We start from the raw sequence: 71,534 nt of genomic DNA, 5'->3' as shown, positions 1-71,534 counted from the left end.
GCGTGGGGGGTGCAGGGGGGGGGCGGCCGCACCGGGCGCAACATCTGGGGGCTAGGGTTAGGGGCGCAAATCCATGGGTTAGGGGGTGCAAATTACTTGCCTTGCCCCGGGTGCTGACAACCCACACTACGCCACTGCACTGACCTCCTTGCTTCCTCACCCCCACATCCTCTCCTTCCCAGCAAGCATTGGTGGCTCAGATGCCGCCCCGTCTTCCAAGGGCCAAATGCTAGTGGTGGGTGGAGACAGAGGCAAACTGGGCAGAGCAAGAAACATGAATATAGCAGGCTAATTTCTTCACACTCAACCATCCCTCTCTATCCTTCATCTGGAAAAACAAAAAACACTGTCTGACACATTCCAGTCAGGCAAAAACGCTCAGTTTTAGAAACTCTCCCCTTTGGATCTCGTAGAATAAAACCCCTGCCTCCAAAGCTTTCCCAGTGTGGTGTAGTGGTTAAGAGGGATGGACTCTTAATCTGGTGAACCGAGTTCGCTTCCCCGCTCCTCCACATGCAGCTGCTGGGTGACCTTGGGCTAGTCATACTTCTCTGAAGTCTCTCAGCCTCACTCACCTCACAGAGTGTTTGTTGTTGGGGAGGAAGGGAAAGGAGATTGTTAGCCACTTTGAGACTCCTTTGGGTAGTGATAAAGTGGGATATCAAATCCAAACTCCTCTTCTTCCCTAGTTTAGCAGACACTAGGAGACATGGCTAGAGTTTACTCTCCCGCTTTGCCTTATAAAAAGGAGACAGCACAATAGGAGACAGCACAATAGCAGACCCTCACAGCTTCCACTTCCTCCAACCTTGGATGATCAATGGGATACAGACTACCAAAGACACCCACACACAAAATCAGGGTCAGAAGACTGTTAAGCTGATTCAGTGGAAAGTAGCAAAGATAACACCATTGTGTCTGAACTCTGTCTGACAGGCTGCTGTCTGATCCTAGCAATGTGAAGCTTGCTTGCCAGTGCTTCCTCTCTCAAGAGGACTCATCAAAGTACATCATGTCTGAATCAACCAAAGCTACATTTGCCCTTTGCTAAGGGGTGCAGCCGTGGCTGTCAAAATCAGTTCCTTGTAGTTACGTGTCTGAACCGACATGCATAGGATGCACACGCGTGCCACTCTGCTTCCATCCACTTCTAACAAAATACGAGGTGGTGACATGTGTGTCTGCTTTCCCAACTAATATCCAGCAACATAACGCTGGTTAGGTGACATAATTCTACCCTGCATTATTGATTCATTGTCTGCAAAACTGGAATGGAAAGGGAGGCAGAAGAGGATCTAAAAGGAAGCAGATTGTATATTCTATGGTGTTTTCTGATAAACTAAGTGATTTATTCAGAAAATGTCCATCATAAAATATCCATAAAACAAATCCTATTGTTTTCCATGGGGCATATTTCCTTGTAAGTAGGATTAAGATGGCTGTCCAAAGTTCTGCCTCTTCTCCCACTGCTATTGTTCTGGAGCCATAAGAAGTGGTTGTGTGGGCTGTGAGTGGGCTAACTTCAAAACAGTGGGTGCCCAAGAATTTGCTGTCTGAAGCTGAACAAATCGTTCCACTCCCCACAAATCATGGTGCCATTCTGGTTACGGCCATCAGTAGATTCACAAAGGGTGAGGAAATTTCCTAACGGCTACAAAGGGTAGAGGTTTCAAGCAAGGCTTCTGGACCTTCAAAGCAGCCAGGGCTGCCATCTCGCCCTCAGGATTGTGGGCGCCCACCACCAAACATGGACATGTGAAATCATACACACACCTGCACGTAGAGCATGTAATGTCAGGGTTGTGTGTGTTGACATCGCACGCCCATGTTGCAGCAGCCAACAGTGGCTCCTCTTCTTCCTCCTCCTCTTCGCAGCCAGTGAGGGACCCTTTTCCGTGGGAAGGGGCCCAGACTTGGAAGCAGAGAGACTCTGCCTCTGTGTCTGAGCCCCCCCCCCCCAAAAGGGTGCCTCACTTGCTGCCTGAACTTCTCTCTCGGAGGCGGTACCACTGCTGCCAGACGGCATTTCTCATGGACTTTGTGGGTCCCCAGCCCCTACAATTATATTATTGTGGGTGTCCAAGCACCCTTGGCCCCTTGGAGTAGGCTCCTATGGAAGCAGCCTGTACTTATCTCTCGCTGCCCACACAAAGCAGAGGGGTTTCTGAATACTTGCTCCAGGAATCCTCTACCTTCAGAGATGAAATGCAAAGCTACCAAGGACAGGGCCTTTTCAGTGGTTGCATCGAGACTTTAATACACACTCCCCAGGACATTTCTCAGGTTTTCTACAGTGCTACCTTTTAGGAGTTAGCAGTTAAAAGCATTTCTATGTGACATGCTTTGGGTGCATTTAATTTTCTGTTTTTACACGGCTTCTGTATCTTATCTGTTGTTGTTGTTGGTTTAAAAAAATAGTTTTTATTAAATATTTTATTTGGTTACAAAAGTACATGGATTGTTTCTATTTTCGGGTTGTGGCATTTTTCTACAGATCAGTTACATTCGATGTGAGACATTGATGTTGTATACATTATAAGGTGATGGGTTGTGCTTTTAACCATTTGTTGTAAGCTACTTATGGGCAAAACTAGTGGGAAGGATGATATAACAAGGTTTTAAATGGATAAATAAATGCCCAGACAGCTAGATTTATTTTATTGAACTTTATCACTATAGGTATATAAGGCCATGCAATAAAAATGATAAGATACAATTAAAATGCAACATAAGCAGAGTTTGGCAAACCAGGCCCACAGTTATCAAAACACTTTATATAAAGCAGTGGTTTTTCTTCTTACCAATATACTGGAGAGGAGAAGATAATCTTCTCTTTTGGCTCATCTCTCTCTCTCTCTCTCTCTCTCTCTCCCCCCCCCCCCCTATTTCAATGTTCAGTCGAAGCTGCTGGCAGTTCCTCCTAATCCTGAACCTTCCATTTGGTGTAAGATAGCTGTGTGTTGTTTTCCGAACCCTTCACACTGGGAAACAGATTACAGGGTGAGTTTGCCTTTGACATTGCAACCAGCACTCCCACTTGAAAGACTTCTTCTCTCAAGCAGGAACTCTTCCCAGTTTTCATCCTCGTGGGATAAGTTAACATGCTTTCAGTTCCAAAAAGGTTCAGACACTTTTCAGATCATAAAAATGTCCCTATGCTTTAAAATCCCCATTAAGTCAAATTATTCAAAATGGAAAATCTTCAAAGAGCCTCTTCTAAGTAGTTGCCAAGGGGAATATCAGGAAGGGAGGGGGTCCTCTTTCTCTCTCTCCACAGACGCCACCCCCTGCGCCACAAGCAGCGTGCTTGGTAAAAGGGTAGGAAGAGTATGGATGACATGTTCAAAGGGAAATATTTTAATTTCCTAGATAACCTTCACCACCTTGTTGTATCAAGTGGCAATGTTAACTGATAAGATTACTCTCTTCCAATGTGGAAAATATGTTAGTTGTTGATTTTATTGTATTTGGAAGCCCTGAATCGTTTTGTCACACAGGTGAGAAACATTTTGGATAAATAAAAATGCACTTTGCGTTCCTAGAGGACTAACTGTGTCAATCTGTAGCAGTAAAAACAAATCATGTAGCACCCTAAAGACTATGAAGCCATAAGCTTAAATTCAGAGTGCTGGAAATGCAAGTAGACTGTGCAGAAAGGGAACTCCAAACTAGGTGAATGGGCAATGGATGACTAAGGCAAGCATAAATAGAAGCAACCTGGGGCAAAAAGTATTGACTTCACCTATATACTGGGATCTGAATTAGTGCCGAACAGGAAAGAGACTCGGGATGGGGGAGAAACCTGATTCAGTTTGTATTTAAAGGCCCGTCTACTTTCTGAAACAAAACGGAAAATGGAATAAAGCCATCCTCTGAAACTGAATTTTGCAATTCAGTTCTCCATTCAAGTAATGTGTACAAAAATGCATATAGTCGGGTAAATTGTGCATTAAAATTCATAGATGTTGCCATCCATCTGTCTCTTGGGGTAAAGCCAGGAATTGACTGCAGGAATTGCCAGAAGGCGGCTTACGAGGCACCATCCAATAGAGAAAGTAACATTAAATGCATTCTATCAGGGGAAATTAATTTGCAAAAAATGTGTATATTAAAGAAAATTGCATACAAGCATGTGTATATTAGGTGAAATTCACACAAAAATGCTGATTAGTTTTCATGAGGATTTTTTTTTTTTTAATGGTGAACTGATGTGGAAATATGAAGAACTGAAGACTGAAAAAATGAAAAACAGGGAGAAAATAACACTGACAGATTCCCCCATCCCCTGAGAAGAGACCTTGAAGCTGTGCAGGTCATTCAATGGAAATGTTGAATGCTAGGAATTATTAGGAAAACAAATACATGGTGGGGCCACAATTGGAATACAGCAGTTCTAGTTAAGGTAAAGGTAAAGGTACCCCTCCCCGTACGGGCCAGTCATGTCCGACTCTAGGGTTGTGTGCCCATCTCACTTAAGAGGCCGGGGGCCAGCGCTGTCCGGAGACACTTCCGGGTCACGTGGCCAGCGTGACAAAGCTGCTCTAGCGAGCCAGCACCAGCGCAGCACACGGAAACGCCGTTTACCTTCCCGCCAGTAAGCGGTACCTATTTATCTACTTGCACTTAGGAGTGCTTTCGAACTGCTAGGTGGGCAGGAGCTGGGACCGAAAGACAGGAGCTCACCCCGCCGCGGGGATTCGAACCGCCGACCATACGATCGGCAAGCCCTAGGCCCTGAGGTTTTACCCACAGCGCCACCCGCGTCCCCGCGTTCTAGTTACCACCTCTCAAAAAGACTGTTGTGCAGATGGAAATTTTCTCCATGAGAAAAGGGAATCCTTGTAGGTTGCCACACACACACACACAAAGGTGACAGGGGAAGAATAAAGATTTGTAAATTATGCAAAGTATGCATTATGTTGAAGTTATATGTTTTATTATTTAATGTTATTTATTTTATATCGAACTCTTCTGATAAGCTCCCCATCTCCATTCTGAACCATTACCATCTTAAAATAAACCCTTTCCCCTTTGGAAACCTGGACGTTGGCTGGTTGCTTCAGGACACAACAGTATCTCATCACCCAGGCCAGAGGCTCTAGCAATTTGATCCAAAGTTTGCAAAAACAGAATTTTAGGAGGAATGAGTTGACAGGAGGGAGTTTGCTGGCAGTTTCCCAATTCACTTTTTAGAATCATAGAATCATAGAATCATAGAGTTGGAAGAGACCACAAGGGCCATCGAGTCCAACCCCCTGCCAAGCAGGAAACACCATCAGAGCACTCCTGACATATGGTTGTCAAGCCTCTGCTTAAAGACCTCCAAAGAAAGAGACTCCACCACACTCCTTGGCAGCAAATTCCACTGTCGGACAGCTCTTACTGTCAGGAAGTTCTTCCTAATGTTTAGGTGGAATCTTCTTTCTTGTAGTTTGGATCCATTGCTCTGTGTCCGCTTCTCTGGAGCAGCAGAAAACAACCTTTCTCCCTCCTCTATGTGACATCCTTTTATATATTTGAACATGGCTATCATATCGCCCCTTAACCTCCTCTTCTCCAGGCTAAACATGCCCAGCTCCCTTAGCCGTTCCTCATAAGGCATCATTTCCAGGCCTTTGACCATTTTGGTTGCCCTCCTCTGGACACGTTCCAGTTTGTCAGTGTCCTTCTTGAACTGTGGTGCCCAGAACTGGATAAAAAGAGAAAAAAGAGAGAAAAAAGCAGGATGGCTGTGGCGACCTCTGTTCCCCACTCAGCAAGGTGTAGGCAGTAGTTCCTTATGGTCAGAGCTTTATCCCCTTCCCCAAAAGATAATTTGTACCTGTAGAGGATTTTTTTTAAAAAAGGAATAAAAATCCTGAACTGATCTGACATGTCAGGTTGTGGAAGAGACAGTTCTGTTGTTATATTCCTCTCCCTTTTATTATATTGTCCTTTGTTCTAAGAACAGCTGGTGGCTGATAAAGTGCTTGGATTTTTCCAATAATCATGGTGTTCTGAATCTGACAAGCGCTTCATTCTCTTCCCTACCCGGTGCCTCAGAATTTCTGCTATATTTCAGAGCTTAATTTGCTATTACCAATGGTGGTATTGGTGAGAGAGACAGACAGACAGACAGATCTCTCCCCACATCTCTCTCTCACAAACACAAGCTTCTTATGTTCAAAAGCTTTTTATGTTTGTATGTGGAGAATACATACCTGCAGTGCTTTCTTTCGGGGGGGGCACAGGGGTACGCATACCCCTAAACATTTTGTGAATCTAAGTTTGGCCTCATTGAGGGGCAGTATTTCAATATGAGTAGCCCTAAACATATATTTTGGGGGGGTGGGGAAGCACTGCATACCTGTCCAGGGCCGGATTTAGGTTTGATGATGCCCTAATCTACTAAAGGTAATGGGGCCCTTTATACATCCAGCTATCCTTTATCAACAACAAATTGTCGCTGTTTTTGTGTTGAATATATGCTATATGGTAATTTATGGACCTAATAGGTTTCTAAAGCCATTTGCACATGCAGAATGTAGGCACCCTATAGGCACTCATAGAAATGAGCAAACCAGTGATATTTTAGGGAGCAGGCTAGCAGGCGGGGCCCATTACTTACATCATAGGAGCCTAGCCAACACAAAACACTGTTGCTGTATGTAGGTTTTATTTTATTTTAGTTTTATCTTATATTTTTGAAAATGTACACCCAGGTTTTTTTCCTTTTAATTTTTTTGAGGCCCCTAAGAGAAGGGAACCCTAAACTATAGCTTGTTTAGCTTATATGTAATCCGGCACTGTACCTGTCTGTAAGCGAGAGAGAGAAAGAGAGAGACTTAAAAGTGTTTGTGTGCACATGTTATACACGGATGCCTTTCTTTCTCCATCTCTCACACACAAAACCCTTGTATTTGTGTGAGAGATAGAGAGACCTCTCACATACACACTTTCTTACTCTCGCACACACACGTTTGTGTGTGTCGCGCACACACACATAGATCTTTATAGTTATGCATTCTCCACACACAAACATACAAAGCTTTGGATTATGCCGAACACTATGCATTATTAATTGCTCCTTCTTTCGCAACCACCCACTGAGCTGCGCACTAATGCGCATATATACCTGAGCCCGAGCAGGCACTTTGTCTTTGATTATTTCTCGATGCCGGGCTGCCAAGCAATGCTCATTAAAAGAGAAAAGGGGGGAAATTATAGAGTTCCTAGGCTATTATTCCCAAACAAACATTTTTATTAATAAATCAGCTTTTATGAACCTCCTTTATGAACTAAGAAGAAATGGCGGCAATATCACAGCAGTTCCAGTAGGTCAAAATTCACAAGGAGGCCTTTTGAAAGTCAAATCATTGCCGCTGAGGAAATGATGAAGGTCCTGTGTGAGTGTCTGGAGGCGGTTGGAGGATGGATGGCAGCTAACAGATTGAGGTTGAATCCTGACACGACAGAAGTACTGTTTGGGGGGGACAGGAAGCGGGTGGGTGTGGAGGACTCCCTGGTCCTGAATGAGGTAACTGTGCCCCTGAAGGACCAGGTACACAGCCTGGGAGTCATTTTGGACTCACAGCTGTCCATGCAGGCGCAGGTCAATTCTGTGTCCAGGGCAGCTGTTTATCAGCTCCATCTGGTAGCTGGAAGGCTGAGACCCTATCTGCCTGCAGACTATCTCGCCAGAGTGGTGCATGCTCTAGTTATCTCTCGCTTGGACTACTGCAATGAGCTCTATGTGGAGCTACTTTTGAAGGTGACCCGGAAACTACAACTAATCCAGAATGCGGCAGCTAGACTGGTGACTGGGAACGGCCGCCGACACCATATAACACCAGTCTTGAAAGACCTAAACTGGCTCCCAGTATGTTTCTATGCACAATTCAAAGTGTTGGTGCTGACCTTTAAAGCCCTAAACGGCCTTGGTCCAGTATACCTGAAGGAGCGTCTCCACCTCCATCGTTCAGCCGGACACTGAGGTCCAGCACCGAGGGCCTTCTGGCAGTTCCCTCACTGTGAAAACCAAATTACAGGGAACCAGGCAGAGGGCCTTCTCGGTAGTGGCACCCGCCCTGTGGAACGCCCTCCCTCCAGATGTCAAAGAGAAAAATAACTACCAAACTTTTAGAAGACATCTGAAGGCAGCCCTGCTTAGGGAAGCTTTTAATGTTTAATAGGTTATTGTATTTTGTTGGAAGCCACCCAGAGTGGCTGGGGAAACCCAGCCAGATGGGTGGGTATAAATGAATTATTATTATTATTAGTTTATAAACGTATATGAGGACTAACCATTCAAAAGGGACAGCTCACGCTACAATTATTTTCTTTCACAGATGGTGCCAAAAGAACTAAGAATATAAAAAGAGGCTGCTGGATCAGGCCCATCTAGTCCAGCATCCTCTTCTCACAGTGGCCAGCCAGATGCCTGAGGGGAAACCTTATGGTTTTCAGAAGCAGAGCTGGCCCACCCATGAGGTGGGATGAAATGGCTGCCTCAGCCCCACTGCTTTCGCCACCTAACCCCACTTACCCGGAAATAAACCCTTGGGACTTCTAGGTAAACATGGTTACGGTCGTGCTGCATGAGTATTAAGGACTGCAGCCTAAGTAGGCTTACTACATACAGTGGAACCTGGGTTTCTGAGTATCTCAGAAGCTTAACATTTTGGTTTTCGAACGCCGAAAACCCAGAAGTAATTGCTTCAGTTTTCAAACGTTCATTGGAAGTCGAACAGCTTCTGCTGCGTGTTTTTCAATTTTTTTCAATTGAACTTTGTGCCTCAGTTTTCAAATGTTTCGGGAGTCAAACGGTCTTCCGGAATGGATTACATTTGAGAACCAAGGTATCACTGTACTTGAATTCTGTGGGGTTGACTTCTGACATGCATAGGACTGCACTGTCGCTTGCTTGCTCTGTCTTCCACACTGTCCCAAGGGCTCAGAATGAGTTAAAGTTTTATAAAAATTAAAATACACTCAGATGATTTTTTAAAACAACAACCACAACACACATCTCTGAGAACATTGAAGATTGGGTTGGGACTATTATCAGAAGGGTGTGCATATCAGAAAATGTGACACAGTTTAGAATGCTGTGCACAAGTGACTCTGGATCAAACATCTGATCTCCACAACTATGTTACAGAAACCTGAAAATTGCATGTGTTAATGACAGATTACTTGTGATGAGGAACTCACTGTCAATAGTAGATAGCTCCCACAGAGCCATATTATCAGCAGGCATAGTTAACGGCAACTCAGTTTATGCCTAAATCTCATACCTGTCAGTCTGGCCTATAAAGCATTTTATCTTCATAGATATGACTGATAAAAATCTCTCTTTCAGCTTGATTTAGCACTTCTTATCAGCATTCAGTTTGCATGACCACTCATTATTCATTAAGCATGAGCTGCAAAGTTACTTCTTTGTATTAAGAAGCGGCCAACGGCATTCACCAAAATGATTCAGCATATATTGATGACAAGGCTTAGTTTGTGTGTCACTGATATGTGTATTTTAAAAAAAGCAAGTATAATCAGTAGATAGATACTATCCAAACCTTCAAAATTAAGTGTGCTATATCCTGTAGCTATGACTGTAGAGATACCACTATAGCATTTGGAATAGTGCATTTTTACTATTTTCTTGTAAATGTAACATAATGGGCCGATTCAAAACACATTTAAGTTGTTGATGGAACTTAACCATAACTCTTGCTACCAGCTGCCAAATCAGTAAATTCCAGGACGACGACCAGGAACAGAACTTGTTGACTAGTAACTTGATTTTTATTTAGTTTTATTATATACAGCAGAATAAAGCACAGCTTTGTACAAGTCACTATATATACACAGACGAGATTCAAACTCCTATTCCAAACTCAACACTCCAACAACAAACTGCTGGGCCATACTGCTTATAAGGGAGAACTAGCCAATCACCACCTGTTGCTAGGCTTCCTGTCTCCAAGCAGAATTTCTCACGTACAGTGGACGCTCGGGTTGTGAACGTGATCCGTGTGGGATGCACGTTCGCAAACAGTGTCTGTGCACGCGCGAGTTGCGCTTCTGCACATGTGCGACCACCAAAACCCGGAAGTAACCCGTTCCGGTACTTCCGGGTTTCAGCAGTCCGTAACCCGAAGAAACGCAACCTGAAGCGGCTGTAACCCGAGGTATGACTGTACTCTGTTTAACTTGACTTGCAGCCAACACACTAATTGTCTACTCCAAAAGCTGCACGTACTCAAAGTCTCAACAAGTGGGTTGCCCTTAGAGGGATAGCATCTGCACATTGCAATACCATTTTAGGTTATGGTCTGGATGCTCTGAGAACTGCCTTAATGGCCACTCTTACAGATTATGGGTTGATTCCCCCAGTGGCGTAGCATGGGTTGTCAGCACCCGGGGCAAGGCAAGTAATTTGCACACCCCCCCCCACTGCACTGTCCCTCCCCCAGATAGTCCCTCGCTCTCTTTCCGCACCGCACCACATGCCTGGCACCCTCCCCTCCACAGTGGGCGGCGACCCGGCGGCTCGGATTGGATTCACACAGCCAGGACTACAGTGAGAGAGAGTGAGTGAGCCAGGTAGGGGCAGAGAGCTGCGAGTGCAAGCGCGCCCCCCCCCAGATGTTGCGCCCGGTGCGGCCGGCCCCCCCCTGCACCCCCCACGCTACGCCACTGGATTCCTCCGATACTCCACTTGTAGCAATTTCCTACCATTCACAGTGCAGTCCTCTGTTTGCCTATTATGTTGATTCAATGGGACTTACTCCCAAGAAAATGTGTATAGGATTCCAGCAAATTGTCCCATTTAAGCAGCACCTGCTCCAGCGTTTAATGGTAAACGTTACTGCAAAATTGCTGTTCCCCTATGCAAAATTGTAGCAACTCCTCCAGGCCCTGGCTTTTGCTTTCCTAACCGGATCCCTCGCTTGCTCCTCCTCTGCTTTCTTGCTGAAACCTTTATGGCAGCAGAACCACTTTATGCTGCCCCTGGAAATGTTCCCTTAATGAGTAGGGTTGTCATACGTATGGAATTTGGGGAAATCGGCAAAATGTCTGGGAAAAGCTCAACAACATTGAGTTTCATTTTCTAAAGAAAGCTCAACAACTTTTGTGTCCTGAATTTTACTTCTAGATATTTGGCAACCCTATTAATAATTTTTGAGGCAACTTCCTACACTAGGAAAGTGCCATAGTTTAGTGGTAGAGCACATGCATTGTGTGGTGTAGTGGTTAAGAGCAGTAGTCTCGTAATCTGGTGAACCGTGTTCGCTTCCCTGCTCCTCCACATGCAGCTGCTGGGTGACCTTGGGCCAGTCACACTTCTTTGAAGTCTCTCAGCCCCACTCACCTCACAGAGTGTTTGTAGTGGGGGGGGGGAGGGAAAGGAGATTGTTAGCCGCTTTGAGACTCCTGAAGGGGAGTGAAAGGCGGGATATAAAATCCAAACTCTTCTTCTTCTACTACTCTTCTTCCTAGGTTTAATTCCTGGCAACAGCCTCTGTCAGAAACTCTGAAGAACTGCTGCCTGTCAGCATAAGGGCAATGCAGAAATAGATAGGCAGTTTCCTGTGTTGATATCTTACGGTTGTGCTGGACACATATAAATAATCTGCAATGTTCCAGAAGGAGCCTACTTGAACTTGGTCAGTTTATCATAATCTCAACAAACCAGCTCCCTTGTACGCCACAGTTTCATTATTGATTCTTCCTAAATCGCTGGAGCAGGAGTGAGTTGCAAGTTAATAATCACAATTATGAGTTTAGTGATAAAAACAGTTCTGAGCTAGAGTAAGAAATTCAATTTCAGAGACTTACCCGTTCCTGGCCTTTGCAATTATGAAAAGCTCTTGCATTTTAAATCTTGTAGTCCCTCACTCAGCCTGAGATTATTCTGCCACAGGCAAACCCCAAAGACACATATCACTTTCTAACTAAAGTTGTTAATATGAAGTTGGAGGAGCTTTCTGCATTTAAATCAACCTGCTGCAGATTCCCTGAACCTCAATTGCTTTTGAATCCAGACAGCTGCAAAGGAAGGTAGGGGAGAGCAATCACCAACCAGAGTACAGGAATATTCTAAATTGCCAAAGTGTCCCATTTTCATTAAAATCCTACCATTAGCTGAGAAATAAATCAGACGGCAAACCAGCTCCGCAGCTGAATATTGATACGAACCTTAAAATGTAACATGTAACAGCTGCATGAAAATAATGCTCTTGGAAATAAATCAAAATATATGTTCTAGTAAATCCAACTCAAGGCCTTTGTTCAAAAACAAAAGAACAACAACCCCAGAATGCATCACATTAATACAAGGGAGTGAGGGAAGCAGAAAATTAGACATTTGGCTTCTGCTTCTGGTATTATTATACACACTGCAAAAATTAATCTTCGCCCTTCACAAAACTCTGCTGATGTCATTGAAGTTTAACCTCAGGTAACCCAGCTATCATTTTCTAAGTGCAGTTTCAAGGTCACCCACCGTTTTATCTGTGCAATATGAATGTTATTTCAACTGCTGTCTTCTCTCCATAAAAGAATCATGAGGAGAAGCTTTCGGGTTGTTGACGTTTTTTTAAGGGAAGGATCATTCAAGTTTTATGGACTTTATGAGCAATTTAGATAGCATTGTCTTTACTTATTGTTATTTCAGATCGTTCTGTATTTTCCAAACGACTGAGTTTCATGAACGTTTTCATGTTTCATTACTGCTTTGTGAAGAATTGGGGGGGTGGCGTGGCCCTGAAGCAGTTCCCCAGTGATTCTGCGCTAGCTCCAGTTATTTGATGCCAGCCTGAACCTACAGGGCCCCGGAAAGAACATATTCTGCATCATCCCTTGTATTGGTGACACGAGGCCGTTGGCCCCCTCACCTTCGTGAGGTCATCCTTCCTTTCCTTCATAAATGTACTTAATTAATTGCTCAGTTTATGGACTGCTTTTCCAGCAGGAAACTGCATCACTTTCAAAGCTGATGCAACAGATTTTAGTTATTTATTACATTTATATCTTGCCTTCTGTTCCCCCAAAGAGTTCAAGGTGGTATTCATTGTTAAGTACAGGGGAACCTCAGGTTAAGTACTTAATTCATTCTGGAGGTCCGTTCTTAACCTGAAAACTGTTCTTAACCTGAAGCACCACTTTAGCTAAGGGGGCCTCCCACTGCCACCGCCGTGCAATTTCTGTTCACATCCTGAAGCAAAGTTCTTAATCCAAGGTAATATTTCTGGGTTAGCGGAGTCTGTAACCTGAAGCATATGTAACCTGAAGTGTATGTAACCCGAGGTACCACTGTATAAGCGATTTATTTCACACAGAAATGAAAAATGTATGTGTATTAATGAAGGTTTAAAATAGAAAATTGCTGATGGGCTGCTAGCATTTTCCAGTGTTGTTTTCTAAAGGACTCTGAGCTCCTTAATGGGTTAATGAATAACTGTTGACAGTTTTCTACTCTGTGCTGAGAAGGAACCTTTGATCATGTGATGAAGGTATGGAGTTGCAAATTCGCCATCTTGGAAGAGTGGTGGCTGTTTCTCTGCCCCCCTCTCCCAAACTCCATGGAGTGAGGATGTAAATGAAGCTCTCCTGAAGGGAGAATAAACAGCCTAAGGCCAATGGAGGCAGGAATGCAGGCTGTGGAGAGAGACTGACCTCTGCTTCTAGGTCTGTTTGGATTATTTCATATTTTCTGAGATGCTGAGCCTGTGTTGACCAGCACAACACATTGTATGGCTTTTTTGGATGTATCTTTGATGGGAGTAAGTTCTTAGGCTTCCAGTCGCTGTGCAAATATTAATATCTGCAACATTCATGAGCCTCACAACCACCATACACAAACTCTTAGCATCCATGTGAGGTAGATTAGGTCGAGAACTGGTGGTCGACCAGTGAGGTTCATGGCCATGTGCAGAACTCAGAACTAGCACTCAGCTATATAGCGGCAAATTAAACGTTTTAAATGTGTTGTAAAGTGCAAAACACAAATGTGACACTAGATGGCGACAGTGAGCTAGGGCAAATTCAATGTATTTTTCAAAACGTTTTTTAAAAATAGCATTTTCACAGTGGGGTTTTGGTTTTCTTTTTTTGCATGTATTTAGATTCCACCCTTGTCTACTCCACCCACTGTACTACACTGACTGAATTATTCCCCTTTTCTCCAATTTATGAATGCCAAATCAGCATTGATAAGTAAAGGTCAGTAGGGCATGAGACTCTTAATCTCAGGGCCATGGTTTTGAGCCCCACATTTGGCAAAAGATTCCTGCATCACAGGGGTTGGACTTGATGGCCTTTGTGGTCCCTTCCAACTTTATAATTCTGTTGTTGTTTAGTCGTTCAGTCGTGTCCGACTCTTCGTGACCCCATGGACCAGAGCACGCCAGGGACTCCTGTCTTCCACTGCCACCCGCAGTTTGGTCAGATTCATGTTTGTAGCTTCGAGAACACTGTCTAACCATCTCGTCCTCTGTCGTCCCCTTCTCCTTGTGCCTTCCATCTTTCCCAACATCAGGGTCTTTTCCAGTGAGTCTTCTCTTCTCATGAGGTGGCCAAAGTATTGGAGCCTCAGCTTCATGATCTGTATAATTCTAGGTTTCTATAATTCTGTTTTTTCTTGCAATTTATAATACAGACTGGTCCGGGTCAGCTTGCCTAAGCCCCCTCATATTGCTTTCCCAGCAAACTAGTTGATGGACGGAGATTTGAATCCAGGACTTATTAGCTCATAGCTCATGATCTTATCCGCAAAGCCACAATTAAGGCTTTCTCACCTTAATTGCTTATGAATCCATTTGAAAATTTTATCAAGGCATTAGAGATTTAAATTAAGACAAATAAATAAATAAAGATCAATCAGAGATCAATTACCTGTGTGAGGCAGTGGCAACAAAAAGAGAATTTCTAGGGATGTAATTAAGATGGAAAACTCTAGTGGGAGGGCAATTAGGAATTGTTTGGCAACGCAGCAAAGAGTTGCCAGGAGCAGCTGCACAACTGCTATCAGTTCATACGTTTTCAAGGTTACTCCTGACACCCATCAATTTAAAAAGTTCAATAGCAATCAAATTATTCTGCCATAGGGGGATAGGATAGATGACCCACGAGAGATCTCTTCCCTATCAAATGATATAATGGACTATTTGAGTTGAAATTAATGAAATGCTAACATTGTTGCATGAAAAAAGTATTAATATTCATTGCTTATCTGACATTCGCAAACTGGAGGGGGGGGGGCTGTCTTTCTGAGCACACTATCAATCTTCCCAGGTGTCTCCAGCATAACAAATGTATGCAGTATAATTTGGAGAAGAAAGAGAAAGTAAACATGGATGATCCTGGATAGAAGTTATGCAACATGTGCTTCATCTTTCCAAAAGATGCGGGTGGCGCTGTGGTCTAAACCACTGAGCCTCTTGGAAGGTTGGCAGTTCGAATCCCCGCGACGGGGTGAGCTCCCGTTGCTCTGTCCCAGCTCCTGCCAACCTAGCAGTTCGAAAGCACATCAGTGCAAGTAGATAAATAGGTACCACTATGGCGGGAAGGTAAACGGCATTTCCGTGTGCTCTGGTTTCTGTCAAGGTGTTCCGGTGCACCAGAAGTGGTTTAGTCATGCTGGCCACATGACCCAGAAAGCTGCCTGTGGACAAACGCCGGTTCAGCCTGAAAGCAAGATGAGCGCCGCAATCCCATAGTCACCTTTGACTGGACTTTAACCGTCCAGGGGTCCTTTACCTTTTACCTTTCCCTTTCATATTTCCAGGTCAATTGTCATCAAGGAGCTTGCAATACAAGAATGGTGCTCTCACCAAGTAGAAATAATCACTGTTGCCATGCCCTGATGTATTTCATTTAATAAGGCATGGATGGGGAACCTTTGGCCCAGGAGCCCAATGTGGCCCTCAGGTCTCTCTCTATGGCCCCTGTGACTCTCCTTGGGTAGCACACCCTCTCTCCCCAGAGCACCCTGCTTCATGAACCTGCTCCACACCTTTGGGTGCTTTTGCCTGGCTGGAACATGATCTGGGATAAAACTTATGTTTCCTCAATGGAGGGGAGAGGTATCTATGTGGAACCCAGGTTGAAATGTAACCTGCCAAGGTCAGAGTTGCCTCCTCACACTGTTCCTTCTGACCCCACCTACCACTAGAATGGAGTCCGTGGAAGGCAGGCATCAAGGGAATATAGCTTTGGGGCTGGAAAAGGTCCCTCACCCTTTTCATGAAGCACTGGTCAAAGACAAACATCTTCAGCACCTTGGATTCCATGAAGCTATGGTCAAGATCAGGGGTAGGCAACCTAAGGCCCGTGGGCCACAAGCGTCCCACAGGGTCATTTAACTGGCCCCCGAACTGAGCCGCCTACATCAGGCCTGGTGTAGCTCCATAATAAAATGATGAGAACTGGAAGCAGGCACAGAGGGATTGGTTGGGGGATGGATGTGTACCAAACACAAATTTGGGAGGTGTAGCCTCATTAATCTCTTGCTGCAAAGTCGATCAAGAATCTTGTGACCATCTTAGATAAAGGGTAAAGGGGACCCCTGACCATTAGGTCCAGTCGTGGCTGACTCTGGGGTTGCGGTGCTCATCTCTCTTTATTGGCCGAAGGAGCCGGCGTACAGCTTCCGGGTCATGTGGCCAGCATGACTAAGCCACTTCTGGCGAACCAAAGCAGCGCACTGAAATGCCGTTTACCTTCTGCCAGAGCGGTACCTATTTATCTACTTGTACTTCATGGTTTCGAACTGCTAAGTTGGCAGGAGCTGGGACCGAGCAACAGGAGCTCACCCCATCGCAGGGATTCAAACTGCCGATCTTCTGATCGGCAAGTCCTAGGCTCTGTGGTTTAACGCACAGTGCCACCCGCGTCCCTGTGACCCTCTTAAAGACTAACAAATTTATTACGGCACAAGGACTAGAATCGTGATGTTGAAAACTTTATCTCATAATACATTTGTTGCTCTTTCTTTTTTTGAAATCATTTTTATTTGATTTTACAAATATAAATTTATAACATTCCGAATGCATATCCATATATAGAGATTACTCTGAATCTCGAGACTCCCCCCCCCCCCATCCCCTCCATGGGTCCTATTGTCAACATTTACAACTGCATATTATTCCATATTCTATATTTTAAATCAATACATCTTATCCATAGTATTTGTTACATTACAAGTGGGTTTCAAAGCCTGCTAATGTTTTCATGTGCTTGCAGCGGTCTCCTAGATAAATTATAATTTTTTCCCATTCTTCTTTAATGTTTTTGTCCTCTTGGTTCCTGAGTTTTCCAGTCACCTTTGCTATTTCAGCCTAGTCCATCATGCTTGTTATTCTTTAAGGGTTTCTTGCTGCTTTTACGGAAAACAAAGTTATCTTTCTTCCAAAGCGACTCACCCTTCAATTCTGTACATCAGGATGTTGGATCAACAGCACCCGGCAGCTGGAGAAATCTTTCTGCTTGCTCTCAACAGTCCACTGTGTACAGAACAGCTCAAAGAAGCCTGTTTATTATACCAATGCTAATGTCATTGTGGATTCCCCCGCCCCTCTCCTGCCTCTAACTTTGAAGGTTAGCCAAAGAAGATGGGCAGCTTTCATTGCATCTTCTGCAATGTTTCCAGTTGCTTAAAACCCAAAGGAAACCCCAGAGGGGATCATTCTTCTAAGTGTCAGAAAGGGCTGGAAATCAGACAAAAATCAGGCAAGGAACGGCTGCCAAAGCCAAGGTCCCTTGTGTTGATGATGAACTGAAGGGGCCAATTCTGGACTGAATTACAATGTGTTTATTTCATTACTGTGTTTATTTTAATCCTAACAAGCTAAGTACTTAGACATGCTGCCTAATCTTCCTTGAGAGAAAGGGAAGAGCGGTTTTCTCCTTACTAGAGTTCTCTCATTTCCCAAGCCAGGGAAAGAAAGAAAGAAAGAAAGAAAGAAAGAAAGAAAGAAAGAAAGAAAGAAAGAACCCTCATTCATGACATGATACAGGAAGGGGAACGGGGAAGATGCTGGAACAGCATGACAAAACAGCCTCACAGGCAAGCTTCCTGCGATTGCTTTGAACTCTTCCTCATCATTATTTCATGCACAGGATAGCTTTTACGCTTATGAGAGGGGAGGGAGAGGGAAGAGAGGAACAACCAAAGTTGCCTTCAGGATTTTTAAAATCAAAGCTGCTGCTTTGCTGATTCCTGCTGCAGTGAGTTTTCGGTTAGGGAGATTCAAGTCTGGTGACCCATACACGACAACCATTTTTTTTTTACGTTTACAAACACCACTGGGCCTGCAAGTGATTTATCAGAGACAACAACTGTCCTATTTCTGGAAGATAATCACGCATCTTGACAATGGAGTACAGGCCTTTGCTCTGATTTGGTCTGATCTTCTGATGTCACTCGGACGCGTGTGCCATACACACCATCCTATGGACTATGGAAAGATGGTCATTCCAAATGTACTCAAGGGAGAAGGGGATGTTAATGATGGTTACGGTTTTCTGAGCTGTACCTTCAGTAATTAAGGTGTTCTTTGGGGGAGCAGGCAGCAGGTTGTTAAACAACGGTATCTCAGCTCAGTGAGCATGTGGCCAGCACAGCATCTTCTGCCAAAGTGGTTCAATCAGAGGATGTACTTATTTAATATATTGCAATGCAATATACAATTTTAAGACCACTATGCCTAAAAGACCACATTTCCCCATATAAATCTGCCCTGACCACGAGGCACTTGTCTGCATGCCGTATCTGAGTAAGGCTTAAAGGTGGCAGTGAGAGAACAGGCTGTCTCTATACTATGCTCCCCCCACCAATGTTTTCAGGAATGCTGTTCCCGGGGAAGACTGCCTGGTACCCATATTATCATGAATTTTGGCACCCAGAAAATGCTTTTTTGCTTTCCCAGACATTTGAGCAGCATCAGTAGCAGGCTATTGCACTATAAAATCTGTTTTTAATAATGTTATTTATTTATTTGCATTTTATTTTTTTTACTCCGGATGTATGTTGATCACTTTAGGACTATTTTTCATGGGAAATAAAGTGTAAACTCAATAAACGCAACAGATTATACTGAGATTTGTTTCGTTCTAAAAGGAAAATGGAACCAGAGAATTAAAATATTGAAACACAGGCAATTATTTGACTATGTTTTATTAGAATATCAAATAAAAGATCACTATAAGAGATAAATACAACGATTATGTCTATGCACTGTGCTCCACAGATAAATAAGGAGATCTATACTTGATTCCTAGAATGAGAAAAAAGTATTAATACATTTCTGAGCATTTGGTATATTTATTGAAGCCCCAAAGAGCTAAAGTGCTGTTGCCCATTTGAAAAATGTGGTGTTGCATTTTTAGGGCCCTTCCTTACAGCACCATCACTGCTGGTTTCTCAAACTGCAGAACTTCAGTGACCTACAAACAGATCAATTTTTGAACCTGGAGTTTCAGGCCTTTTATTAGGCTCCCAAGTGGCTTTGGATACACACATAACAAAGAGCAAAAGATCATTGCTAGCCCCTCTCCTGCTGTCTTCCCTGCCCAGGCTCTTCTCTTCTTTGAACACCGAACAAGCAGCTCTGCTAGAAAAGGCAGAAGCTCCTCCTCTCCTGTTGAGAGGACATCTCTCCCCCTCCCCAATTATACCTCCTCTGTATCAGGGGGCAGAAACATTTTGAAAGGCACTAAAGCACTTCTACGAAAACTCCTGGCACGCCAGCAATAAAGATACAGGCCTTTCCAATGATGCTGAAAAATGGCATTCCGCTTTAGCATATTCAAAACTTCTAAGAACGATCCTATTAAAACCTATGGTGGCACCACGTTATACAGGGAGGGAGAGAAATAAGTCAAAAAGTAGATTCTGAGCAAGCAAGCTCCATCCCCCATACTGAACTTCCGAAAACATGAGCACCGTAACACTAAAAATATTGACTAAGCTGATGTCCACCAGTTTTGCATCCAAGTAAGTATAGTTAAGATTGGAGCCTTAATTAAAAGTCTGTTTTAAAAGCCAAAGTGCACAATGTCAAAGAGAAAAACAACTACCAGACTTTTAGAAGATATCTGAAGGCAGCCCTGTTTAGGGAAACTTTTAATGTTTAATAGGCTATTGTGCAGTGGACGCTCGGGTTGTGAACATGATCCATGCGGGATGCATGTTCGCAACCCGCAGCGTTTGCAACCTGCATCGGCACATCTGCGCACGTGCAGGTTGTGATTCGGCGTTTCTGCACATGCGTGACCACCGAAACCCGGAAGTAACCTGTTCCAGTACTTCCGGGTTTCAGCGGGTGCGTAACCCCAAAAAATGCAACCTGAAGTGGCTGTAACCCAAGGTATGACTGTATTTGAATATTCTGTTGGAAGCCGCCCAGAGTGGCTGGGGAAACCCAGCCAGATGGGAGGGGTATAAATAATAAGTTGTTGTTGTTGTTGTTGTTTCTGGATTCCTCCCATCACTCTCCATTTCCTCCCTCCATTTTTCTAATGTTTTACTAAGTTTTTATAAATGCTGCAAGGTGCCCAGCGTGGCTGGGGCAACCCAGTCAGATGGGCGGGGTAGAAATAAATTGTTGTTGTTGTTTTTCAGGGTGGGGTGAACACAATTGTGTCCAGTCCCAGCTTCATTAAATTTATCAAATTTATCGACGGATGTCTATGGCCTGCCATTTCTTCCATCCCAGGGAACATTTAAAAACAGCTTCTTTGTGTGAAGCAGCAAATAACTTACCCAGACAATGAGATGGTTCTTTCTTCCATATTTTTCACTCTATTTCCTCCCTCCATTCAAGAGTCTCTCCGTGTTCCAGGCCATTGAGTTATCATGGGATTGTTTTAGGGCTCTTTCCCCCCACCTAGTTTTCTTGTGCTTGTGTATCCCTTGAGGTTACCCTGAGTCTGTCAGTATTTCTTTCTCGTGTGTCACCGATGTGGTTTTGGCAACCTAAAGCATGAGCACCATGGGAAGAACTGAAGAAGTATTAGTTGTTCGGGAACCTTCTCTGATTTGCCCTTTTCCTGAAAGTGGGACCATTTGCTTTGAACAATAGCAAACCAGAAAGTCAACTGGGGAAGCTTTTCCTAGCAAGATGGTAAAGTGATGGGGAGCTTCTGGTCTTAAATGCCTGCCTGCCATGCAGCTGATAAAGATTATGAAACCCTGGCAGAAACACAGGTGAGCACTACAGATTTCATGTTGTATCAAAGGTGCCTTAAGGCATAATTCGGTACAGCAATCTGGATACTTCAAGTTGGCAAGCCAATTAACACACTTCAAGGCAGTTAGGAGAATTCCTGGATACTAGCTTTCCAATTCAGAGAGGAAAGGAGGACTCACTGAAATGAAAACACAAAGCCGAAGAGAGAAATACTAGTTAAACATGAAGGAGCTGGGTGCAAGTTATTGCCAAAGTTCGGCTTTACTTGACTTGGAATCATAGCTGTCAACGTTTCCCTTTTTTTAAAGGGAAATTCCCTTATTCCAAATAGGATTCCTCACAAGGGAAAAGTTAACAGCTATGCTTAGAATACAGGATCCTGCTCATAATGCCCATTTGCCCCCTGCTAAGAAAAAGAAAGAAAGAAAGAAAGAAAGAAAGAAAGAAAGAAAACGAAAGATCAACAGCACCAGGACTTATAGTTTCTATGATGCACACAATAAGGACGAGGATACAGTACTCTGCATCTCCCTGACACCTCTGTGGTTGAAATTGTAGAAGTTGCGGAAGGCATTCCCATCCCACAGCACTCCTAGTTATTATATCACGTCTCAGAGATGTTACGGCTTTGTTTTCCAGACCGTAAAGAGACCTATGGATAATTTGCATGCCTGGCATCTTATTCCACATAACCAGCTGCCAATCTTTGCCTGCTGGTAGCTGGCAAGTCTCGGGATAGGGCACAGGTGAGTGATCTGCCCCCTTAGGTAATCTGCTGCACTGGGGGTGCCAAGGCTGATTAATATCTGGAAGAAGGGCCACTGAGATCGCCCATGTGAGCTGCATTGAGGAAGCCATTTAGGTGTAAGTATATAAATAAACCAAAGCCAAGTCTGGAATAAGATAACTGGGCTCTTTAACCCAGTCTGCACCCATCTCAAAATTATTTTTACATATGAAAATGCTTTTAAGCATATGGAATGCTTTTTGTTACTTGTATACATAAAATTGTTTTTACATACGAAATTGCTTTTAATTTGTTGTTTATTTTTTTTACTGTAACTTCACTTCTTGATTTCTCTGTTTGTCCCAGAGGGGGCACAGGAGAACTAATACTTGCTGTGAAATTCTGGAGTGACCTCTGATTCAAAAAAGTTTGGAGGGCAAAGTTTCTGCCTGACTTTCCCAGGAGAGTGAGGATGCTCTCTGAAAAATAAAAAAAGGAAGTTTACTCCAACAGCCCTAGTGAATTCAGGAAAGCTACCCAAGCAATGGTGTTGTGCTAACAAAGGGACTATGGTCTTTCCTTTTCCTTCTGATTCTGCCTTGGGGAAATATCCTTTACTTATTCATTCATTCATTCCGAATGCAATCCGGCTCCAGAAATGAACTACTACAACAACAGATAATAACAACTGCTCTGACTGGCAATCAGAAAGGGACGGGATGCAGGAGGCGTGGGGATAATGAAACATCTGGAAATAAAAGAGGGAACCTGGAGATTAAAAATAAAAGAAAAAAAGTGGCAGGCACTGTGCGCAGACTAAAGAAAGAGTGAGTTGCAAAAGGTAGGCAAAAAAGTCGCTTCCTGTCTCATGGCAGAGACCAGGAGGGGCAGCCAGCTGATGGTCCAGATGTTCAGGTACATTCCAGCGGTTTCCGCGAAGGGAGGGGGCAGCGAGCGAGAGGCTGGGACTGGGAGCCGAGCCTGGGAGCAGCGCTGCCTTCGCCTCCCTCATTTGTTTGCGGCGAGACCGTGGCGCTGTCGTTAAAGGCACCTCGTCGCCTGCCTGCCTTCTCCCTCCCTCCTCTGTCTCTCCCTCCCTCCCTCCCTTTGTGTCAACGCTACTGAGCGCAGGAGGCCGGAGCGGAGCGAGCGCTTCTGGTGGCGGATCCGGAGACCCCGGAGGAGCCGCACCTCCTCGCTGGCTGGCTGGCTGGCAGCGCGGGGAGCGTCAGCGATGCAAGTGACGAGGCGATGCTCGCGGTGAGTTTCTTTTCCCGCGGGGGAGGGAGGGAGCGGGAGGGAGGGAGATGGACTTTCCCTGCCTCTCCCACTCCTTTGCGGCGGGGGGTCGGCCTCTCCCCCGCCCCAAATAGAACCTGGGAAATCACTTGTGGAGGGAATTCGCCTCGGGCCAACCTCACACCTGGAGTTTGCAGGCGCCGGCGGGAAAAAGTGCTCCGTCCATGCGAGGCTCGGAGCGCCAGCCTGGCTCTGTCTGAGCCTCATCCGGCGGCAGGGAAAGGCTGCGGAGAGAAAGCTGCTTAGGATCGAGGAGCCGCGCAGCTGGATCCTGAGCCACACTGCTTTCAAAGTGGGGGGGGGGTCGTTAGTGTCGTCCACGCGCTTTACCCGGGAGCAAGCCCAGCACACACATTGGGATTTCTCAGTGAGCAGTCAAGAGATGGTGGATCTCGACGACTGGGGCGATCAGGTCATGCCCACACAAGGATCCCTTTATACTGAGTGACCAGATCGTCGTTGCAAAAGGATCTCTTTATAACCAGCGATCCCCAGTGCCTGCCTGGGTCGAGCAACCGGCACCTGCTGTAACAATAAGGAGCAGCGATCTTTTGTTATCAGTAACTGAGATTACCCCCCTCCCCTTCCAAAGCACATGGAAGAATTTTCTTTTTTGTATTGTGGGGAAGGCAACGGGGGATCAGAGCAGCCAGCTTGCTGCGGAGAATGAAGCAACCACATCCCATTGGTTCTCACCTGTCCGTTTTTATCCTCACAACAACCCTGAGAGGTAGGCTCGGCTGAGATAGGCAGGGAGTGCCCACCCAACGAGCTTCGTGGCTGAACGCACGAGTGTGAAACCCGAAGTCCTGGTCTGGCCCTCTAACCACTATGCCACACTGCCTCGCTTTCAAACGATTTCCTTGGAAGCTGCCCGTGTACATCACCCTGGAATGTCATTCTCAAGGCTTTTGCTATCCTTAAATCCAGTTTTCCTGGGAATAAAATCTAGGCTCCGGAGCATCAGGCTGCGATCTTTGAATTTTCAGAGCGTGGTGATCCCACAGTCCGCTCCTAAAATACCCCTCCTTGCAAGGATCTCAAGGATTTCAGTGGGCTTCCATACTTCTAAGCAAAGCCGGAGGCGGGGGGTGGGGGGAGGTTGGTTCCGTAACACCCTCGGTCGATTGGCAGGTAAAATCCTAGCATGTAATATATACTTGGGAGACACTGAGACTCTTAATCTTAGGGTCGTGAGTTCGAGCCGCACGTTGGGCGACAGATTCCTGTATCGCAGGGGTTGGACTAGATGACCCTCGTGTTCCCTTCCAACTCTACAGTTCTGGGATTCTAAGAGTTTTCTGAGATATCTTTCTTCCAAGTAAAGCGTGCCCATTTCCGCGGTTTCACCAAACTGGGAGGGAAACTGGTTTTGCCCGCACTTGACGCTGGAAGGAAGGAAGCCGGGAGCTAACTGAGCTTCGCGGAGTAAGTGACGTCTGATGTGTCCTTCTCAATTTCGGGGCAGCTAATCTGCAATGTCGGACCCTACCTTAAAAAAGAAAGTGCGGGGAGCCCCACCCCCAGTCTTCCTGAGAAGCCTTAATAACCCGCGTTTTTAGGAAAGCAAAGAGCTTGAAAAACACATGAAAGGGCTCTGTCTTCCTTGCTGGAAAGCAAGAGGTTAAACTTTGTTTCGGAGGGACGAGCGTGCTGGTTTCCTGAGATAAATGGGCAGGAAGCAAATTGCTTCCCCTGCTCTCTGGCCAGCGGCTCCCAAATGCTTTTTGCACCTGCTACTCTGCATTTTTGCAGTTCGGCGCTGCAAAAAAAAAACTCCCCCCGCGCGATCGCATCACTTCCTTCCAGCCTGGCTCGAGCAGAAAGCCCCTTTCCCCTGGCCCCGGGAAGAGGGACCGCGTATCGCCGCTACCTTGATTTTTTATTTATTTATTTACGATTGCTGTTGTTGTTTTCGCTGCTGATCAGGTCCTGAACTACCCGGCGTCCCATCCTCGGAGATGCAGGTTTGACGACGCCCTCGGTTCGCTCGGCGCCGCAAGGGTTAAAGATGATGTAAGTAGCCAAGTATTTTCTTCTTCTTCTTCTTCTTCCCCCGAAGCGGATTTATTAAGCCCTCCGTGGTGGGTGCGCGCGCGCGCGCGCGTTTGTGCCCAGACTTCCCCAGATGGCCGGAGGAGAGAAGCGATGGAGGGAGCTGGAATGGGACCCCGGGAGTTCTGGGTTCGAGTTTTACAACTAACCCCCTGGCGGACTGAATCTGTCCACACACAGACCCCATCCACCAAGTTTCCAGGATTAAGAATGGTGTGCTGGCAAAACAGTTCTGCAAACGGAAATCGCATCCACAGGGGGGCAGTTCAGGCAGCTCACGTCCCTTCTGGGGACTAGTGCTGTTTGAAGGAGAAGCCACAGTTTCTTTCACTAACGTTCCTAGCATATGCTTGACACATGACCAGCTACACGATCCTTCAGTTTCACTTTCCCCTTACCTCGGGTTTTCTGTTTACATGCTGATGCCTCCTTCCTGGACAGTAACTGCTGGATCCTAAGTGTGAAGGAAAGCTGACTGGATCCCCAGTTAGGTGTTCATTCATATATGGTCTCCCAGCCTAGCTGGGCAAACTAGGCAGGTGTTAGTGGCTGCGAGCCACTTTCAGGTGGAAAGATTTCACCCCTAGATACTTTATCTAAAAGCGTCTGCTTTCAAGGGAATCTGTTACCAAGGGAAAGTGCTCAAAACTGGGACCTTAATGCCTCTTTACTTGTAAGTACACCTGAGGTAAACTTGCAAATAAACAAGATTATGGTGCCCACGGCTCTTGCCGTTTGACTTCCATCAAGTAAGGCGGTTAAGGATGAGAGGTAAAAAAATTGAGTGTTCTTGTTACAGTTTAATGGATTTAGGAGGAGTCTGAAGTGCTCTGGTGCTTTGTGTGTATTTAAGCTAAAGCTGTGTGTGGATCTGTCTTGTTGATGGCAGCAGTGGCGGAGCACGGGAGGGCTGGCACGCGTCCGGGGTGTGTGGTGTGCCACCCACAGGGGTGTGATGCACGTCCTGGGGGCATGGCACGCTGCCTGCAGGGGCATGGTGCCCGGCGCGGGGGGGGGGGGCAGCCATGATGGCACCCCACCGGGATTGCGCTGCCAGGGGCGGTGCACTCCCCCCCCCACTCCTCTTCCTCCACCAGTGGATGGCAGTGTTTTCTTGCTTTCTCAAAGTCCTGGCCTTATGCAAGGGATGGAGACGTCCTCAAACGGAGGCCAACTCCTATCATCCCTGACTATTGGCCATGTTGGTCGACGCTGATGGGAGTTGGAGTCCAGTGATATCTGGAAGGCTGCAGGTTCCACATCCCTGTCTTAAAACACACGCACACATTCTTCTGAGTAGCCATATTTAGGCTTGGAACTAGGTAAGTCACACTGAATTAAGTAGGGCCAACTAGTAAGTTAGCAATCAAGGTGACCATGGCATTTCCTTCAAAAGGCTCTTGCCATAGGAACATGGTCGGTGGATGACGGACAACATCTACTATTGCAGCTGGTAACACGTGGAACACATGTGGTCCAAACTCCATCAGCATAAGGAGAAATTGAACTGCTCAGTGGTTTATTTCCAGTTGATGGTTTTGTTGGAACTTTGCAAACACATGCCAGCACTTCAAAAACCAAACTTTTTGGTCACAACAGATCTAAATAAGACTTCATTAATGGGCATCTTTTTTCTTTTTCTTTTTTAAAGCGGGGAGAGTAACCTTTCTAATTCAGGGGCATTATGTTGGCATCAGCATATTTCATAAATAAATAAAGCAAATTTATATGTAGCAGATCTCTTAACAGTGGCATTTATATCATTGCAAAAGATGCAACTGAAAAGCATCATTTCCCAGCCTCTCTACAACTGAACAATCAAGCCCCCTTTGGTGAAATGTAGCTTCTTTTAATGAAAGCTGTAACATTTCATGACCTGTGTGTTTACAATAACTCAAGAGCGCCCTCTACAGTGTGAAGGGCTGCCATGCAGTAGAATGAGAGCAGAGAGAGCCTTTTCCTCCAGCGTTTCTTTTTTTAAAAAGTAATTTTCTGCATTCAGTGATGGTCTTCCTGTAATCTATGCTGAAGAGTCAACTGCCCTGAAAAAAACAACAGCTTGCATTTTATATACTTATATAAGTTGACATATTGATTTTTTCCAACTTCAATTCATTTATGGGTTGGATTATTTCTGGCTTTGAACTATTTTCTATATATACCCTGACCTGAATCTAGTACAGGTTACAGTAGTTAACAGAGCTTTAAAGAGGGCAGGGCCCCAACTCTTCCAGTGGTCATAGTTTAGAAATGCATAATTGTCTTAATGCAGGTGGAGGTATAGCACAAGTTATGACCAGTGTCTCTTTATTGTTTAATAAAATTACCAGAGACAAATGGTTTGTGGATCTCTGGCAAAACAGATATTTTACTATTTAGACAAAATGCACTCCTATGCATATTTTCTCAGAAGTATGTCACTGAATGACTCAAAAGTAGATGTGCAGACTCAGTTCTACAGAAGTCTGTGGGACTTGGAATGAAACAGATGGGCTGTAAACTAGCTAAAATCACACAGTGATTTTGTAAGATTTTATGGTGATACTAGAAATATGTACACCTTAAGTGGTTTACTTTGCCTCACAAATGTATCCAATGAATGTGATGACTCTGTTGGGAAGCACCTGGTTTTGAGGCAGTAATTAAATGCACTCTGTTTAGTACAGTTTGGTACATATTTACTCAGGAAGGAAGTCCTGGGTTCAATTGAGCTTACTTCCAGTGGTAAAGAACTGAAACAACAGGTTCTCTGTGGGAGTTCATGCATCTCAAAAGCCACTTTTGCTAGTCATTATAACTTGATGGATGTGCAGTGTGTACTGTCCTCAAAACTAGATTAGGGATCTGGAACGTGTGGTCCACTAGATGTTGTCAGACTTCAGTTACCAACAGACCCAGTCAGCAGAGAAAATGGTCAGGGCTAATGGGAGCTGAACTGTAGCCCAATGTTATGTGGAGGTTTCCCATCCCTGCTTCAGATCTTGCTAGACCACCAGCTGTTATATAAACCACCTGGGTGTTGACTGTTGGCCCATGTTTGTGTGAACGGAGATGGTTGGTGCCCATTGAGGTTAGAAGGGCAGAATGCAGGGATCCCAAACAGTAGGTGGTGCTTGAGCCAGTTGCAGACAGAGTCAACTAATTTTAGTTTCCTCACCATCCTCTTTCCTGCTAAATTATACAAGGGCAACTCAGGGACTAAGGAAGAAGCTGATGGGTTCTCCCACTACTCACTGCACTAGTCGTGAGAAATAAGGTGGGCAGGTGGGGGCTGGTTGGCAAGGCACTGCCCCACTTGCCCCAATGAACCAGCCCCCACTGTTCACGACTCCCTGCCTGTATAGGTAGGTTTTCATTCTCTTATTGACATGGATATAATCAATGGGGGGTTGGGGGACTTCATCTGCTCAACTTGTGCAGTTCGGACTTTTGCCAAAGGCACAGGAGCAGCATCGGTTAAAACAATTGCAAAATAGATTGCCTAGATTGCTTGCTTGAAATGTGTGACTATACTGTTGTTTATAAGTGAAACCTCAAACACTCCCTCAAATCATTCCAAAGGCACATAGCTTTAGAATGATGGTGGTATTTCAAGTTAGTTTTTGTGACCTTGGTGGGACTTCCAAACACATATTTTGGGCGTTGAGGGCACCTGTTTAACAAGGCCCTTGTGCCCTTGCTAGAGAGTAACTCCCCTTGAACTCATTGAGAGTACAGGGATGCTGTGGCTGCAACTAATAGCAAGTTTTTGCCTAAATGACTTCAGGATTAGGTTAAAGTAGGATCTTCAACATTTCCTCTGGCTCAATTCCAGGCCTCTCATTTTTGCATAACAATTCTTCCAAGAAACAGCCTCTATCCAGGTTGGAGGAAAGAGGGTTAATTTTTAAAAAAGGAGCCCTTCTGACTGCCCCAAGGAGATATGCGTGCGAGCTGATGAAAAGGAAAGTGTATTCAAGTGTTAAAGCAATTCGTGAAGATTAGATTCCACTTCACACTTACAGATAAGGAAACTGGATGCTGTTAGACACCCCCCCCCTCGCTTCCACGTTGTGTATATCCCGCCCCTCTTCGGCAGACTCCTTGTCCGCGTGCCTGGCAGCAATTTAGTACACTGCCTTCAGCCTCTGGATAGGGGAGAGACAGAAGCAGCAGCAGCTCAGTACGAGATCAGTGCTGCTAACGTTTACATCACAATCCATAAACTATTTCAATAAGAGCTGCCCTCCTGCCAATAAGTGATTATTCTATAGATGCTTAGTCAAGGTAGCGTAACGCGGATTAGTTGCTCTTTAAATTGCCCTGTTTCGCTTAAGCCGCTTTAATGCACCAACCGTACACCAATTGCTTGGTGTGTGTGTGTGTGTGTTTGTGTGTGTGTGTGTTTGTGTTTGTGTGTGTAGCCCTCTCTCTCCGGATCTTTCTTTATATAAATACACTCGAGCTAAGAATAGGCAGGTTGCTAATTATAGACACCCCCCCCCCGCGCGCATGATAATATATATAAGTGTAGCTTCCGGTCTCCTTGTTGTTCTTTACAATTCACTAGAAAAGGGTGGTTGTTACGGATTAATTATACCAGTTCAAACAAAACAACACCCTTTTAAAATGAGAACTGGAAGTGACCAATTGGAGGACGCCTCAGTCCTAATGATGACTAATTTCAAAGCATGCTTGCTTAGGATGGCAACATTAAAATCCAGCCCTTTCTTTAGGGATGCCTAAGGAAGTCGTGTGCCCCACTTTCCCCGTCTAAGTTCGCTGCTAAATCGAGGACACAAAAAGTTAACAGGAAATTTAACTTGAAGCTGAATCTGGGGAGAAGACACAGCGCTCTCTCGACCCCTTCAGGCAGAATCCTAGGGGCAAACCCCACCCCTACTTTCCAAACGTGTTGCTGAAAACAAGCAGCCTTCAACCTTGTTCCAGGATTCTAATTTGGAAGGTTTGCCTAGTCAACGTTCCAGTGTTAAGAGTACGGGGCTGCGCTGGGCCGGGAACGTGATTGGCCGCTTAGAAAGAAAAAAAAGTTGAATCACGTGGGGGGACCCCCTCCCCTCGAAAGAACAGCTTAGATTACATCAAGCCAGCGCTCACCGGCCGGATCTCTAGTATAGTCTCGGCAGGAATGTGTGCGCTGGGAGGAAGGAGACGCGGCCCGGGGGTGGTGCGTAAAGGCGCAGACTTCCCGGCAGCGAGGGGGTGGGAATCACTGGAGTGTGAGGGCTCCGCAGTAAAAACAAAAAAGTCTCTTCCAGGCGGGCCGTTTTCCTCCTAGTGAAAGGAGACTCTGCACTAAATCTGCAGCCTGCTTTCCGCTTTTTTGTGCAATTGGCCAGAGCAAAAATAATAATACCGACAGCCAGCCATTGCAAACAGTAAACACCTAAGCAGTAGTACAAGCTCCTTGGAGGAGGAGGAGAAGAAAAATCTACTCCAGAAATTGGTTTAGTTAGTTGGAGGAGGGAGAAGGAGGAGGAGGAGGTAAGTTCCGGCCTCCTATGAGGGTTGCCTTTGTTTGGCTGAACGGGCTCTGGGAGCCAATGGGAGCGCGCCGGGAGGAGTGGGGCGGGCGGGCGAGCCTGGTGTGAGTGTGTGTGCAGAGCCGAGATTGCTTCCAGTGGGAAGGGTGTCGGTCTGCTTTTCTGCTGCCAGGTCTCGCTCCGCTCGGCGTGAGGACGGGGCCGACCATCTCCGGGGCTGCTCGGTGGCTTTCCGCTCACCCGCTTTGTGTCTCTCTTCTTTCTCCCCTCTTCCTCCTCCCTCCCTCCAACCAACCGCCGCCTCTCCGCGATGCCGCCCTCGCTGGCCTCCGCGTCTGCTCCCGTGTGGCCTGGCGGCCTCTTTCCGCCGTGGGGTTGATCCGAAGGAGGAAGAAGAGGAAGCGCGGAGGCCCGATCGCCTGCTCATGCAGCAGCCCCATCGCCGCCGCCGCCGCCCCACCGTTGGAGTCCCGTCGAGCTGCATGGACGGGCATGGGGAGAGCGGCCCCTCTCTGCGCCATCGCCGCCGCCAACGCCGCCAGGGCTGAGCAGCAGCAGCGCCGCCCCCCGCCTGCCCTCCTCGTCCTTTTCAGCCTGGGGCTGCTTCTACACACAGGTACCGCCTGGGCCCCTCTTTGGGCGGGGGTGGGAGGTGGAAACCCCCAAGAAAACGGGCCGGGATGGAGCGGGAAGCGACGCCTCGACGGCTGCGGAGCTGTGTAGTGAGACGTGTTTGTTCGCGAGTTGTTGGTTTGGGGGTTCCCTTTCTTTCTTTTTTTAACGGGACGTTTGGTGGGCGAGCTGGGCGGCCCAGATCAAGAGTTTACTTCCTCGGGAGCAAGTGGAAAGCCCGCGATCGCGGAAAGTGCGCGCGCGCGTATGTATATGTGTGTGTAGAGGAATCTGAAGTTTTTGCGCGACCCACCTGGAGCGTCGCAGGCGGGGCGGACGGCTCCTTGCTGAAGGCGCGTGGTGTTCCGAGGCTGCTCTTGCAAGTGGGAGCCGCTTGTGCCAAAACGCTTGTTTTGCAGCCCGGAGGAATCTGACACACACGCGAAGGCTTCTCCCTCCTCCTCCTCCTCCTCTCCTTTCCGCGGTCTCTGCTTTTAAAAAGCAAGGCTGCGAGCCTTCTCTCCCCAGCAAGGTGGGGGCGCGGAGCTGGCCCCGCTCGACGGAGCGGGGGAGGGGGCTGCCGTGTCTGGGTGAGTTTGATTGGCACCGCTCCCTCCCTGCCCGGGTGTTTACTAAGTCAGCGCCGAGATCAGGTTTCTCTTCTCCTCGCCGCCGCCTCCTCCTCCTCCTCCTTCGCGACGCAGGAAAGAGAGCGCCTGGGCTCTCCTAATCTGCAGCTGGCGTTGAAGGATTTTGGGAGGAGAAGGCGAGGCGATCTCGGTGAAAAGTCGTCGCTTTCCCTTCTTCCCAGCGGCTGAACTTTGAATGCGGATCTGTTTGCGCGGCTGGAATTCTCACTTTTTCTTTTCTTTGCTCCAGTGGTGCAACTGGATGAGGCTTGCTGCTCCTGTTTTGTTTTCTGCAAGATGCCTTTGTCTTGTCAGCTGTCATACTTTTTTTAAAAAATTGTATTTCTGTTGGCCTTCCTGTAGGAGCCCAAACCTTGCTGGGTTGTAGCCTTTTCCTTTTCATTTCGCCCAGGGAAGCTTGCTGGGCAAAGGACTCCTCCGGCTCAGGCAAACTCATGAACAAAGGTTGGGTTTGTAACATGGCTTGGGTGGGTGGGGGGACTTTATGGTGTGCATTGGGGAAGGGCAGAGTCTGGTTTGTGTGCAGCAGGTCCCAGCTTCAATCCCTAGCCATCCCCAGGTTAGGGATGGGAGAGTCCGAAATCCTGGTGGGATTCTGCCAGTCAGTGTTAGGCAGTGCAGAGTTAGATGGACCATTGCCTGACTCAGTATAAGGCCGGTTTCTTCTGTTCTTCCTAGCAAAGCTTCTTCCATCAGTGTGTGAAGGGGATCTGGGTCCCCAACTGTTTTTCTGATAGGGCTTCTGTGCCTTTCACACTTTTGCTTACAAATCAAGTAAGACCTTTTCCAGTCGCTATTGACACACCATAGCAATTTTCAGCTTCTGAATGTCTTGCTTTTAAAGATTTCATTACTGCTTTTCTTTATTTCGGAGGGAGTGGGAGCACCCAAGAAGTTTCCTAAAAATGAAAAGTCTCTGAAATCAAAGGGATTTTGTGCTGGGGTATTTGGTCAGGCATACACTTATTTTAAATATTTCTGGACAACGTGTTATGAAGGTGACAGAAGTGATATGAGATACAACATCACATTAGAAACTATTTAAAACTACAACAGTTAGTAGAAATACTTGAAAATACTGTTCAGTCAATAGAAAGAAACTGAGAGAGGCCCACTCTGGGTGTTCCTTTGTGCAAAAGCAGAGATCAGATGCGTGAGTCCCAATGAAAATCTACACAGATGTATTTTGTGAAGTTCTAGATTGCACAAAATTATGCAGTAATACAACCTTGGAAAGCTGTGAGAAGAGCTTACTAGAGACATTTCACCGAGTAAAAGTAAAGCATGAGATCACCGCATCAGAGATTTGTAGAATTGTAGAGTTAGAAGAGGTCAGTCATTCCCGTCCATGGGTAGGCAAACTAAGGTCTGGGGGCTGGATCCGGCCCAATCACCTTCTAAATCCGGCCCGTGGACAGTATGGGAATCAGCATGTTTTTACATGAGTAGAATGTGTCCTTTGATTTAAAATGCATCTCTGGGTTATTTGTGGGGCCTGCCTGGTGTTTTTACATGAGTAGAATGTGTGCTTTTATTTAAAATGTATCTCTGGGTTATTTGTGGGGCATAGGAATTCGTTCTTTTTTTCAAAATATAGTCCGGCCCCCCACAAGGTCTGAGGGACAGTGGACCAGCCCCCTGCTGGAAAAGTTTGCTGACCCCTGATCTAGTCCAACCCCTTGCAATGGAGGAATCTCAGCTAGATCATACATAACAGATGTCCATCCAACCTGTGCTTTAAAATCTCCAAGGAAGGAGAGTCCACCACTTGTGGCAGTCTGTTCCACTGTCAAACAGCTCTTACCATCAGAAAGTTGGAATCACCTTTCTTGTAACTTGAATTGATTGATAGAGGTCCTAGCCTCTGGAGCAGGAGAAAACAAGCTTGTTTCATCTTCTATGTGACAGTCCTTTAGATGTTTGAAGATGGCAATCGTGTTTCCTCTCAGTCTCTTCTTTACCAGGCTAAACATACCCAACTCCCTCAACCATTCCTCATAAGGCTTGGTTTCCAGACCCTTGATCATCTTGGTCACCCTCCTCTGCACACATTCCAGTTTGTCGATATTCTTCTTAAATGGTGGTGCTGAGAACGGGACACAGTATCCAAACTACAAGAAAGAAGATTCCACCTAAACATTAGGAAGAACTTCCTGACAGTAAGAGCTGTTCGACAGTGGAATTTGCTGCCAAGGAGTGTGGTGGAGTCTCCTTCTTTGGAGGTCTTTAAGCAGACGCTTGACAACCATATGTCAGGAGTGCTCTGATGGTGTTTCCTGCTTGGCAGGGGGTTGGACTCGATGGCCCTTGTGGTCTCTTCCAACTCTGTGATTCTATGATTCTATTCCAGGTGTGGTCTGTCCAAGGCATAAGAGAGTGGTATTAATGTGGTTGTTTTAAGGAAAGGGTTGATTCTAGTTTTCCCAATGAAATTTAACTATATGAAACTGTATTAGACAGCTTCTGATAGAGCACACCACTTATTGAAGTACTAGGCCAACATTGCTTGAATTTTAAGGAAGAGTGTGTTGACAAACTGGGTCCTGTCCCAATCTGAGAGCACCAGCTAAATTTAGGATTCCGGGTGTAGAATAGCTTAGCTTTCAATAGGCTTCATGCTCTCAGTGGTCCACCGAGAGAAGCAATTGTCCTTAATCAAACGTGAACTTGTGTTTGTGGCTTTTGATTCTTGTGTGTAGGTTACCAACCAGCAGCCATAGAATGTGTGAGGTTTTTGTTTGCAGAAGGTGTAGCACTGACAAGTCAGTACTGAACAAAGAACAAATTCTCTTTGTGACTTCCTTTATGAAATATTCAGAAATATTGTTTCTTTGGATCCAGAACTTCTCTTTCTGTTTACAAAGAGGCCCTAGAGCAAAGTCCTGTCTCTTTTGGAACTTTGTAACAAATACTATGAACCAAAACAGTAAGGGAGAGTTCATATGGTGTTTTTTGTTTTGTTTTAAATTCAGTTTATTTATTACACTTTAGAATCATAGAACTGTAGAGTTGGAAGGGCCCCTGAAGATCTTCAATGCAGGAATATGCAACTGGATCGAACCTGCAACCTTGGTGTTATCAGCACCCCGCTCTAACCAACTGAGCTATCCACATTTCCCCCTTCCCCAAGGGGTTAAATGTGGTGTACATGGTTCCTCTGCCTCCATTTTATTCTCACAACAATCTTGTGAGGTAGGCTAGACTGAGAGACAGTGACTGGCAGTAGCACAAGGTCATGCAGTGAGTTTTATGGCCAAGTGGGGAATTTGAACCCTGGGCTCCCAACAAACACTCATAAATGTACACCACACACTTGCTGCATTCAACAGGTGTACACTCTTATGTCCCATCGGTACGCAGTAGTTGAGTTGTAAGCTCACATACAATATTCAGTGAGGGTACATCTCCAGTATGTATACATCTTTGCTGCCAGCACAAGAAAATGGCTTCAGTGACAATTATTAAGTGCATCACTGAAGCAATTCCTTTTACTGGCAAGAAGGCAAGGCATGCTGGGTCTGCTACACTTCCTGTTCCCTACCAAGATTAACATTCAGTGGAAAGAGTTGTGGTAGAAAGTGGAATGTAGACCTACCCTTTTCATCTATTCTGCATTTTCTTAATCTTTAAGCAAAACACCAATTTTTAAAATGAAAACCCCCAACTTCTGTAACATCATAATTTTAGTTACTAAAATACTGTAAATACAAAATTCTCAGTGTCTGTTATTCCTAAAAGTATGTATGACTTTAATTTACATACAGCACCATCCTATACACATCTACTCAGATGCAAATCCTATAGAGTTCAGTGGGATTAATCTGTATAACTGCAGCCTTAAATGCATTGAATATTTACATTTCGAGGAGGATTGGGCTGCAACAAAAACACCAAGCTGCTTAAAATAGCATTTGAGCTGGAAATTATTTTTCCAGCATGGTATCTCTGATTCCGTCTTGGGGGTATGTTAAATATACAGAACTGCATCCAAAATAGACATACTTCTGCGGGTTAGTGAATATTAAAAAAAAAAGTACATTAAAGACACCAGGATCCCCTGTTAAGATTTTCCAACTGGCACCTGATGAGAAATCCTATGCTAAGGTTGCAAATCTAGGCACGTTTACCTGGGAGTAAGTCCGATTGCACCCCAGGAGGTCTGATATACAGTGGTACCTCGGGTTACAGACACTTCAGGTTATAGACTCTGTTAACCCAAAAATAGAACCTTGGGTTAAGAACTTTGCTTCAGGATGAGAACAGAAATCGCACAGCGGCGGCAGCAGGAGGCCCCATTAGCTAAAGTGGTACCTCAAGTTAAGAACAGTTTCAGGTTAAGAACGGACCTCCAGAATGAATTAAGTTCTTAACCCGAGGTACCACTGTACGAGTTAACAAGTTTTTACAGGTAGCACTGTAAATGAGAACATGTGCAGAAAGAAGCAAGATGTTGACTGTGGCTACTCCAAGACGATGCCAACTCAGTGGGTTGCAATGGAATGAAGCACCTGTGAGTTCAAGGCTGGTTACATGGCCATCTTGGAGCAGGTGGGCGCACACCTACAAGCTGCCCACCCTCTCAGACCCACCACTGCAGCTCTGCCCCCTCATGTGCCACGACTGATCAATGCCACCAATTGTTGGAAGAGCTCCACGCAGGAAAAGCACAGTATTATATCCATAACATGTTTTGATTTATAAAAGAACCCAGTGTTCGAAATTAGCCAGGCGCCAAGCGCGTTTTGTGACCATGTGCAGATCTCTGGATGCCAGGATGGCGACTGACATCTCTATCTGGCTGCCCCCTCCAGCTTTCTTAAACAGAAGAACTTAATTTCCCCCCCGCATTTGCGCCCCATCTTTTCCTTCAAGGGGTACATGGTTCACCCCCTCCTCCGTTAATCCCTAAAAAGACCCAGTGAGGTAGGCTAAGAGGTAAGTGACTGGTCCAAGGTCACCCAGCGAGCTTTCTGCCTCAGTGAGAATTTGAACCCCGATACTCCGTGTCTTAGTCTGTCACTCTAACCACTATGCCACACTGGCTCCCTAGAGTACCTCTGCTCTATAAATTAAGTAGGCAAATAAATACGGGGAAAGCCAAATGTCCCTTAGAGAAGGATCTGAAATACTTTCCTTGGAAGCGTGAGTTTTTTATTGTTATGTACTGAAGTTCTCACCCTGGGCAGGGGGATGCTGTAGATAGTTATGCAAATAAGGGATCGAAAGTGACGTTCAGTGATTGGATCGTTTTAGAAAATTGTTACAGTTACGTTGTACTGGAGCTCTATATAATCAGGCTGACTGAACCCTTCAGTTCAGTTCTGTTCTGGCCTGTGAATAAACAAGAGCTGTTTGAAGAATCGCTGTGTCGTCTGATATTTTCACCCACAACTAACTTAACAGTTATAGTCTGGATTGTTTTATTTGATGTTTCAATGTGTTAAAGCTCAAGCAGAAAGGTGGGTACACTTCAGGTTTTTCCATACATGGGGATAAAGGAGTAAGGATCAGGGTGAGTACCTCCACCCAATTCCAACCCCTTTCTGGCAGAGCTTCTTTCTGCTTCCTGAGGCTCAGTCTCGCAGGTCTTCCAGTTGTGACCTGCTGCTGGCCTTGTCCTGTACTTAGTCATGAAGTTGTAGACCTGTAATCTTTTATTATTTTCAGTACACACCAGGGTGGATAAAAATCAACAATTGTGTGTGTGTGTATAATGATTTTTTAAATTTAAATCAGATTTTTTAAAAATTTAAATTGGATTTGTTTGATTTAAATCAGATTGGATTTTTAAAATAAAATGCTTTTGGAGGAAAAATCTTTCTAATGATAGTTTTCTATTTAAGTTACAGTATAGTCCAAAGGCTACTACTCATCAGGAAATAAGGATTTGTTTTAAGTTTTTCATGTGTGCTAAAACTCACTCTAAGTTGTTTGTTTTTTTAAAAAAATCATTTAACCACATCAGCTAACAAACATGGATACATATGCTGTAATGTTATTGTTTTAGTTAAATAAATGGTTTGAATTGTTATTAAGGAATGATTCTTTTTCTCCTTCCAATAAAGGTACAGCAGAAAAGTTGTCCAAATATAATCAGTTAACTTATTAAACCTCACAATAATTTCATAAAAGGCTCTGGCTGCAAGCTTGCAAAACTCCTCCCTCAGCAATAGGAAGTAGGCTCTCTGCTGGAGAGCTGTAACAGGTCTTAAAGGGACTATTGTGAGTGCAGTGCCTAGACGGTTGAACTAGGACCTGGGAGACCAGGGTTGAAATCCCCACTAGACCAAGCTCCTAAAATGCTTCTTTCTTTCTTTCTTTCTTTCTTTCTTTCTTTCTTTCTTTCTTTCTTTCTTCCTCTCTCTCTCTCTCTCTCTCTCTCTCTCTCAAATCTGCCCCCCCCCCTCCCCAGTTTCTTAGAAAGCAGATTCTTCTCAGAAACAAGTGCTTTTATTGCCATGCAATCAGAGACCGGCTATTTCTTTATTTCTGTTGATGTGACGAAACAGTCCGATCTATAAATCGTAATGCAGAAGGACACTGATTTTCTTTCCCAGCGAACAGGGAAACCAACAACAGCAACAAAACCCCTCAACGTCACGCGTTACCCTTATTAGGGTTTTTATTCCCTGGTGCACTTTTGTGTTTAATCTGAGTTTGAAAACAAGAGCCGTTGCATTCTGGTGTCCATGGAAACCAGTTAATTAAAAGGGGGAAATGAATGCTATTGTCATTTATTTCGGTTGCTTTCTCCATTTACAACCAAACACAGATGCCCTACTGTTTCTGTGTTGCTCTTCATCTTGGCATTTTGATTAGTTGGGAAATTGCTTACTAATGTGAGCACAACTGAATTTTACAGCTTGCAGTGGTGGATTCTCCTTCCTTGGAGGTTTTTAAGCAGAGTTTGGATGGCCATCTGTCATGGACGCTTTAGTTGAGATTCTTGCGTTGCAGGGAGTTTGGACTAGGAATTGTGTGATTCTACAGTTCCCAAGACACCATCCTTTCTTAAGAGAGCAAAGCACATTATGGCACTACTTTGAAATGCTCCTGTGTGATGCTCAAGCAAAATCCATGGTATATGGCTTAGAAATAGCTTTCGCTAAATGAGCATATCTTTAGCACAAAATACAGGGCAATTTAATATGGCTAGCTTTTCACTGGGCAATGTAATTAAATCTGTTTTGAAAAGTGGCAAGGCTTTGTGTGTGGAATGCTGTTTTAGACTCTTCAGAAGTTTATCCTGGGTGGAATGCTGGAGAGTATGAAAAGACAAGTGTTCAAGATATTTGAGACTACACCCTTTAGCTGCGCAGTGAGCATGCAAAAAACTGGATTTAATTATGTTGGTGCATAGCATAGCATTTCTAGAACACTTCTCTCGTTTCTCTCTCCTCTAAACTGCCTCCCCACCAACCCCCCAAATGTGAAAAGCTATCCAACTTTATAATGGAGAAAAGATCAATTTTATTCCTTCCCTTCTCCATCATAAGTTTGTATGTGTGTTGGCCAGCTTTATTTTTGGGAGGTTTGAAGATAATTCCACAGGTCTAGGACATTCCGATTTCTTTTCAAGTATCCTTTTAAAAAACTAAACATGTCAGAATTACATGTGTAAAGTTTGCATTAAAAGATGCAGAAAAACACCCAAGATTTCGTCAGTTTGTGGGGGAAAGCTTAATTCCCTTGCAGCCTTCTTTGGTTTCAAATTAGCATGATAAATTCTCTTTTATTTTTAAAAGGGCATGTTCTTAATTCTCTCCCTTCCCCCAGTTGTGGACACAGCCCATCAAGTCTTGCATCTGCAAACTGGTTTAACTGAAACATGTATTCAAGTAACATGATAAAAGCCCTAACATTTACGACAAGTGAGCCATGAAATTATATTCTTTATCATAATTAAGTTCTTTTTTAAAAAAAAATCTGTCTTTTAAAGCTTATGCATAACATATTTCTGTTAGCCCCACAAAGAATGCTAGCTTTTCTAAATTACTTAGCTTTGGATCAGTACTTTTGTTCTGGAGGTACTCAGGGGGTACGCACAGTGCTATTTTTCTAGAAAAACTCACCATGAATTCTTAGAATGGCAATGAGGCTCACCTGAGAGGTGGCGGAACTAAGTTCCGGAGAGGTCCGACTGGATAAAAGCATTGGGTACGCAGTACCAGTATCTTTTTTCTACAATAAAAGCATTGTGTCTGATACTAGGATTAAATACGGGCACTATGTATTTTTAAGGGGGCGGGAGTTGCCCCAGCATCCTAAAACGAGTTCCTTCCCTGCTCACTTTACTATTTCATGGATACAGTTGTACCTTGGTTCTCAAACTTAATCCGTTCCGGAAGTCCGTTCCAAAACCAAAGCATTCCAAACCCCATAGAAAGTAGTGCAAAATGAATTAATCCATTGCAGACTTGTGAAAACAACCCCTAAAACAGCAATTTAACATGAATTTTGCTATCTAATGGGACCATTGATCCATAAAATGAAAGCAATAAACAATGTACTGCAGTCACACAATCAGTAGCTGAACTGGGTTCCACACAGTCACAAAAAACAAAGCAAAAAAGCCACAAAAACCCAAAAGAAATAGCAAAAAAACAGACAAACCTCAGCGTAACACTCAAAACGGAAGTGTGGCACTCAAATTGGAAGCGTAACACTCAAAACAGAAGTGTGGCACTCAAAACGGAGCATGTTCAGTTTCTGAAAAAAGTTCACAAACCAGAACACTTCTGGGTTTGCAGTGTTTGGGTTCCAAGGTGTTTGAGAACCAAGGTACCTCACTTTTCCCGCAAAGCGCTCAAGATGGCACGCGGCTCTCTTTTCTTTCCCCCTCCCCACCCCTCCATTTTATAGTTGCAACAACCCTATGAGGCAGGCCAGGCTGAGGCCCCGCTAGGCCAGTTTTGCTAGGCTGCATCATCAGGGAGTGAGCAAGATAACCTCGAGGGATTAGCATTAAGCACCTCTGGGAGGGCAGCTAGAAAACTAGTGCTGTTCAGCTGCAAGATTTCCTTGCTGTTCTGTAGCTGAGGTACATATTGTTGGCGTATTCCATGCTCTTGGCAAACGTGCTTTAAAGAAGCATATGCGCAACAGGGGACCTCTGTCGGGAGCTCCCTTGCACATTATGGTTTGGCCATGTGCTCTGCATGCGCCTGTTGAAAGCATTATGTGCATAGCGGTCCCAGAGTGCAAATGGAGATGGCCTATTGTGTTGATTTTACCAGGGCTCTCCTGGCTTGTGGGCTTTCAGTTGAATTAGCAGGGGTCAGCAAACTTTTTAAGCAGGGGGCCGGTCCACTGTCCCTCAGACCTTGTGGGGGGCTGGACTATATTTTCTTTGGGGGGGGGGAATGAATAAATTCCTATGCCCCACAAATAACACAAGGATGCATTTTAAATAAAAGGACACATTCTACTCATGTAAAAACACGCTGATTCCTAGACCGTCCGTGGGCCGGATTGAGAAGGCGATTGGGCTGGATCCGGCCCCCGGGGCCTTAGTTTGCCTACCCATGAATTAGAGCAGCATTTCCCAACCTTGGGCCTCCAGCTGTTTTGGGACTACAACTCCCATAATCCTCAGCTAGCAAGACCAGTGGTCAGGGATGATGGGAATTGTAGTTCGAAAACAGCTGGAGGCCCAAGGTTGGGAAACACTGAATTAGAGCATGGTACTGATAATGTCAAGGTTGCAGGTTCAGTCCCTATGTGGGACAACTGCAAATTCCTGCATTGAAGGGGGTTGGACTGGATAATCGTCAGGTTCCCTTCCAACTCTACAATTCTATTATTCTATGAGTTTCCTTAATAACTGAGAATGAGAGAGAGAGAGAGAGAGAGAGAGAGAACGCTTTTTCAGGCACTCACCGAGCCAGACTCCTGCCCCCCTCAAAAAACCCAGGCAGTCATGAAATAGTGTGAAGTTGGGAGAGTCTGGTTTTTTTTATTATTATTTAAATGTGAATTGAATTGTAAATTTACCACCTGCATTCCATAGCCAGTCTCCCCCTTAGGCTAGCCAGGCGTAGCTGCAGCGTGTGGTTTCCGTAGTTAACAAATATTAAGTGTAGTTTTAAATAATTATGGGACTGTGGTCGATAGGGAGAGGTGGGGCAAAATCTCTGTTTAAAAAAAATAAACCCCAAGTACTCAGCTTTCAGCCATGAAGGAAAGTAAGACTAAAATATGGACTCTCCCAAATAAAGAGTGTGACTTAACAGGCTCTTTTCTTTCTGCTTTGTGAAATACGTTCAGGTTATGTGCATGGTCACATTCACACCATATGTTTAAAACACTGTGACACAACTTTATTCAGTCATGCCCCCACCAAATTCTGGGAGTTGTAGTTTGTTAAAGGTACCGAGAGTTCTTAGGAGTCCCCTGTTCCCCTTGCAGAGCAACAGTTTCCGGACTGGTTCAATAGTCAATCCCTCTTTCATAGGGAACTCTGGGAATTGCATCTTGGCCAGCCTTCAGCCAAGTTGAATATTAATAGAATCATAGAGTTGGAAAGGAACCCAAGGATTATCCAGTCCAACCCCCTGCACTGCAGGAATCTTTTTGCCCAGTGTGGGACTCGAACCCTCAGCCTTGCGATTAAGAGTCTCATGCTCTACCGGCTGAGCCAGATGACAATGGAAGCTGCAACTCACTCATCTGGAGTTAGTCTCACTGAAGTCGCTGGTGTTTTCTTCTGACTGAGCATGGATAAGATAAAGCCCTTTTGGAGCATGCTCACATGGAATAATAAAAGAAGTTTTGCTGAAAGTCCTTCTGATGCGTCTATTTGAGCATATCATATATATAATCCAAGGGCCTTCTGACCGTTCCCTCAGTGCGCGAAGTGAAGTTACAGGGAACCAGGCGGAGGGCCTTCTCTGTAGTGGCACCCTCACTGTGGAACTATTTGACTTTTAGAAGACATCTGAAGGGAAGTTTTTAATGGTTGATGTTTAATTGTGTTTTTAAATATTTTGTTGGCAGCTGCACAGAGTGGCTGGGGCAGTCAGATGGGTGGTATATAAATGTTGTTGTTGATGATGATGATGGGTGGCATATAAATAATGTTGCTGATGTATGTATGTTTGCTTGTTTTATGAAAACGAATCACGCCCAGTAATGTCCGCTCTTCTTTTGCCCAGGCGATTGCCAGCTGCAGACGCCGTGTCGAATCCAGAAGTGCACCACGGACTTTGTGGCGCTGACTTCTCACCTGAACTCTGCCCTTGATGGCTTTGATTTGGAATTCTGCAAAGCCCTGCGTGCCTATTCCGCCTGCACCTACCGCAACTCCAAAGTCTGCCGCGGGAACCTGGTCTACCATTCGGCTGTGCTGGGGATCAGCGATCTCATGAGCCAGAGGAACTGCTCCAAGGATGGCCCGACCTCCTCGACGAACCCTGAAATCACCCACGACCCGTGTAATTACAGCGGCCGCCAGGGAGCCGGCGAACTTCGCGGGGGAGGAGAGCAGACTCCGCCCACGTACTTTTTCTGTGGCCTGTTTGGAGACCCACACCTGCGGACCTTTAAGGATCACTTTCAGACGTGCAAAGTGGAAGGGGCGTGGCCCCTCATAGATAACAACTACTTGTCGGTGCAGGTGACAAATGTGCCCGTGGTCCCCAGATCCAGCGCCACTGCCACAAATAAGGTGCGTACAAGGCACACGCCTTATTTTCCTCTTTAAAAAGTTACAGTGGAATTTGAAATTTATAGACGGTAGGATTTTGATGAATTGGGATATGGAAGAAAGGACAAGCCGCAGAGCTGTGCTCACAGGGAATCCCTGGGCTGGCTTATGCAAACCACCCTGGCTGGCCTAGCGGAAGAGCAAATCTGTTAACATGACGAAAGGCTGTTGATGGGTCACCCCAGAGGAATCCTTTGGCCTGGAGAGACAGGTGTTGCTGAGGTGATGGGGTGTGTTTTTGAGGTGACGGAAAGAGAGGTGTTGGGGTTTTTTTATAGCAAGGTGTTCTGGGAAGAAGAAGGGAGAAGAAAGATTGGGATCCATCTTGGGCAGGCTGGCTGAAGGCTGGCTTCACTGCTGTGGGGGACAAGCCCCTCTTGAAGTGACCATGCTGTAAGATCTGGGCTTCCTCCATGCAGACTGAATTGGTAAATAGGTGAATAAACGAGATTTCTTAAAGCTACGGCAGTCTCTGACGTGTCTCAGTTCTGCAAAGGAACATCGACCCGGGGTGAGTGCCCGGAACCCCCTGGGATCTTGCAGAGAGTGGCGGTGGCGGCACACGATTTTTGTAACAATATTTTAAATCCGAAACTTTCCTCCCTCCCCCTTTTTGGTGATGGTGGCGAGAAAGCAGAGCTGTTGCATGTGAATGCATGTTTAATTCTTTCAGACTAGAGAACATGTAATCAGAGCATGCTCACAGATAGGTGGCCAAGAAGAGACAGCTGGTTTTAAGGAGCAGCTCACCTGCTATGCTATGCAGAGACCGAAGGAAGGTCTCTTGTGCTGTGGGCAGAGAACATTGGCTGAGAGTTGATGAAGAATGGAGGGTTTATGAGCAGCATGAAAATTATCCAAATACCGAAGGAAAGGTGGGGTTGGGAATAACGTGGAAGGAATTGCATTGTGTTGAAGCGCATTTGTTGCTTTACAGTCTGTAAATAAGGTTTGGTGGAAAGGAGATTGAGCTCTACTAGCCAGTTTTCGATTGGCTGTGTTGTGCCTGGCAGCTGAGTGCAATAGGAGATGGATTTTGACACGGTAGAGCATGGTGCTGATAAGGCCAAGGTTGCAGGTTCGATGTCCATAAGGAACAGCTGCATATTCCTGCATTGCAGCGGGTTGGACTAGATAATCTTTGGTGTCCAAGTGTACAGTTCTGTGATTCTACAAATTATTCTGTTCTTTAGCAAGAGCACATACTTGGGATCACACAACAGAGATGTGTTAATGCCAACTGTTAAAGAGATCCTGAAACCGCACTCTTGTAAATGTAGTGTGCTGGACTATGAGAATTCTAAGTTTTGTTTTTAAATGTTTATTATTAGCATTATTAAAATAAATACATTCAAATTAAATTATACAGTGCTGATGCTAGTGGTCTAAATGGCACTTCTGGCATCTATTGTCTTAATTTTTGTGAGTAGTAGGATTAAAACACTGAAAAGAACCCCCCCCCCCATGAGGAATATTTCGGACTGAGAAGAGCTGTATGAAAGACGTGACTTGTTTGTATGAATTAAAAAGGTGGAGGCTCCGGGTCACTGCTCTTGGCAGATTTAGTCTGACATTATTCTAGTGGGTGGGGAACTTCCCTCTTGACTCAAAGATGGCTTTGGCCCATATTGAGCCAGTGTTGTAGTCCCATTAAGTTCAATGAATCTTAAGAGACCTGAGTTCAAATGCTAAGACCCAAGGAGGGAGAAATGGAGATTTGTCTTAGAAGTTGCTTCTGAGAGTGACTTCATTAAGGAAACGCTGTTAGTGCCTCTGGGCTTTTGGGCTAAAGAGCAATCTGAAGTGCCAGGGTGGTTATTAAAAACAACAACACAAAAGTGACGTAATTCTGCTTTCAGAGTGCCAGTGGAAGCATACAATTAGCAATTTGTAAGATAAGTATTTTGGGAAGAACAATATGTTTGGTCCTTTTCTATGCATAATTGACCCTTAATGCCTGTAATTTGGTGTTGAGGATCCCACCGCAGCCCCTGTCCCCCGTCCCCCCCCCAAAAAAAAACTCCTGCCTGCATATCAGCTCCAAGCTGCACCCACAATTTGATCTGGAGTGTGTTAATGTTTTTTTAAAACAAAAAAATCCTCATGACCTTCCAAGGTGCTGTGTGTGTGTGTGTGTAGTGTAGCCATGGAGTCATTTTATGACCTAAGTATTCAACATGCTATCAAGCCCAGTTCAAGATCTTAATGGTGACTTTTAAGGCCCTGAATTGCTTGGAACCCAGTTATCCAAAGGCCCCCTTCTTCTTACTCTGTCTGTATTGCTGTATTGTTTTTAACACTCGATTGGGAGCAGCCCAGAGTGGCTGGGGAAACTCAGCCAGATGGGTGGGGTATAAATAATAAAATTGTTATTATTATTATTATCCGTCCTGCTGGGATTAAAGTTCTACTGGGAAGGCTCTTGACACCATCTCTGAATGATGCTCATAGTTCAGCAACTTGAGAGAGGCCTTCTCCTGGGTTGTACCCCAGCTGTGGAATGCCCTCCCCTTTGTAAAATGGCTGACACCAATATTACGTAGTATTGCACGCTGGCTACGAACTTACCTTTTCCACCAGGTGCTTAATTTGTCAGGCCAGCAATAGTGATATTGAAGAAGAGCAGTTGCGATATTTGTGGTGGTAGTTTTTCATAGAATCGTAGAGTTGGAAGGGACCATGGGGGGTCATTTAGTCCAACCCCCTGCAGTGCAGGAATTTTTTCCCCCTAACATGGGGCTGGAGCCCACAACCCTGAATTTCTATTCCACCATTTCTCAAAGCACCTTAAGGCGTTGTACACCTCCCTCCCTACCTCCTTCTCTCATCCTCACAACAGCCCTGCGGGTAAGCTAGGCTGTGAGAGAATGATTGTCCCCAAATCACCCACTGGGCTTCATGGTCAAGTAGGGGTTTGAAATCTGGTCTCCCCAGTTCTTAGTTCAGCCCTCTAACCCAGGGTTCCTCAAACTTGGGTCTCCAACTGTTTTGGACTACAGATCCCATCATCCCTGACCATTTGTCCTGCTAACTAGGCGTGAATCATAGAATAGAATCACAGAGTTGGAAGAGACCACAAGGGCCATCGAGTCCAACCCCCTGCCAAGCAGGAAACACCATCAGAGCACTCCTGACATATGGTTGTCAAGCCTCTGCTTAAAGACCTCCAAAGAAGGAGACTCCACCACACTCCTTGGCAGCAAATTCCACTGTCGAACAGCTCTTACTGTCAGGAAGTTCTTCCTAATGTTTAGGTGGAATCTTCTTTCTTGTAGTTTGGATCCATTGCTCCGTGTCCGCTTCTCTGGAGCAGCAAAAAACAACTTTTCTCCCTCCTCTATGTGACATCCTTTTATATATTTGAACATGGCTATCATATCACCCCTTAACCTCCTCTTCTCCAGGCTAAGTGATGGGAGTTGTAGTCTAGCAACAGCTGGAGACCCAGGTTTGGGAAACCCTGCTCTAACCACTGGCTTTTGGTAATTTTTTTTAATCTTAAACTACGTCACCCACCCCAGGATCTCTTGCTGACGAAAGCTGAGCTAAAGGTGAAATTAAAATAAATTAATTTCTGTGTGACGTTTAGTTTTCTTGGATAGAGAGGTTTGAATAAGTGAGCTGTCAGATACCGAAGTGGATGCTCTTCTGAGTGGTGCCGTCTTTTGTTACTACTTAATGTGGTTTTGAAGTTGCATCGCCCAGGCTCGCAATCCTGGGGAAAGCGCTGCGTTCAACACCCTGCCTTTTAACAACAGAAGCCGGCAAGCACAAAAAATGAAAATGGAAAATGAAAATACCATCGTCAATGTTAAGAGGTGATTGATCCAAAGCGTGCATCTGCATCCACAGGGATGTTCAAATAGGCAGAAGCAACTAATGGGATGTGGGTGTGTTCATTAAAGAGACTTCGACTGTAGGATGTCTGAAAGAGGTTTCTTGGCACTGGTGATTCTATTGGATGCTACACAGACCTTGAGGTTTTGCTTCCACTGCCAGGCAATTAGGCTTTTATCAGAATACCTTTGTGCTGTCATGGAAGCCGTGCATGACATACCTCTGAAAGCCTTAATGCATTTACTTGAAACCCTTTGAGTTCTGTTGCTTAAACATTCCCTTTTTAAAGATGCGTTATGGAAAAGTCTTCCATTTTTTATAGTTCTTTTCTCATGTTTACCCATGCAAAGTAGCATAAAGCGTCCACCATTTTCAGGGTGGCCTCGTACCTAGCTTAATGACAACAAGTCAGTCGCTTCTCATCTTTTTAACAAGACACGCCCCCCCCACCCGTGAAATTATTTTTTTGCTGTCAAAAGTGATCTCCTCAAACAGGACATCTAGCGAACAAGAACTATCACCTTTTGTTTGGAAGGACGAGGCTTCGCAATTAAAGTCTGCATATTGCAAGTTCTGATAAGCAGTATATATTACTCATTAAAAAGAGAACAGGCAGAATTGTTGTTGTTTAGTCGTGGAGTCGTGTCCGACTCTTCGTGACCCCATGGACCAGAGCACGCCAGGCACTCCTGTCTTCCACTGCCACCCGCAGTTTGGTCAGATTCATGTTTGTAGCTTCGAGAATACTGTCTAACCATCTCATCCTCTGTCGTCCCCTTCTCCTTGTGCCCTCCATCTTTCCCGACATCAGGGTCTTTTCCAGTGAGTCTTCTCTTCTCATGAGGTGGCCAAAGTATTGGAGCCTCAGCTTCACGATCTGTCCTTTCAGTGAGCACTCAGGGCTGATTTCCTTCAGAATGGATAGCTTTGATCTTCTTGCAGTCCATGGGACTCTCAAGAGTCTCCTCCAGCACCATAATTCAAAAGCGTCAATTCTTCGGCGATCAGCCTTCTTTATGGTCCAGCTCTCACTTCCATACATCACTACTGGGAAAACCATAGCTTTTACTATACGGACCTTTGTTGGCAAGGTGATGTCTCTACTTTTTAAAATGCTGTCTAGAGGCAGAATTTAGACTGGAATAAATATCCCCCACCTCCCCCAGAGCAGACTGCTCACTTTGGTTGTGGGTTTAAGCAGCAGAAATTTCAGCATTCTTTTTAGGTTTGAAAGCAAGAGCCCTCTTTCAGCATTAGCCAAGGGGGAACGTACTTACCTAATTTCAAGGAGGGCAATACCATTTTAACTATTTGATAAAAGAAACAACATACACAGTACAGGCCGCTCTCCCCCCCCCCCTTTACGTGGAGGTTACTTCCGTAAGTGAAATCACGTGAAGTGGGGAGCACCCTTTAAACACCCTTTCTGCCACGCTCTCTCCAATCCAGACCCCCAAATACTGTATCCAGAAATACCCACAACTAGGATGGAAGCTCTGGGGCTGGCTGGAGACAGCGCAGGGAAGCAGTGGCTGTTGCTGCTGTGCTACTCCACACACCAGCTGTTAGGCGGGGAGGCTGAGCAGCGTAAACAAAGCCCCACTGCACCTCTGGTTTTTTAGGGGCTTTCTCTGCCCTCAATGACGTCCTCTTTGAGGGGAGCATCTCCTCGCAAGCTGTGAGGACTTTTCAGCTCTCTCCCGCCATTTCCGGGTTTGAATTGAACTAGTTAATTATTTCCCTGCGACGCGCATATATGTGGTCGTGTAATCACATGTAAGTGAGGCTGGGCACCTGTATTGCGCACTAAAATGAATTTCGATGTTTGGTGACCTAGGAGAAAATAGGCGGGAGAAGTAATTCAGGTTGTCTGGAGATACAGCAAATTTAACTGGGGCGGGGAAGTGGCGGCCTACGGTTTCACATCTGACTCATAAGGCCTTTCATTTGGGCTTCCTGGCTCTCTACGAAGCCCCACCCCCTGTCTTGAGTTGGTGGTGGGGGGGGAATACTTTGCTCTTCTTAATCAATATGCACATTACAAATCAGGAAGCATGGAATGAACTTTGCAAGTGTTGTACAGTGGTACCTCTGGTTAAGAACTTAATTCGTTCTGGAGGTCCGTTCTTAACCTGAAACTGTTCTTAACCTGAGGTACCACTTTAGCTAATGGGGCCTCCCGCTGCCGCCACACAGCTGCTGCGCGATTTCTGTTCTTATCCTGAAGCAAAGTTCTTAACCCGAGGTACTATTTCTGGGTTAGCGGAGTCTGTAACCTGAAGTGTTTGCAACCTGAAGCGTCTGTAACCCAAGGTACCACTGTCTTCCCGTAGGCACGAGTGTGGGTTTTTCAGTAACAACTGTGGAATCTCCGAATGTGCTTCTGATTTGTGGTGCTGGGTTTTGGCTGGCAGCAGAAGATCTTCAGCGCGTACGAGACTGCACATAAAATTTACTCATCTCCCTGCAAGAGTAATACAGCACTACTCATTGCTGTGAATTAACATAGCATTCTATAGAAACCTCTTCCTTGATACACCCTGTTGTAGCTTTGATGATCTTATGCTTACTTCCAATCAGGGAAGGTTTAAGAGGTCCTCTTCATTTCCTTTGCTGGTTTCTTGCAAGGTTGGGAGTACCTTGCAGGAGATGCAGCCATCTAGGTTGTAAACAATCTCGGTTGCAGAAGGGTTCGCCTTTCTCGTGGTCTCCTTTGTTGTCTTTCGCTGATTGGCTCTGACTCTTACGGTTTGGTAAATGGCTGTTTTCGTGTCCCTTCTGTTGCAGTTTCTTTAATTTTCCGGGCATGTTGTGTAACATTGTTGAAATAAAGGAGATTCTTAAACTCCACTTGCGTTCCACATGCCATTTTTTATCTGTAGAAGACGAGCATATCAGGTTTCAGGTCAAGAGTGTGGCAGCATAGCTCAACTTTTACAACAATTTGTTCATTTTCATAGAATTGTAAAGTTGGAAGGGATCCTAAGGGTCATCTAGTCCAACCCCCTGCAATGCAGGGATCTCAACTAAAGGACTCATGGAAAGAAGCATGAATTGCTTCTTTTAGTGCCTGTTTCTGTGAGTTACAGAGCTTGGCAATTAGTAATGGAGGCACAATTTACTTAACGGATTGAGACGAGCTTTGTCTTCTGGTTTCTGTGACATTGAGGCCAAAGAGTTGTGTACTATCCACCTTCTTGAGTTCACCTTTGCCATTACTTACTATGTTTCTGTGCAGTATTTAATTTTGAGGGGAAAGGTTGAGCTGTCTCCCCAAAAGCTTGAATTGCTGCTGTCTCTGCTGCAGGTGAACCCAGCAAGATCTTTACTTGGCAGCATTGTAAATCCAGGCTTCTTGAAATCCACAGAGCAGAGCACTAGATCTCTCTGATCTGCTTTCCAGCATCGCTCTGAAGAAGTTAACAGATGGTTCAAATTGATTAAATCTCACCTGGAATCTACATAAATAGGTAGCAAAAGAACAAGGGGTGGGGAGGGAAATGGTGGCACTGACAAAATAAGAAAATAAGTTTGACCTCAGGGTTACCTTCTCTGTCCTTATGTTGGTTTCACTTCCTTGAAGGAAAAAAAAAAGAGATTGGTTGTCTAGTTTCTCGGTGTCATTTGAAATGCCAGTTTTGTAACTGCTCGCACCTGTGTGCAATGAGTCACTACCATATCTTGATAGGATCTTGTTCTTTTTCCATCCTTCCTCACTTTTCGCTCTTCTCAAGAGATTGATTATTTCAGGTAAATCCAGGTAACCATCTGTTCTGGTAAGTAACATCCGTAGGTTCTGTACTTCAAAAATGGCATTGGGCCACAGGCATCTTTTTTTGAAAATATCTGTCAGAAAAATGCAAGGAGTAAAAAAAACAAAAAAAGTCATATGTGGGCCTCCTGTTGAGTCAGAGTGCCATTTCAGCAGCCTGCATGACGACTGTGCTTTTGAAAAGATAGATAGATATGCTAGCTAGACAGACCTGTTTTGGGATTGCCTTTGACTTGCATGCCAGCCACATTTCCGGAAGAGAATTTGGTACAGTAAAATATACAGTAAGCCTTCTTGGGTACAGCAAGAAAACAACTTTGTGTTCATCAGCATGAAAAGGAATTTGCATTGCTTACCTACCTCTGTAGTTAGAAAATGCACCTGGATTTAGGCCTTGTGCACAGAACCATTTTGAATGCAAAAGGCTTTCTGGGTCAGATGGCAGCCATCTGGTTCTTCATACAAAATCAGAACAGGCTAGTGGTGGATCTTTGATACTGTTGATGGGACAGTAGGGACAACAGGGTGGCACTGTGGTCTAAACCACTGAGCCCCTTGGGCTTGCTGATCAGAAGGTCGGCAGTTCAAATCCCTGCGACGGGCTGAGCTCCCGTTGCTCTGTCCCAGCTCCTGCCAACCTAGCAGTTCGAAAGCACGCCAGTGCAAGTAGATAAATAGGTACCACTGCAGCGGGAAGGTAAATGGCGCTTCCGTGCGCTCTGGTTTCCGTCACAGTGTTCTGTTGCACCAGAAGTGGTTTAGTCGTGCTGGCCACATGACTCGGAAAGCTGTCTTTGGACAAACACCGGCTCCCTTGGCCTGAAGCGAGATGGGCGCCACAACTCCATAGTCGCCTTTGACTGGACTTAACTGTCTAGGGGTCCTTACTTTACTTACTTTACTTTTGATGGGACAGTATCCTACGCTGCATCTCAGAGCAGCAGGTCACTCTGCTCCTTATCAGGTGCATGAGACGGCTTCTCCTCTCTTTTCAAGTTTAAGCGCAAACTTACCTTTCCGTAGCGATAGGCGAGGTCCTGCTGGCTCTTTGCTATGGCTTAGAGGATGCCTGGAAAAACTTAGGCAGAGGGCCTTCTCGGTAGTGGCGCCCTCCCTGTGGAACGCCCTCCCATCAGATGTCAAGGAAATAAACCACTTCAGAGCTAATGTCTCCTTGATTGTAGTTGTGAGAGGTTGCCTTATATTGAGGTAGGCAATTAGCCCATCTAGGCCAGCACTCCCTGCTCTAATGGGCACGGTTCCTTCCTGTTGCCTGATGTTCTTCCTCGGTGGAAAATAGGAGCTGGGACTTAAAAGATGTTGATGTACCTTGGAGGCGGGTCTCAGACTGGGCAGCTTGTGCCCATGAAAATGGCAGTTTCCTAAGAGCACAGGAAAACAAAAACTTTCACCAGGACAACTTGTGTGTTTTATTTTTTGGAAACAAAACACCGACGTTGAGACTGTTGGCTTGCATGGATTATGTAAACATAAGCAAATTTATGGAAAATTTCTGTAATTTATAGTCTGATTCGCCTACTGATGTGCAGGGACAATGTGTTCCATGGGGCACTGGAGCTTCAATCTCTGGGTCCTATGAATCATGCACAAACCCACCTGTGGCATTAGAAGTTGCCTCTGTATTATCAAAACATACTTTTGAAACCCATGAGGCCTAGAAACTCTTCAGTGGAAATTGGGGCTTATGGGATGCTGAATTGGTGTCCTAGTATCCAGTTTTAAATTTGAACCCAGCAATAGGAACATACATGGGTCATATCCAACTAACTCCTTCTACCAGCGCAACAGATTTTCCTTGTACAATAGAGCTTTTCACTCTGGTCATGCCTGAGTGGGGATTCGAACCCTGATCTCCCAGGTCTTAGTCCAACACACTACTTACTACACCACATGGACTTCCTAGAGTACTTCTCCTGCAGGGCAGCTCTATAAATTGAGTAGGTATATAGGGAAAGCCAAATCTCCCTTGGAGAGAAGCATTCAAAATACTTTCCTTGAAGTTCGAATTTGTTTGATTCTGGATTGTTTTATTGGATGTTTCGATGCATTGTAAACCACTTCTGAGATCCACTCCCCCCTTAAAATATAAAGCAGTATGGAAATGAAAAGAAAATAACAATAAAAAATAAATCCCATTGGTGGGAAAGGTGCCTAGGTGTTCCATTGTGGCCACTGCAACCAAGGTTTGCGGTGCCATTTGGCGATTCGCTTATACAGTGGAACCTCGGATTTTGAGCCTCTCGTAAGCCAAACGTTTTGGTTTTCAAACACCGAAAACCGGAAGGAAATTCTTCCGTTTTCGAACGCGCCTCAGAAGTTGAATGGCTTCCAAGGCGCATTTCTCCATTTTCTCAAAGGAATTTGCTGACCGCCCATTGCGCCTTGGTTAACGAACATTTCGGAAGTCGAATGGTCTTCCAGAACGCATTATGTTTGACAACCGAGCTACCACTGTATACCCGAGCTTCGAACACTCTTTCATAGGTAACCTTTGACAGGCTGAGAGCGAGTGAGGTTGCTTAGCACCACCCAGTGAGGTGACACTGAGTAGAGCTTTGAACTTTGCGCATTAAGTATAGAGCTCAGGTGTTTGTGTGGCGTAGGTTGTCTTAGGAGAGCTGGGATTTATGGCAAGTGCTCCTTACTGGTGAGCTGAGAGGATCGAGTGGAATGGAAGTATTAAAAATGAATGAGGCAAAGTAGTTCGGAAGGAGAGTTGGGGCAGGGTGGGGTGGGGGGAGAGAGGCGAAATGTTTAACAAAGGCATTGATGTTTTAAATGCACAACAATATTTCCTATTAATAATAAATGGTGTGGTAAGAGACCAAATGTGCCAGAGTAAGTTATTGCAGTTTATGGATTAGGTCAGAGAAACAAGTAAGCAATGCGGATGGTGTCTAGAGGTTCAGTGACTAAAAAAACATTTGCGTGAGCCTCCTCAAGGTGGGCCAGTGTGGGAAGAAACATTTAAGGGGCAGTAATTGACACAGCAGCTTAGTCTGTAGCTTGGATGGGGTTGTCCTGAGGGGATACCTCCCCCACTCTGTCGAAGAATAGCATCCTGGGGAAAAATGCATTTGCAGTTCCTGTGTATTGCAGTTACATCCAAGATGGATGTGCTTTCATAGCTCATCCAGGGCTGGGCCTACCTGCATTGGGAGCCTGCTAGCTAAATTTGGAAAGCAGTTAGTGACCATTGGAGGACTTTGAATGCTACCTGGAGAGCAGTAAATCATACCTTGATTCTCTTTCGTAGCAAAGACCGAAACAGCATGTTCGCCGGCGGGTCTGCTACAGTAGTGGCTGGCTGCCTCTGCCAAGACCCCATACTCTCCAACATTTCTCTGATGAAAATAGGAACGTTCTGTTCAATACTGCTGCTGCTACTGCTATTACTAGTACTACTACTAAGGTAAAGGTAAAGGTACCCCTGCCCGTACGGGCCAGTCTTGCCAGACTCTAGGGTTGTGCGCTCATCTCACTCTATAGGCCGGGAGCCAACGCTGTCCGTAGACACTTCTGGGTCACGTGGCCAGCGTGACAAGCTGCATCTGGCGAGCCAGCGCAGCACACGGAACACCGTTTACCTTCCCGCTGGTAAGCGGTCCCTATTTATCTACTTGCACCCGGGGGTGCTTTCGAACTGCTAGGTTGGCAGGCGCTGGGACTGAGCAACAGGAGCGCACCCCGCCGCGGGGATTCGAACCGCCGACCTTTCGATCGGCAAGTCCTAGGTGCTGAGGCTTTAACCCACAGCGCCACCCGCGTCCCAGTACTACTACTACTAATATTTATACCCCACCCATCTGAATGGGTTGCCCCAAGCCACTCTGGGTGGCTTCCAACATTCGGTACAGTCAAACCTTGGATCCTGAATGCCTCCAGTTTCGGCTCCCGAACACTGAAAACCCGGAAGTAAATGCTCCGGTTTCCAAATGTTTTTTGGAAGTCGAACGTCCAACGCGGCTTCCGCTTGAGTGCAGGAAGTTCCTGCAACCAATCTGAAGCTGTGCCTTGGTTGTCGAACATTTCGGAAGCCGAATGGGCTGCGGAACGGATTATTTTCGACAACTGAGGTTTGACTGTATCTGAAAACATAATAAAACATTAAACATTTAGAAAACTTCCCTATACAGGGCTGCCTTCAGATGTCTTCTAAAGGTTGTATAGTCACTTATCTCCTTGGCTCGGGGGTCGCATAACACCATACCCTCCAACATTTCTCCGACGAAATTAGGGACGCCCTAAGGAAAAGCGGGACATTCCAGGATCAAGTCAGAACTGGGATGGCTTCTGTCAATCCTGGACTGTCCTTGGAAAATATGGACATTTGGAGGGTCTGTTGTTGTTGTTGTTTAGTCGTTCAGTCGTGTCCGACTCTTCGTGACCCCATGGACCAGAGCACGCCAGGCACTCCTGTCTTCCACAGCCACCCGCAGTTTGGTCAGATTCATGTTTGTAGCTTTGAGAACACTGTCTAACCATCTCGTCCTCTGTCGTCCCCTTCTCCTTGTGCCCTCCATCTTTCCCAACATCAGGGTCTTTTCCAGGGAGTCTTCTCTTCTCATGAGGTGGCCAAAGTATTGGAGCCTCAGCTTCAGGATCTGTCCTTCCAGTGAGCACTCAGGGCTGATTTCCTTCAGACTGGATAGGTTTGATCTTCTTGCAGTCCATGGGATTCTCAAGAGTCTCCTCCAGCACCATAATTCAAAAGCATCAATTCTTCGGCGATCAGCCTTCTTTATGGTCCAGCTCTCACTTCCATACATCACTACTGGGAAAACCATAGCTTTTACTATACGGACCTAGGGTCTACAACCAGCCTTTTTCTCCTGAAATGTTGTTGGGCTATTTATTTATTTAGAAAGATTCATAAGCTGCTTGATCACAAAGCTTTCTAACTAAAAAGATTGTAGCCAAGCTAAAATACACAAAGCTGTTGAAAAAACAAATATACATAAAATCACTGTCTGTAAAGCACAGATAAAATCAGCAAAACCCTTAAAAACTAATAGAGGTAACTACAATATATGACTACAACTCCTGTCATCTCTGACAATTTGTGATGCCGGCTGGGGAGTCTGGAGTGTGTTGACCCAACAACATTGTGTTGAGAGTACAGTGGTACCTCGGGTTAAGTACTTAATTTGTTCTGGAGGTCTGTACTTAACCTGAAACTGAAGCACCACTTTAGCTAATGGGGCCTCTTGCTGCTGCTGCACCGCCGGAGCACGATTTATGTTCTCATCCTGAAGCAGAGTTCTTAACCTGAAGCACTATTTCTGGGTTAGCGGAGTCTGTAACCTGAAGCATATGTAACCTGAGGTATAGTGTTGGAGAATGCTGTTTTTATGGTCTAGTCTGAAGCATCCTTGCATAGAAATGGAAATTGTGATAGGAGTGGATGTTGCAGTTGGTTACTAGACAGTGTCCAATGTTACTTGGAGTAGACCCGTTGAAATGAATGGCCTTAAGTCTGTGGTTTTCAGCGGGTGGTATTCTGAGTATGATTGACGTTAGACACCTCCCTGAAGCAGGGATGGAAAACCTCAGATCCGGGGGCCAAATGCATCCCTCTAACTAACCCGTCATATTCCTTACCTGTCCTACTTTGCACCCTCCTTGAGAAGTTGTTGCTTGGCTAGAATGCCATTTTGAACTCTTATAATGCCTTTTCTTTTCCTGAATAGAGGTTAGGAGTGTGTGTATAAGTTAGTCTACCTTAAAAGTAAAAGGACCCCTGACAATTAAATCCAGTCGTGAATGACTCTGGGGTTGCGGTGCTCATCTCGCTTTACAGACCGGGGGAGCCGGCGTTTGTCTGCTTCCTCAGACAGTTTTTCCCGGGTCATGTGCCTAGCATGATTAAGCTGCTTCTGGTAAAACCAGAGCAGCGCATGGAAAACCACTTACCTTCCCACCGCAGCATTACCTATTTATCTACTTGCACTTTGACGTGCTTTCGAACTGCTAGGTTGGCAGGAGCAGGGACCGAGCAACAGGAGCTCACCCCGTCGCGGGGATTCGAACCGCCGACTTTCGATCAGCAAGCCCAAGCGGCACAGTGGTTTAACCCACAGCACCACCCGCGTGCCTCTACAGTGGTACCTCGGGTTACGTACGCTTCAGGTTACATACGCTTCAGGTTAAAGACTCCGCTAACCCAGAAATAGTACCTCGTGTTAAGAACTTTGCTTCAGGATGAGAACAGAAATTGTGCTCTGGCAGTGCGGCAGCAGCAGGAGGCCCCATTAGCTAAAGTGGTGCTTCAGGTTAAGAACAGTTTCAGGTTAAGTACAGACCTCCGGAAAGAATTAAGTACTTAACCCGAGGTACCACTGTACTGTACAAAGGTAAAAATGATAAGAACATAAGAATCTGCTGGATCAGGCCAAAGGCCCACCTGGTCCAGCATCCTGTTCTTGCAGTGACTGCTAACTGTGGAAGCCTTGTAGGACACAAGAACACTCTTCTCTGCTGTGGTTTTCAGAAATGGTATCCTCCAATCCATGGAGGCACAGCATATCCATCACGGCTAGTAACCTTGGCTAGCTTTCTCCTCTCTGAATTTGTCTGCTCCTCTTCAAAAAACCGTCCAAGTTGGGGACCACTACAGCGATTTCCATAGTTTACCCACACTTTTGCCTCTGGCCCCATCGCCCACTGGCATGTAGCTCCTGTAAGATTGCTTAGAAGGGAATGCTGTCCTTGAGCTGAGAAATGGTTAGCAAGTTGAGTCACAATCTGCGACTTCCCTAATACCTTAGGGCAGTTTGAGGATATTCTGTAGACCTGTTAATAATGGAGTTCTGTGCCTGATTGAAAAGTTAAATCCATGAAAGATGACTATTTATTTGCTTGATCCTGGCCTTGCTGGAAAGCAGCAACTCGAAGTGTGGTTTAATATATTTTTTAAAAGGTCCTTATCCCAAAGGTGGGATGCTCAGCCAAGAATACTAATACGTTTCAGATTATATTGCATTATGGTTTCTAAATTGAGAGAGAGATGTTTACATTGCCTTGCATAATGCATCCATTTTTAAAAAAATAAAACGACCCTACTTAATACAGACTTTGGAAAACTTTGCTGCCTTTTAATAGGAGTTGTGTGGCCTGTAGAGACCAGCTGCAGATCAGTGCTGCACTCAGGGCAGCAGGAAGGCAGACGATTGCTTGGCACCTTTTCAAGGCTAAGTGGTCTGTGGACAAAGCTCTACTTCCCTGGGTCTTGTTTAGGCTTAATTCTCACCCTTGCATTTGTTGGTGCATACCAGGAGTGGGGAACATGTCTCCTCCTTGAAGTTGTGGAACTCCCATCAGTCCTAGCATGCATGGCCCAGTGGTTGATGGGAGTTGTAGTCCAGCCACATCTGGAGGGCCAAAGTTTCCCTTTAGCTCATGAATAGTAGTAGTAGTAATATTTTTTATTATTATTTATACCCTGCCCATCCGGCTGGGTTTCCCCAGCCACTCTGGGCAGCTCCCAACAGATTAAAAACAGAATAAAACCTCACATATTAAAAGCTTCCCTAAACAGGGCTGCCTTCAGATGTCTTCTAAAAGTCAAATAGTTGTTTTATTTCCTTGACATCTGATGGGAGGGCGTTCCACAGGGCGGGCACCACCACCAAGAAGGCCCTATGCCTAGTTCCCTGTAACCACACATCTCACAGTGATGAAACCGTCAGAAAGCCCTCGGGGCTGGACCTCAGTGTCTGGGCTGAGCAATTGGGGGGGGGGGGAGTGGAGACGCAGAAACCAAAAGAGAGCAGGTGATGTTTTATTGTCCTTTTCATTGTACACGCATCCCCCCCCCACACACTTAGTTGGACTGTGGTGCCAGGATGTTGGACGAGCTCGGCATTTCCTCAGCTTGGGTCTCCAGCTGTTTTGGGACTACAACTCCCACCATCCCTAGCTGGCAGGACCAGTGGTCAGGAATGATGGGAATTGTAGTCCAACTGGAGAGCCGAGTTGGGGAAACACTAGAGTGGATGATCCTCAGGGTTTCTTCCAAGCTATGATTCTGCAGTGGTACCTCGGGTTAAGAACTTAATTCGTTCTGGAGGTCCGTTCTTAATCTGAAACTGTTCTTAACCTGAAGCACCACTTTAGCTAATGGGGCCTCCTGCTGCCGCTGTGCTGCCACTGCACGATTTCTGTTCTCATCCTGAAGCAAAGTTCTTAACCCAAGGTAATATTTCTGGGTTAGTGGAGTCTGTAACCTGAAGTGTATGTAACCCAAGGTACCACTGTACCCTTCTGCAACCAGGTACCCTTGCGATGTTGCTGGCGAAGCCTGCATCACCAATAGTCAGGAAGGATGGGAGTTGTGTTCTAGCAACACTTGGGAGGGTCACAGTTTCACCATGCCAGCCCTATTAGGCTAATATTGGGAGCAACAGTGTTTGGGTTTTTGTTCTGTTTTTACCCCCACCCCCCTAATTCTTATAAACCAAGTTCCTCCCAAGGATAGAACTAGCTGATTGATAAAACAAAGCAAGTTACCGTATTTTTCGCTCTATAAGACGCACCAGACAACAAGAGGGAGGGGAAACAAGAAAAAAAATATTCTGAATCTCAGAAGCCAGAACAGCAAGAGGGATCGCTGTACAGTGAAAGCAGCAATCCTTCTTGCTGTTCTGGCTTCTGGGATAGCTGTGCAGCCTGCATTCGCTCCATAAGATGCACACACATTTCCCCTTACTTTTTAGGAGGGAAAAAGTGAGTCTTATAGAGCAAAAAATATGGTACTTTCTGTGATTTCTCAGAGAGATGTTCCCTTTCATCATGGCTGGTGTCAATTTTATGGCACTTGCAAAGCGAAGATGGCAGTGGGGGAGAGAGTTCTGTCTCTCATTAGAAGTGATTTGTCCTGCTAATCTCTCACTTCAGTGTGAGCAGACTTGCACTTATTTCATCCAGCCTGCCAAAATTAACTTTCCCTCGCTGAGTGGCACTAGTGAGGCTGCAGAGAAGGGCCCGAAGTCATGTTGCTTTTTGTGTTTGGAGCTGCTAGATCATTCCTCTTCCTGTTCTGGGGGAAAGCAGCTGTTTTCAGATTGCTCTTTTTCTCTCTTCAGAGAGAACTCCTCGGCAGAGGAGTTGGCTACGCAACAAATTACTCGGAGAGACAATCTCCAGCATATCCTCCCTCAGGGTTCTCAAACGGAGCTTTAACATGATTAATGCCAAAAGAGGGATTGCGAGTTGCTCCAGTGGAGTAGAAAGGGGCTGAATTCTTGCTCCAATCCAGACAACACTCAAAGTCAACTGCTTTCTTCCCCCCACTGCCCAAAGGGGGGGACACCCCCCCCGCTGGTCTCAGCTGTGGCCCCCGGCTATGCATTTAACAGATTGCTTGGCTGCAGCTGGTCTGCAGATAGCCGTCGAAGTGATTAAACCGAAGGAAACTGTTGGAAAATTCCAGTCACCCAGCACCGGTGGGAACATGTGGTGCTGAAATAATGAGGGTGTGTGTTTTGGGGTGGAGAGGAGGGAGGGGGTTGGGGGGGCAGGGCAAAGGGGTGTTTAAAACACTGCTGGCGATTTCACATTTCACTTTTTTCAATGTCCTGTCTTCTGCAAAGCTCTGGATAAGTTGTGCAGACTAATAGGCAACCTTGCATTTATCTTGTGCCCAGGACCTACTTTCCTTGTAGCACAAATGGGGTGGCGAAAGCAAAATGGGAAAATTTGGTCTTTTGTGGAATAAGGCTTTTGTTTTAATGTCATGGTGGGGGAGCCCTCCTGCGTACCTCTTTCCTCGATTTCTTTGTTATTTTGCCCTGGAATACTTGTGTAGATCTGTGGCCTTCCCCAGGAGGATTGTCCTGTCTTCTGCAGCCATCTTGGACAGCTAAGGAGGGGAGGGCAATAACAGAGAACAGCCAGTCTCCAGGCTCCTCTGAAGAAAGGGGTCAGAAATGCCGAAGAAAGGGCTCAGAAATAAGAAAGGCTTCAATGGAAGAATCTGAAAATCCCTTTGCCCCTGTGAATGAGCATAGGCTGAAAAGTGGACGGGCATTTTGTAACTTTCTGTTTCTGAGTTTGGAGGGTTTACTTCTTCTCCCTCCCTGACTTTGGCTTCCTGGATTTTGGCGACACCCCAATTCTGTCGCTTTCAGTGTGCCGAAATTGGGCCTGCAAGGCCTGGTCTGGGACCCTCAGGCATTGCAAAGTCTGCATGTTTCTCAGAGTGCTTTTCCTGGGGTTCCTATGGGCTGCATGTCTCTCTCTCTTTCTCTCCAGGCAGCGTATTTCAGTGCAACATGTTACTTGCCTTCAACATTATTTCTAAGTCCCCCACCATCTGCTAAAGTTCTTACTGCTGCATAGCTCTCTGAAAACTCAGGGTTCAGGCAGCTTGTCTGTATAGGAATACCTGGAGGAGGCTTCCCCAAGCTTTAATGTTCAAACCAGTACTTCACAAAGAACTAAGAGCTTCCCAATCCACTTCTCCAGGGATGGGTTCATACTCACAGGAGGGCATCGTAGAATTGTAGCATTGGAATAATAATAATAATTTTCCCCAGCCACTCTGGGCAGCTTCCAACAAAGATTAAAAATACATTAAAATGTTACACATTGAAAACGTCCCTGAACAGGGCTGCCTTCAGATGCCTTTTGAATGTCAGGTAGTTGTTTATCTCTGACATCTGATGGGAGGGCGTTCCACAGGGCAGGCGCCACTACCAAGAAGGCCCTCTGCCTGGTTCCCTGTAACTTCACTTCTCACAGTGAGGGAACCGCCAGAAGGCCCTCAGTGCTGGACCTCAGTGTCCGGGCAGAACGATGGGGGGTGGAGACGCTCCTTCAGGTATACTGGGCTGAAGCTGTTTAGGGCTTTAAATGTCAATACCAACACTTTGAATTGTGCTCGGAATCGTACTGGGAGCCAATGTAGGTCTTTCAAGACCGGTGTTATGTGGTCTTGGCCCGTGAGGGTCATTGCAGGAATCTCAGCTAAAGTAGTTAAAACAGAAGCCCCTCCAACCGCTGCTTAAAAACCTCCAAGGATGGAAATTGCCCACAACTTCCCGAGGGAGACCATTCTACCACGGAACAGCTTTTACAGTCAGAAAGTTCTTCATGGAACCATTTATGGGACTCAGGGGAGCGGGGGAGCCTGTCTCACAATCATTGCAGTGAATCTTTCTTGGTTGCTTAGCATGGGGCAGGTGGTTGCCCTCAGAAAAAAACTTGCTTCTTCATCCCTCAATGTCCCCAAACTCTTTTGGCCACTCTGAAGGGATGTTGTTTTTCCTACAGCAGACTCCTTGGCCTGTAGTGAAGCCTGAGGGGTTTGTCTTCACTACAAGCCCACTAATGCACATTTATTTCATGCTATCTTTACTGTGGCATAAAACCCCCTTTTTATCACTCTGTAAAAGTATCATTCAATAGTTCTGCGAGTTTGAGCATACTCTCGGTCCCTTAACTGGCAATTCAGCTAGAACTTAACAATACAGTGAGTTGCTAATTCTTCTTTCCCTCATGAACTGCTCCGTCTTGGAGTAGGAAGCCAAAGCGCTGGGAATGAACCTTTAGAAAGGTAGCATGTTAACCTGCTTGTGATTTCTGGAATTTAGGACATTTGGTGTCTGCGGTCCAAAAAATCTGGAAGGCGTCAGGTTGGGGGAAAGGATGATCTGAAAGTGTTTTTCAAACTTGGGTCTCCTGCTGTTGTGGGACTACAAATCACATCTTCCCTGGCCACTGCTCCTGCTAGCTAGGAATGATGGGAGTTGTAGTCCAAAAACAGCTGGAGACCCAAGTTTGAGAAACGCTGGTAGAAGATGTTGTTTGCACCGTGACATACAATTCAGATACACCATTTTGTGATGCTCCAAGACTACTTTGGGGCAAAGGTTGGTTTCTGTTTCATTGAATGTTGCATGCTGATAATTGGACTGTGCTAGTGGTAGCATCCTAGCGGGTGTTGAATTTGGTGCCCGGCAGCGAATGGAGTCTTTTTGAGTGGAATTTAAACAGCTGCACGTAGCCGAGAGGTGTGTGGTGTCGTTTCCTGCTCTAATCTCCTCTTCTTGGCTTCCCTTTCCTTCTGCAGATCACCATCATCTTCAAATCTTACCAAGACTGCACAGATCAGAAAGTGTACCAGGCCGTGACCGACGATTTGCCTGCCGCCTTTGTCGACGGCACGACCAGCGGTGGCGACGGCGACACCAAGAGCTTGCACATCGTGGAGCGGGTGAGCGGCAAGTACGTGGAGATGCACGCCCGGTACATTGGGACCACGGTCTTTGTGCGCCAGCTGGGCCGCTACCTAACGCTCGCCATACGCATGCCGGAAGAGCTCGCCATGGCTTATGAAGAGAGCCAAGACCTACAGCTCTGTGTGAACGGCTGCCCCTCCAGCGAGCGCATTGACGACAGCGGGCATCTCCCATTGCCTGTGATGGGGCAGCTCCTCCCTCCGGGCGCTTCCAGCCAGACCCGGTCTGTCTACACCTTGGAGAGCGCCACGGCAAAATGCCACGAGAAGATGCTTCTGAAAGACATCTATTTTTACTCTTGCGTGTTCGATTTGCTGACCACCGGCGATGCCAACTTCACGGCAGCTGCCCACAGTGCCTTGCAAGACGTCGAGGCTCTGCACCCCAGGAAGGAGCGGTGGCACATCTTCCCCGACAACGGGGCGGCTGGCCAAGGGCAACAGCTTTGGTGTCTTAGTCTTGGACTCGTGTGCTTGATGCTTGTTGTGTTTTTGTAGGGTTGTGTTGGGTTCCCCCATCCCCGAGAACAAAGGTTTAAAAATATATATTGTCATAATATATTGACTTAAAGATTATATATGTATATACCATGTATATGAAGGGATGCTTCCGCCTTTCCCACCCCCTCCTCCTGGGACGCCCAGCGGATTGTACATATTGTGTTAGTTTTTCTTTCCTCATGTACGTTGGATGTAATATTCTTTTTTGATTGTAATAATTTTTTGCTTTGCAGTTGGTGAAATGTTTTATAATGTCCTTTCATCAGGACCCGATAGAAAGCACTTTATTTTTTATATATTGAATATTTATGTGTATCTAGGTAATATGTAAAGCATTTAGCCACGTGTACATATATCATACCCAGTGCTCCCTCTAAGTATTACCTAGCTGAACTCACGAGCTTCTGCAGTCCTTTCCCCCTCCTCTCTCTGCTTCGCCTTTTGAGGCAAACCCAAGAAGTTGGCTGGAGGGGGGAAGATAGGTGCAGGTCTGGGACGAGCTAATTCTTCCTTTTGGACGCTGGGCCAGTAGCCAGCCTGTGTTCCATAAGAACAAAAAGGTCATTGGATATTGATCCTCACAATTGGAACTGCCCCTTTCTGCATCCTTCCTGATGCAGATGATTCCCGCCCCCTTCTCCTGAGGACTGCTTTCTTGTGTGTGATGGGGAGATGATATTTTGCGCTCGGGTATCGACTCACCAAGTGCAAAATGCATTTCTCGCCTCGGGTCATGAAGGGCACGAACATAGAAAATGGTGTCTCTGTCTCCTTCCCCAAACGTACGCGTGTGAAACCCAAAACTCGCTGAGGTTTTGGGGGCTTGGTCTCTTAATATATATCGATTATATGGATATCTTCAAGTGGTTTGTATTAAGTGTGTTCCCTATGATAGTGGTAGGCCTCACTGGGTTAATCATGTCTGATTTCTCTCTCTCCTCTTTGCCCCCCGCCCCCCCGAAAATGTAGGCACCTTCAGCCTACCTAAATAAGTTTTTTGCAACAACTACAAAAAATAATAATCCCAAAGCTTTGGAGATAAACCTTTTAGAATTCTGATTTTGGTGTTTGTCTAAAAAAGGAGAAAATAAGGGAACCTCAAGAGTTTGGTCCAAAAAGCTTGCTGTGCCGGCCTGTATTTTACGTTTGGAGCCTGAGCAGCCTAAGGCAACTGGAACATTTCCTCAAAGTTTGCCTGGTCACCATTCCCAGATCTAGTTTTTTGTTTTTGTGTTTGCAACTTGCTAAAGTGCAGTAGCTTCTTCTGTTACAAAATTCAGACACCGAAAGAGAACATTGAGGCACCTTTAAAGATCTGGCTGATTTTTACCAGATTGGTGATGCAAGCGGTAACCCACAAAGCCGCAGGCCACCTTAAACATGTCTGGATTCTACCTCCCACCATTCCTGACGTCGGCCATGCTGCCAGAAGCGGATGACATTGCAACAACAACTGGAGAACTGCAGCTTTTGTGTCTCGGGGTGCAGCTGTGAAAGTGTACGTCACGTTAAGTTTTTGAGGTGCCCCAAGATCGTTCCTTTCATACGGCGCAGGCAATCATATACACATTTCATGTTTAGAGGCTCAATTCCCACTCCTGTGTTTTGCTAGAGGACCCTGTGGCATATTGCAGCTGCAGTTGGACCTACACCCAGCTCTTTTTCAAAAGGCTCTCTGCCAACGTTTTCCCTCCCCCCTATGCTCTCTTGATCATCCTGGGGGTGAGGAAGCTAGGAGTACTTCCCCCCTCTCCCTTTTTACCTAGGAAAGCCCACTGGGACACTTGGGAGAATCTTTGAGCTCTAGGTTGGCATCTAGGCGGGTAGCAAAACTCGCATATCGTCGAAGTGCCAACCTCATTCCAGATTTAGTGAGCAGAGGGGTAGCTGAAATTGCTAAGTAAAGGAAGGTATGGAGCTAGGGCTTAGCTGAAACTTCTCGAAATATTTTTTTCAAAAGAAACAAACTTCTGAACTCCTGACAATTTTTGCTTCTGGATAATTTTTGGCAACCTGGTCCTAGATGAAGAATTTTGCCCAGGCCATTTTAACTGGAGTACCCTGAGGTGCAACCTGACACAGACCTGTGGCTCCATCCACCTCTTTCTTTGGCTTTTGTGGTCCTGGGCCAGATTTCCTCTGTCTGAAACGCAGCTGGCAATGACAAAGGCATGAGAGTTGTAGTCAACAACACTGGGAGGGAGCCATGTTGACTAGCCTTGGGTTAGGCTAGGGGATACAGGTGAGGATTGCCTTGTTGGGATGAGGCTAAATGCCATTTGTTCAGCAGAATGAGCTGTGCACCTACTGACGCCCTTGGAAAAAAGATGCTCCTTTTTAGATTTGCCTCAAATCTAAAACTTGGCCATAATAACATTGGCCTGCATTGCAGGACCAGTTCAGGAAGTAAGAAGTACTGAAATAAAGCCAAACAAAAGCTTCATAATATTTGGTTCCCTTCGCGGGAATCCTGATCAGTTTTGGGAGAAGAATATTTACATCCTTTTTTTATAATTGTGGAAAAAGTTGGAAATGCTTTCGGAAAAGTTCCTAGGCGAGGTGAAAATGCTGGCCACTCTGTAAATGAATTGGGCTGGCGCTTGGGAGTATAGCGCTGAATTTGCCGCTTAGTCCTCTTTTCCCCACTGCCAGAATGGTTTTAAAATGGCAATTTTGTGTAAAGCTGTCCTTTTTTTTTTTTTGTTGGTCAGGGCAGCACAGAATTTGAAGCAAAACCTCCTCCTCCCCCTCCCCCTGAATCTTGTCTGGAGAGAAGCATTGATGGTCTTAGAATAGTTGGATTTCCCCGTTTTTTTGTGTGCCAAGTGGAAAGGTATTTGTGGAAGAAGCCCGATAGACAAGCTTAGAGGTGTAACTGCTGTGTGAGCCCATCGTAAAGAGCAGCTGTGTGCTAGCTAATTTCCTGTGTTCCCAAGCCCCGCGAGTATCTATGTACACTAATATCTAAATCATAAAGTCCAGAGATAAGTAATATTTCAGAAACGTTAGAACCTGGAGTGTGTGGGGTTTTTCTTCTCTTCTCTTTCTTGTTCCTGCTGTGGGATTTCTTGAGAAAATGTTATTTGCACATGTTGGCTCTCGAAGTCCATCACAGTCAAGAGAGCTTTGGTTAATGCCAAACATATGGATAGTTTGAAGCGAGCGAGTGGTGTCTGGGGACAGCTTGCGCTTAGAAGGAACACTAGTTTTCACAGACACTCCAAACGGCTGGCTGTCTCTCTCTCTCTCCCTGAAGGCTTCAAACTTATTTTTATGCTTGAAAGAAAAGGGGGGAAGGAAGAAAAGAAAGAAAGAGAAAGAACCCACAGTGTGCCCAGTCTTTGCAAAGCCCCCTTTAGATGTGGTTCATGGATATACGAATAAGTATACATTTGTGTAAAAACAAAGAAAAACAAAGTGACCATGCAGTGTACAAATACTTTTAAATTATTATGATAGAATAAAGCTACATACCATGTTGTGGAATGTTTGTAATGTGGTTTTACTGACCCCTGGTGGACGCCAGTATATGACACACGAGGCGACGGGTAATGCTCACAAGCTCTGTGTGATGCGGCTGGGCTACAAGGGTTTTTTTCTAGCGCCAGCTCCATTGTGCCAAGGCAACTTCTGCCCTCCTGCGTGTTAAGAAGATGGAACACAGCCGTATCCATAGGGCAGTTTTGTTCTCCACTGTCTACGTTGGCCCAGGATCCCAATGGGTCTTGTGATCCCAGGCATTTGGACCTGTTTTTTGTTCTAGTGTGCAAAGCATGTTCTCTGCTGCTGCACTAAAGGCCTTTCCCAGTAAGGTAAAAGGTAAAGGACCCATGGAGGGTTAAGTCAAGTCAAAGGCGACTATGGGGTTGCTGTGCTCATCTCGCTTTCAGGCCGAGGGAGCCGGCGTTTGTCCGCAGAGAGCTTTCCGAGTCATGTGGCCAGCATGACTAAACCACTTCTGGCGCATCAGAACACCATGACGGAAATGATGTTTACCTTCCCACCGCAGTGATACCTATTTATCTACTTGCACTGGTGTGCTTTCGAACTGCTAGGTTGGCAGCAGCTGGGACAGAGCAATGGGAGCTCACCCCGTCATGGGGATTTGAACCACCAACCTTCCAAGAGGCTCAGTGGTTTAGACCACAGCACCGCCCTGGTCCCCTTTCCCAGTAGCAGCCAGCTTTCTAATGTGATTCACTGCTGGGCACGTAGGAATCTCTGTTATACAGAGTCAGGCCATTGGTCGTTCTGGCTCAGTTTTGTTGACATTGCCTGGCAGTGACTGTTCAGAGTCTCACACAAGGATCTTTCCTCAGAGAGAATTGAACAGATCCTTCCCATGCAAAGGGCCCCATCACTGAGCTACATCCCCTTCCACTACAAATTCATAGGATTACAATGTCTCGCTATAAAGGTCAGCACACTAAAGTAAAAAAAAAATACTGCAGGTGTCAGTAAGAATTACAACTCATCCTCAGCAGTACGTAAATTGTTTTTTAAAAATACCATAATTGTGTTTTATTTTTCATGGTTCCAAGTCATTCTAAAAAAAAAAAAAAGGACATGGAATCACTTTGATGTGTTTTTTGGTTCCACCTTTAGGGCCTCCTTTCTCAGCAAAACTTTTTTTTTTTGTCGTTATACAGATGCTTGAAACAAGGCTGTAACCTTGCACATACTATACTGCAAAGAAGAATGGTGGAAATGAAAGGGCAGTGGCACCATACAACCTCTTTATGTGATTGTTCATTGACAATAACTCACTTGTTTGCGCTTAGGACAAAATGAGCTTTACCTTTAAACTGTTTCAGCTAGGTCTACAGAAGGCCTCTACATGTGCAGAGAATTGCAGAGAGAACATGGTTCTTTTTGCCACAGCTCATTGGGATCGAGACAAGAAAACCTGTGATTCGGGCTTTCCCCATGATCTCTCTAGACTGCTTGAACCAAGTAGGATTTCGCTCCCTGCCCCCCGTTAGATGATGAGCAGATTGCTTGCTGGATTCCCACAGGCATCTGGTTGGCCACTCTGAGACTAAGATGCTGAACTAGTTGGGCCATCGGCCTCATCCAAGCAGGCTCTTGTATCCCTGGACAACAGTAAACTCAATGTATGCTCAATGTAATGTACAGTGGTACCTCGGGTTACACACACTTCAGGTTACAGACTCCGCTAACCCAGAAATAGTACCTCGGGTTAAGAACTTTACCTCAGGATGAGAACAGAAATCGCACAGCGGCGGCAGCGGGAGGACCCATTAGCTAAAGTGGTGCTTCAGGTTAAGAACAGTTTCAGTTTAAGAACGGACCTCCGGAACGAATTAAGTACTTGACCCGAGGTACCACTGTAACACGATTTTTGGCACGTTTGGTTGAACGAAGTCTTGGATTAAACCAAGGGCTGCCTCACATCAGTCTTACGAGCGCACAGGCCTGCTCCTACCAGTTGCCTCTGCCGGGACTAGCTTCAGTCACTAATTCTTCAGTCATGGTGAAGCACCAGAAAATCCTGATAATGTGGGGAACCCCATATACAGTACAGGGGCCCAATCCCCACTGCCTTATATATGTGGATTGCCTGGGTTCAAAAGAAGAAGAAGAAGAGGAGTTTGGATTTGATATCCCGCCTTTCACTCCCCTTCAGGAGTCTCAAAGCGGCTAACATTCTCCTTTCCCTTCCTCCCCCACAACAAACACTCTGTGAGGTGAGTGGGGCTGAGAGACTTCAAAGAAGTGTGACTGGCCCAAGGTCACCCAGCAGCTGCATGTGGAGGAGCGGGGAATCGAACCCGGTTCCCCAGATTACGAGACTACCGCTCTTAACCACTACACCACACTGTCTCCCAAAGCCCAGTGGCAACCACTACTACTGCATCTCAGACAGACATAGGATTTGGGTTCCACAGCATTGTCTCTTGCAACTGGAAAGAAGAGAACAATGCCGTTACTCACTTTTATCACCTTTGCTTCTAAAACATTTGTAGCAATTCAGATCATTTCCCTAATGTCCATTTATAGTTCGATGTAATGCATGCTTTAACACATCTGCGACTCCTCTTGTTTTTGACTCTGTTCAACAGCATTCCGCTCAGCAAGAACACTGGATCCCTTCACATCCTTACAGATCGCAAGATCTCCCGGGGAATCTCCAATTTCACTTTGCAATAATCACATCCGAAGTTTGCATTGTTGCCAAATCATAACAACCAGCTTTTCAGCTCGGATTCCTAGAGCAACGTAAGAATTTAAAATCAACAAAATTATGAAAGCAAGTAGAAAAGGGGAGGGAGGTCTTAAAAGGTTTAGGCAAATAAAATGCTCTTCCCCAGGTGATTAAAAAACAGAGTCGACAGAAAGCATTTCAAAGATGGAAAGCCACAGCTTAACTGCCGTATCACTACTGCCACCTGCTGTTCTGCTTGTGACACTACAAGCAAGTTAGCCTGGGCTAGTTTCATCCATTCTCCCCAGATTGGGGAATTCTTGGTACCATCTGACAAACCCTCCTGCAGCCAATTCCTTGTGTAGCTGCTCGGCTTCAGTGAACTCCCTGAACAACCTGTCCTCTCCATTCAAGGTGGACAAGTTGTATAGATAAAATTGACTTCAAAATTACACACCTCAGTCGGTTTTATGCTTTTCTTTGCAGCTTCTCTTTGTTCTTGATTTCACTTGGATAAATCATTTGGATATCCCGGTCCCCCCCAGTCGCTCACGTTGCTCAATCTGTGCTGAATTTACCAAAGTTCACCTGTTGCAAAACAATCATAGCTCATCAAACTGCAGGTCAGTGAAAAACAGCAGCTTGCAAGAACCTGTGAATCCAAAAGTAGGAATTTTGAGTCTGAAGAAAGCAAAATTTGCCAATTACGTCTCAGCTAATGAGAAATATTTTCAGGTTTTAAGCACTCAAGAAATTCCATCCATCTCAGCAGCAGTGGCTGAGTTGACAGTTAAATTAAAATGCATCTACAGTAGAAGAGGAGGAGTTTGGATTTGATATCCCGCTTTATCACTACCCGGAGTCGTCTCAAAGCGGCCAACATTCTCCTTTCCATTCCTCCCCCACAACAAACATTCTGTGAGGTGAGTGGGGCTGAGAGACTTCAAAGAAGTGTGACTGGCCCAAGGTCACCCAGCAGCTGCATGTGGAGGAGCGGAGACGCGAACCCGGTTCACCAGATTACGAGTCTACCACTCTTAACCACTACACCACACCACAAACCCTCTTCAGTAGCTTGACAGAACATTCTGAATCCCGTTTGCTGCATACACACTCCATGTGCATTAAAACACAGGGGACAACTCAGGATGGTGTGTCATCTTATATTTGCTATATAGTTGGCACGGCACCCCTGCTAAATCCTTCATACAGCATTTCTCAAACTACATGAGCTTCCAGTGTCGTTCTTACTCCCATTTCACAAGCATGAACTTGAAAGGGCCCAAGACTATTCAG

General features: G+C 45.6%; 1 protein-coding gene across 5 annotated transcripts; it reads left to right on the top strand.

The window, feature by feature from the left end:
• The first annotated feature begins 22,916 nt into the window (after positions 1 to 22,916).
• RGMB (repulsive guidance molecule BMP co-receptor b) lies at positions 22,917 to 67,558 on the top strand. 5 transcript variants are annotated; one of them, XM_083404145.1, is made up of 5 exons: positions 22,917 to 23,160; positions 25,129 to 25,215; positions 31,124 to 31,353; positions 43,153 to 43,664; positions 63,404 to 67,558. In XM_083404145.1, exons 2-5 carry the CDS (start codon positions 25,211 to 25,213, stop codon positions 64,067 to 64,069), a joined length of 1,413 nt encoding a protein of 470 aa, XP_083260271.1. In that variant the 5' UTR covers positions 22,917 to 23,160; positions 25,129 to 25,210; the 3' UTR covers positions 64,070 to 67,558. The 5 variants fall into 5 exon arrangements, with proteins under 5 accessions (XP_083260271.1, XP_083260273.1, XP_083260274.1 ...); XM_083404147.1 differs by lacking the exon at positions 22,917 to 23,160 and adding an exon at positions 23,178 to 23,929; XM_083404148.1 differs by lacking the exon at positions 22,917 to 23,160 and adding an exon at positions 24,583 to 24,627.
• Positions 67,559 to 71,534: the final 3,976 nt, after the last annotated feature.

Source organism: Podarcis tiliguerta, assembly GCF_965153285.1.
Source record: "Podarcis tiliguerta genome assembly, chromosome: 11".
Lineage (NCBI taxonomy): Eukaryota > Metazoa > Chordata > Lepidosauria > Squamata > Lacertidae > Podarcis > Podarcis tiliguerta.
Note: the sequence above shows the minus strand (reverse complement) of the source record. Positions and strands in the feature narration are given on the sequence as shown.

Bases quoted from the DNA above. Each gene is read 5' to 3' on its own strand.
- RGMB (XM_083404145.1), top strand. The intron at 31,354-43,152 runs GTACCGCCTGGG...TCTTTTGCCCAG, and splicing joins GGGGCTGCTTCTACACACAG to GCGATTGCCAGCTGCAGACG. The intron at 43,665-63,403 runs GTGCGTACAAGG...TTCCTTCTGCAG, and splicing joins GCGCCACTGCCACAAATAAG to ATCACCATCATCTTCAAATC.